General features: G+C 44.2%; 2 protein-coding genes and 2 long non-coding RNA genes across 11 annotated transcripts; 3 read left to right on the top strand and 1 right to left on the bottom strand.

Annotated features, from left to right (window-relative positions):
• Nucleotides 1-47,004: 47,004 nt before the first annotated feature.
• On the top strand, nucleotides 47,005-50,236 carry LOC123136850 (uncharacterized). Its single transcript, XR_006467344.1, has 4 exons — nucleotides 47,005-47,827; nucleotides 48,416-48,551; nucleotides 49,431-49,509; nucleotides 49,633-50,236. It is a non-coding gene; the product is annotated as an uncharacterized lncRNA (long non-coding RNA).
• A 780-nt stretch (nucleotides 50,237-51,016) lies between these two features.
• Nucleotides 51,017-53,179, top strand: LOC123139146 (uncharacterized). Its single transcript, XM_044558946.1, has 3 exons — nucleotides 51,017-51,021; nucleotides 51,459-52,182; nucleotides 52,382-53,179. Exons 1-3 carry the CDS (start codon nucleotides 51,017-51,019, stop codon nucleotides 52,568-52,570), a joined length of 918 nt encoding a protein of 305 aa, XP_044414881.1. The 3' UTR covers nucleotides 52,571-53,179.
• Nucleotides 53,180-56,924: 3,745 nt separating this feature from the next.
• LOC123136848 (uncharacterized) lies at nucleotides 56,925-61,011 on the bottom strand. 8 transcript variants are annotated; one of them, XR_006467337.1, is made up of 6 exons: nucleotides 60,490-61,011; nucleotides 59,641-59,767; nucleotides 58,852-59,452; nucleotides 58,535-58,643; nucleotides 58,306-58,428; nucleotides 56,925-57,223 (listed from the first exon to the last, which is right to left on the bottom strand). It is a non-coding gene; the product is annotated as an uncharacterized lncRNA (long non-coding RNA). The 8 variants fall into 8 exon arrangements; XR_006467339.1 differs by lacking the exon at nucleotides 60,490-61,011 and adding an exon at nucleotides 59,894-60,460; XR_006467340.1 differs by lacking the exon at nucleotides 60,490-61,011 and having other exon boundaries at nucleotides 58,336-58,428; nucleotides 59,641-60,459.
• Nucleotides 61,012-62,584: 1,573 nt separating this feature from the next.
• LOC123139145 (translation initiation factor IF-2) lies at nucleotides 62,585-69,530 on the top strand. The gene is made up of 6 exons (XM_044558945.1): nucleotides 62,585-62,601; nucleotides 62,985-63,586; nucleotides 63,676-63,790; nucleotides 64,475-64,598; nucleotides 64,818-66,623; nucleotides 66,720-69,530. The coding sequence occupies exons 1-5, from the start codon at nucleotides 62,585-62,587 to the stop codon at nucleotides 64,854-64,856; spliced, it is 897 nt and encodes a 298-aa protein (XP_044414880.1). The 3' UTR covers nucleotides 64,857-66,623; nucleotides 66,720-69,530.
• The last annotated feature ends 2,559 nt before the right edge of the window (nucleotides 69,531-72,089 follow it).

Raw genomic sequence — 72,089 nt, 5'->3', positions numbered from 1 at the left:
AGGAGGAACTTCACAATAAGTCAAGTGGTGCTTAAAAGCCTCAAGTGAAGCCCCCACATCATCAAGTGAGAAACCAACCTTCAATGAAGAATTGAGCTTAATGGTGATGAACTTCAACAAATTCTACAAGAGTAGAAGCAAAGAAAGAAGCTCCAAATCAAGGTCTTACAATGACAAGAGATCTTCTAGCCATGAGCGCAATTGCTACAATTGTGGGAGACCCAGACACTACTCCAATGAGTGTACGGCACCCTACAAAAGAAGAGAAGATTCTACAAGAAGAAGGAGCAAAACAGAAGAATCACCACCAAGAGAGAGGAGGAGTAGAGATGATCGTTATGAACGAAGACCCTCACGGAGAAGCAAGGATTCGGAAAGGAAGGACAAGTCATCAAGGAGCTACACAAAACGAAGACATCAAGCTCATGTTGGTGAATGGGTTTCCGGCTCCGACTCCGACAATCACTCCGAGAGAAGCTATCACTCCGACTCCGAATACACTCAAGATGAAGGTGTTGCCGGTCTAGCACTTGTGTCAACCAACTCCTACGACATATTTGATTCACCAAATGAAGGTGTTGGAAGATGCTTCATGGCCAAAGGTCCAAAGGTAACACATCCCGAGTATGTTGATTTCAATAGTGATGAAGATGACTTGCTTGTGGATGATGATTTACTTGTTGACAACTCTAGTGATGAATACTATGATGAAACGTCAATTAATCATGCTAATCATGCTAAGACGAATGACAATGATAAGGAGAAGATTGAGCTTCTAACTAAAGAATTAAACTCTCTTAAGTTAGCTCATGAAACTATCTACGAAGATCATCAAGAACTTTTAAGGGCTCATGAGAAGTTACGCTTTGAAAAGCACAATCTTGAGCAAGAGCATGAGTTCTTAAAAGCAATCAATGATGATCTTCGCAAGAAAAGTTCTTCTTACATTGCCAAGCGTTTACTCTTATCTACTTATATGCCTCAAGTCAAGTCTAGTAACAAGTACAAGAAAGATACTTCCTCTAGTAGTAACAATAATAATGTCAAATCCAATATTGTTGCTTCTAGTAGTTCTCTTGATTCCACTAATGATTCTCTTAGCCAAGTTACACTTGAGCAAGAAAATAGCTTATTGAAGGGAATTATAGAGAAAGGTGTTTACAAGAGCCTTGCCGGGAGTAAGAAATTCGAGGAAATTTTACGCAAGCAAGGAAGGCATCGGAAGAATCAAGGTGTTGGTTTCGAATGAAAGTTCACTGCCAATGGAGTTGAGTGGGAAGAAGATCAATACCCCAAGACGAAGTTTGTTCCTCAACAAGAGAAGTATGATCCTACTTCCTTCAAAGGAACACAAGCTCAAGATGATCTTCCACCACAATACCACAAGAACAAAGGCAAGGACAAGCTTCAAGAAGAGATTGATGCATTTGAAGAAGCACCTAAAGCCTCATTCAAGTGGGTCCCCAAGACTACGTCGAGTTCTACTTCATCAAGTACAACTACAACTCCAAGGATTCCCATCAAGATGATGTGGATCCCGAAGAAGAAGAACTAGAGAGTTCTTGAGGGTGACTCTGCCAACATTCTTCACTCATATCATTTTGGCAAGGACAAGTGCAATCAACTTCCACATCTTGCACTAGTTCAAGGAGTCACAAACCCTCATGTTCGTAAGACAAGGGACAAGGTAACCAAATGATTTCATGGACATCATCTTGTGTGTGCATCACTCTATGTCTATGGATATTCTTGTTTGTTCCTTGTGGGACTAGCCCATGTAGGTAAGTTGAAAGTGCAACTCACTCCAAAGGATTGCTCCAAATGATCTACATCAACATTGAGCATCTACATCTTCAACACCTACATGAAGTCATCATCGACAAAACCCAAGGTTAGTTCATCCCTCTAAGGGGGGATCTCACATATAGGGGGAGCTTAATTCTAAGAATTGAGTCAAAGCAACTCTAATGATGTGAACACATTAATGCTTTATGTAAAAGTGGTAACCCCACTTGAGCTTAAACGATGAGTATGACCTATGATCAAATGTTCTCATTTGACTCCTAAGTCAATATACTCATATATAGATGACTTAGTCATCGCCAAATTGCTTGATAGATGCTAGAATTGGTTGTGCATGCTTTGCCACATATTTCATTTGCTATCATATTGTGTGAGCATGTTGGTGCATATTTTACTCATCCAAGGACATCCACTTGTTATTTTGATTGTTTGGATTCTTTTCTTTGTGCCAAGTGGATGGACAAGGATGCCTAAGAACCTTCTTTAGCTATCTATGCTTTTCTCATCTCAAACTCTATTCATGCTACATCACAAAATTTGATCAAGTCAGATTCGAACCACTCTGTGTGAGGAGCACTCGGAGTCCCCGATTCGTCATAGACTTAAACTTCCAAAACCTCTTTGTGATTCTCGGTCTGACCGATTCTTCCATTTTGGTCCTACCGAGATCACCAAGTTGATCTGAGTTTTCAATCTCGGTGCAACCGATTTGAACTTTTCGGTCTCACCGATTTGCTGTAACTGAACACAGTTAGGCATCTCGGTGCCACCGAGTTGTTCCACTTGGTCACACCGACAGGGTCGGACTATATATATAGCCACGGGCAAAAGTTTGGAAATTTCTCCGAAACCCTTCGCCCGCGCAACAGCTTGCTCTGCCATTGTGGTCTCCGGATCGTCTCCTTGCTGCCAGCAGCCTCCTGTCGCTGGTCTTCGTCGCTGTCAACGGAAATCGTCCCCGCCGTTGCCGCCGTAGCAAGTCCGCCGCCAAGTTAGGGTATGGACTTGATCTTTGTGCTATCCACGTCTGATTCCTAGCACATTGTTTTCATATTGATTCTTGCCACGATTGAGATTCTTCTATCCAACCAAAATTGTCCGTAGTTTAGATGCGATTCAAATTTTTAGGGTTAGGTTTCCGCCGAAACCATCTCGGACCCACCGATTTGAAAAACTCGGTCTCACCTATTTGGCATATGCCATTGCACTAGTGACTCTCGGTCTGACCGAGAATTACTAATCGGTGCGACCGATTTGAAGATTCTGTGAAACCCTAGCAGTCTCGGTGCCACCGAACTGTGACTCGGTCCAACCAAGATCATCAGTTTAGGTTCCAAAACTGCTTTGGTATCACCGAGTTTGAAAATCGGTTGATCCGAAATGCTTTCTGTGGAAAACTAAAACTGAACTTTTGAATCATTCTTTTGCAAAAATCTCTGCATTTTGTGATGCTCATCTTTTCTATCTCATCTATAACTCTTCACAGGGTCAGCAGTCAGCTTTTGCAGTATGTCTGATCAGAGTGACAGCCAGAACAGGTCTGAAGAGCACATGGACTTGAGTGAGGGCACTAGTCCCTCAACTTCAGATGATGGGAGCAGAAGCACTCCTAGCAACTTGCCTAAGGCTGCAACTAGGCAAAGGAGGAAGAGAACCTCAGACTCAGAGGATGAGGATTACAAAGCTGAGGAGGATGAGGCCACTTCCAAGAAAGTGGTGCTCAAGAAAGAGTATGTCTCTGCACAAAGCACAAAGCCAGGCCTGAAGAAGAAAGTTCCTGCCAAGAGAACTCCAATGCCAAAGGCCAGGTAGTCCACTCAAGTGCCAGCTCAAACACAACCCAAACAGGCACCTGCAAGGAAAGAAGCACCATCAAAACCTCAGAAAGTCCCCACTGGTGCAACCATGAAGTTCACAATTGAATCAGAGGATGATGGTGATCAGGACAAGAAAAAGAAGAGAGCTAGAACCACAACTGCCAAGGTCCTTGGAAAGCCCTCAATGAGAAGGGATTCTGATGAAGAGGAAGAGGATGTTGCACCAGCTCCTAAGGCAGCTAAGCTTATGGGAGATGCAATCAGGTCAGGGGCTGCAACATCCAAGCCCAAAGATGCACCCAAAGCTGCCTCCAAGGCCAAGCAAGCTCCAAAGAGGAATAGTAGGAGTATTCCAGCTACTGAAAAGAACAAGGCCCCAGTGCCCAATGTTGCAGAAGATGAAGATGAAGAAGGACAGGTCCTCAGAAAGCTCAAGCCCAAGATACCAGACCACAATGATACCCATCCTGTGGCTGAGGACATGAGAATTAGGAAGGATTCAGGGCTGAGGCTGTGGAGGATGGAAGACCCATATGCTTCAAGAAGAAGAACTGCTGTTAACTACAAGTTCCACACAAAGGAACAGCAGGACTTTTATGAGACCATTCTGTTTGACAAGAATCCCATTGTCTGTGATATGAGGTGGGTTGACTGGAAATTCATCAGGGAGAATGAGCAGCACTACCCTGGAGTGGAGGAGAGCTTTATTGCTTGTGGAGTAGCAGATTTTGTTGGACAGAAGTTCACCAACTGGAATGATGAGCTTATCATGCAGTTCTACTCCACAGCACATTTTTACCCAAATGGTAGAATTGTTTGGATGTCTGAAGGTACAAGGTACCAGTCCACTGTTGAAGAATGGGCAAGTCTGATCAATGCCCCCAAGGAAGAAGAAGATGACCTAGACATATATGCAAAGAAGAAGTTGGGTCACAACTCAATGGCTCACATGTACAAGGAAATTCCTGACAAGGCTGTAGAGACTCACAAGTTTGGATCAGTTCACTTTTTGCTGTGAGGGTTGGCAACCATCAGCTGGATTCTGAGGCATACTTTGTTGCCCAAGTCAGGTGACCATAACATGATTAGAGGACATGCCATCAATATGCTGCATGTGTTTGATGTGCCCCAGAAATTCAAAGTCATGAGCCTCATCATTGAAACAATCAAGAGGACTGCAGCAGATCAGAAGAGGAGCTGTGGCTATGCACCTCAAATTCAAGAATTGATCAACTCAAAGATGGGCATAGGGAAATATCAGTTGGATAAGGAACATTTTCCAATTTATCCAGACTTTGAGGACAATGAGGTTGTCATGAATGAAGATGATCCACAGTTAGTCCAAGCTCAGGAGAAGAAGGAGAAGGCTGTCAAGATGCCAACTCAAGAGGAGGCATCTGAGTATTTCTTGAAGACCAAACAAGAGCAGCTTGGTTACCTGATAGCATCAACTCTGAGGATTGAGAAAGGGTTGTCCACCCAAACTCAAAACCAGGAGAGCCTGGAGAGAATCATGAAACAAAAGTTCTATAATCTAGATGTCAAGGTAACTGAGATTCAGTCAGTTGTGGAGCAGCTGCAGGATGAAATGCAGGAGAGGAAGGGCAAGACAACCACCAATGTGTTTGCCAAAGTGCCCAGAGCCCAGAGATCAGTTGCAGTGCCAGTGACAGACACTAGAGCTACAACTTCAGCACCAGCTACTGCCCCAATAGTTCCAGTGCAACCAGCTTCAGCACCAACTCCTCCAGCACCCTCTACTTCAACTGAAGTCTTCGTCAAAGGAGCCATCTCTACACCACCACCAGAAGATCAAGCCTGAGAGACGATCTAGCACTATACATTTTCTATGAACTTTTTGGTAACTTGTTGCCCAAGGGGGAGAAAAATGTATAGATCATAGGCTTCGAGAGAGAGTGTTGCTTTTATTCTCTCTTGCTTTATTTGGTGGTTTTTCAAACTTTGTTTGCTTTCGGTTGAGATACTATGCCTGTGAGACATTGATGATCATGTGTTTCATCATAAGCTACACTTATGCATGCTTGATATTATCCTATCTATCCTATGTGATCATTCACTATGCTTGGTGATGAGTGCATGTATTCATTGTTTATTATTTTCAGCGCTCCACCAAGATGTATGTGACATGGAAGAGTAACCCATGAGCCTAATTCATTGTGCATTTGCAGTCCAAAGCAAATCTTAAACTATGCACAAATTTAGGGGGAGCTCTTGCTTATCACATACTTCTCAAAGCGACGATGTTATTTAATCTTATTATCATTTGTCGAAGCTTTGATCTATATGTTGTCATCAATTACCAAAAAGGGGGAGATTGAAAGTGCAACTATCCCTAGGTGGTTTTGGTAATTAATAACAACATATAGCTCATTGAGCTAATACATTCCAAGACTATTATTTCAGGAAAGCTCAATGAATGGCATGGCATGGATGATGGAAGTGGATCCCTCAAAATACTAAGGACAAAGGATTGGCTCAAGCTCAAAAGCTCAAGACTCTTCATTTTACATTTTAGTGATCCAAGATCACATTGAGTCTATAGGAAAAGCCAATACTATCAAGGAGGGATGAGGTGTTGATTAATGAGCCTCTTGCTTCATGTGCTTAGTGATATGCTCCAAAACCCTCAACTACTTTCCCACATCCACAAATGACCTAAACCCAAAGCCAAAATCGGTCACACCGAAACTTCCTATCCGGCGCCACCGATTCCAAAAAGTCATAGCCACTGCCACAAACCCTAAGCAAATCGGTCTTACCGATAGGGATCTCTGTCTCACCGAGATGGGGTTGCAATCTCTCTGTTTCCCTTCGTAACATTTCGGTCTAACCGAAGTGAGCGATCGGTCCCACCGAGATTGCAATGTAAACTCTCTCTGTTTCCTTTTTGTAACATTTCAGTCCCACCGAAAAGAGCAAATCGGTCCCACCGAGTTTACCTGACCAACTCTCTGGAAAGCTTATTACCAAATCGGTCTCACCGAGTTTGTGTAATCGGTCTTACCGAGATTACGTTATGCCCTAACCATAATTGAATCGGTCTCACCGAGATGCATGTCGGTCCCACCGAAATTCACTAATGGTCACTAGGTTTACTAAATCGGTCCGACCGAGTTCAACAATTCGGTCCCATCGAGTTTGGTAAATTGTGTGTAACGGTTAGATTTTGTGTGGAGGCTATATATACCCCTCCACCTCCTCTTCATTCGTGGAGAGAGCCATCATAACGAACCTACACTTCCAACTTACCATTTTTGAGAGAGAACCACCTACTCATGTGTTGAGGCCAATATATTCCATTCCTACCATATGAATCTTGATCTCTAGCCTTCCCCAAGTTGCTTTCCACTCAAATCTTCTTTCCACCAGAACCAAACCCATTGAGAGAGAGTTGAGTGTTGGGGAGACTATCATTTGAAGCACAAGAGCAAGGAGTTCATCATCAATGCACCATTTGTTACTTCTTGGAGAGTGGTGTCTCCTAGATTGGCTAGGTGTCACTTGGGAGCCTCCGACAAGATTGTGGAGTTGAACCAAGGAGTTTGTACGGGCAAGGAGATCGCCTACTTCGTGAAGATCTACCACTAGTGAGGCAAGTCCTTCGTGGGCGACGGCCATGGTGGGATAGACAAGGTTGCTTCTTCGTGGACCCTTCTTGGGTGGAGCCCTCTGTGGACTCGCGCAGCCGTTACCCTTCGTGGGTTGAAGTCTCCATCAACGTGGATGTACGATATCACCACCTATCGGAACCACGCCAAAAACATCCGTGTCTCCAATTGCGTTTGAATCCTCCAAACCCTTCCCTTTACTTTCTTGCAAGTTGAATGCTTTAATTTCCGCTGCCTTTATACTGTTTGCATGCTTGCTTGAATTGTGTGATGATTGCTTGACTTGTCCTAAAGTAGCTAAAATCTGCCAAACTCTAAAATTGGGATAAGGTTAAGTTTTTATTGGTCAAGTAGTCTAATCACCCCCCCCCCTCTAGACATACTTCAAGGTCCTACAAGGTGGGACCCACTGGTCAGTTTGACCTGGTCAGCTGTCTTGTTGACTGCTGCCGTCACAATGATGTCATGCTGACGTAGAAATTCCTTTCCGTTAATTTAATTAATTCTAGAAAATGTTTAAAACTTTAGAAAATCATAGATAATAAACCGTAGCTCGGATGAAAATGTTTTCTATACGAAAGTTGCCCAGAAAAATCCTACGAATCCGAATATGCGGTCCGTTCATATGTCACATGCCCCTAATATGCTGAACATGGAACTTTCCCCCTCTAGTCATCTGTCTGACACAGGTCCGGAACCAGGAAAACATTCCCGGTTGACTTCCGCCTTCACGGGTGTCGTGTAGCACCGCGTTAGAACACATCTAGCTCTGCCTGTTGTCCTGTTATGCACTTGCTTGCTATGTATTTACTGTTTCTCCCCCCTCTTCTCTTCGGTAGACCCCATGACGATGTTGATGCCCCTGTGATCGACTACGTCACCAACGACCCCTCCTTCTCGTCTGAACAACCAGGAAAGCCCCCCCTTTGATCATCTCGATATTGCCCATTCCATTCTCTCGTGCTTGCATTAGATTTTGCTACTGTTATTATTGGCTCCTATTCTGATGCATAGCATGCTTTTGTAACTTGCTTATTGTTACCTACATGCTTATCCTAAACTGCTTAGTATAGGTTGGTTAGTGATACATCAGTGATCCCCACCTTGTCCTTGTTGCCCCTGCTTCATCATCGAAGACCCAATCAACGGGATCGAAGACCAGGCCCCGACACCGCACATCACATTCCCCTTAGTTGCTCGACACTACTAGGTTACTATCGAGTGCCGAGGATGAGACCTCATCAGCACTTCTGATGTTAACCTTGTAGTGTAGCTATTTAGTCGTGGTCATCGAGGGTGATTTCCTCCTTAACCACTTCCAATACGACTCTGTCGTGCAACCCCTCAAGTGTGAACCTCGAGGGTGGATCCTCTTACGTTCAACTTGATGATTACATCAAGTGGAATTCACCGGGGGTGATTCCTCGGGTTTTCCCCTTGATGTTTGGACACACGGTTACTTGGACTTAACAAATTTTGCTTGGATGTGGAGATAGGTTGACCTGGAGGGTGCCCGCGAGATAATTATGAGGCATGGCCGGGCATTCCTAGCCCTTGCCGCAAGTCCTCGAGATGGGGCAACGGGGTCACATATTTCGTGAGTCTCTGCTTGTTACCGCGTGCTCCTAATCCACTACGATTTGGATATTTGATCCGAGGGGCCTCTAGCCTAATAGCACTAACCATCACGTGGGCATAGTATGTGCATTCTACGTCGTATGCATCAGCCGAAGCTTTAATAGACGTGAGCGACTGAGCGGCGCGCGCCGGGTTGGACTGCGTAAGCACCTGCCTTTTTGAAGGAGGTAGCTAGGTCTGCTCATCGGTCGCGTTCGCAACGTGCAGGAGTTCCCGGGGCGATGGCCCATGACCCTTGGGGGCATAGGTTTAGTCTGGCGTGCTGACCTCTCTATTAAGCCTAGGTCGGGTTGCGGCGTATTGTTTGGCCGAGGCCGGGCATGACCTAGGAAAGTGTGTCCGGCCAGAGTTAATCGAGCATGGTGGGTAAGTTGGTGCACCCCTGCATGGAAGAAAACATCTATCGATAGCCTGTCCTACGGTAACGGACACTTGGAGTTGTATCCCGATAGATACAACTAGAACTAGATACTTGAGATGAGACATGGATATGAGAAATGGATAGTATGGCTCTGGGATTGCTTTCTCGCAGGGAGTCGAGAAAGGATCTCTAGCCGAGGTTGATAACACTTCTACTACTTTACTTTATGATACTCTACTCCCTCCTGTTGCTGCAAGATGGTGGTTTCCAGAAGATGCTAGTCTTTGATAGGCTAGGCTTTCTCCTTCTCTTCTGGCATTCTACAGTCCAGTCCACAGATATAGCCCATTTCATTGATACCAATGCATATGTAGTGTAGATCCTTGCTTGCGAGTAATTTGGATGAGTACTCACGGTTGCTTTGCTCCCCCTTTTCCCCCTTTCTTCTTCTTTCCGGTTGATGCAACCAGATATCGGAGCCGAGGAGCCAGATGCCACCGCCGATGCCTGCTACTACGTGGAGACCGCCTACGAGCAGGAGTAGTTAGGAGGCTCCCAGGAAGGAGGCCTTGCCTTTTCGATCGTTGTTGTTTTTGTGCTAGCCTTCTTATGGCAAACTTGTCTAACTCATGTCTGTACTCAGATATTGTTGCTTCCGCTGACTCTTGTGTATTCGAGCTTATGTATTCGAGCCCTCGAGGCCCATGGCTTGTAATATAAAGCTTGTATTATTTTATTTGTGTCTAGAGTTGTGTTGTGATATCTTCCCGTGAGTCCTTGATCATGATCATACACATTTGCATGTATGATTAGTGTACAATTGAATCGAGGGCATCACAAGTTGGTATCAGAGCCGACTGCTTGTAGGTAGCCCCCTTTCCAACTCCTTGGTCGAAGTTGAGTCTAGTCACTACAAAACTTTTACTAACATGGTTGTGTGGCTTACGGGCCCACGACGCCATTGGGTGGTATTAGGATCTTTTATTTCTTTGATTTACTAACACCGACACTTAGGTTCTCGGATCCAGTTCCTCCCGGAGAGCCCCGACATTATCGATGATCACTTGTTGCAAGAATTTTGCAGTTACTCTCTGATGTTTTCCTGACACCCTTGTGACCTCCGCCTTTGCAATTCCCTACCACCCTTATATTCATAGGGATAACGACTTACGCGTGCCGGTCATACAATCATTCCCAATTGCTCTTGATGATTACAAGTTACCCCCAATACTATTTGTTGTTCCGAGAATCCTTGTGCTTCTGCTTTGCAGCTTCTTTCGCACTGTGGGTAATTCCTCACACTTACCAGGGATTCGTTCATCCCTAGTTGATCATGTGCTTCGCAACATCATTCCCATTGTTAATCGATCTTCCGAAATTTCTCTACACCCCTTTTGTTCTTGAAATTCATGCATGTTGGCATTATGGATAGTCCCATATGTCAAGTAATCCTTGTTGACATTCCTTGATACTACTATTTTGAATCTCTTGAATCAATATGTTGCCAATGTTCGTAATCATCAGTTGAATCCTAGATTCCGACTCAGACATCATTTTAAACATGAGCTGGTTCTCGACCAATCTATTTGTCATCGATTGTGCCCCTAGGTCTATTCTACTTATCTATCCTTGATCAGAGCATCTGCTTCTGATCCTTCATTTTGAAAATCATAATTCCTTTGTTATCTAAGCATTGAATTATTCAGATGTTCTATAATCCGATGCCTTTGCATTCTTTCTTCCTCTGATTGAGTACTGATACTCACATCAGCTCCATTGTGGACCGGCAAGCCCATTGCTGGGTTATTATTCGACAGTATCCTTCACATTCAAAATTCTTGTGAGTTATTCCCATGATACATAATGTCGTTGACAATTTGTATCCTCTGCTTTTGTCAACCATGATCTACCTTTCGAGATTGTGTTATTTACTCTTGGAGTTTGTGGTGTATGTTACTAAGATGCCCTATGGGTTGAACCTATGCCATCCCTAATCCGTGTGAACCCGGCAGTTTTCACGAGTCATACTCTTTTGGCGTTTTGCCAGATATAATTTCAACACTACTATGACGCCCCCGATTCAATCGTACACTAATCATACATGCAAATGTGTACGATCAAGATCAGGGACTCACGGGAAGATATCACAACACAACTCTAGACACAAATCAAAATAATGCAAGCTTTATATTACAAGCCAGGGGCCTCGAGGGATCGAATACATAGCTCGATACATAAGAGTCAGCGGAAGCAACAATATCTGAGTACAGACATAAGTTAAACAAGGATGCCTTAAGAAGGCTAGCACAAAAGCAACACGATTGAAGAGGTAAGGCTTCCTGCCTGGGACCTCCTAACTACTCCTGGTCGTCGGCGGTCTCCATGTAGTAGCATCCATCGGCGGTGGCATCTGGCTCCAAGGATCCACCATCTGGTTGCATCAACCGGAAAGAAGAAAGAAGGGGGAAAAGGGGTAGCAAAGCAACCATGAGTACTCATCCAAAGTACTCTCAAGCATCAAAGCTATACTAAGTATGCATTGGTATCAAATGGAAGGGTTGTATCTGTGGACTGAACTGCAGCATGCCAGAATAAAGGGGGAAGGACTAGCCTATCGAAGACTAGCATCTTCAAGCAGCTCCAAGCATCTTGCAGCATGTAGAAGAGTAAAGAGTAGCAGTTTATATTTAACAAACATGTTGTAGTATCAACGCCCAGAGATCCTTCCTCGACTCCCTACGAGAAAGCAATCCCTAAGCCACATATCCATCACATATCTCAAGTATCCATTTCTAGTTATATAAGATCAGGATATAAGTCTGAACGTCCATTACCGCGGACACGTTATTCAAATATATAACTTCCCTGCAGGGGTGCACCACGTTACCCAACACGCTCGATCACTCTGGTCGGACACACCTTTCTGGGGTCAATGCCCGGCCTCGAAAGATCAACATGTCGCAGCCCTACCTAGGCTCAGCAGAGAGGTCCCCGCCGGTCTACATCCTGAGTACTCCGGGGTCTGGGCCCATCGCCCATTGCACCGGATCGTTGTGCACATGGTGGATACCAGCACCACCCGTGTAGTGGATGGCATGAACCAGCCCGGCCACAATGCTGAACTGGACATATGACAAAGCTTCGGCTGATACTGTGACATCGAGGTCCATATCTATTCTCGCATGGTGGTTAGTGCGCAAAGGCCAGAGGCCAACTCAGAACAAATACCCAAACCTGTTAGTGCATTGGGGGCTCGCGGAAAAAAGCAGAGACTCACGATAAGGTGACCCCGTCGCCCCGTCTCATGGACTTATGGCAAGGGACCAGACAGCCCAGCCCTGCCACGTGTAAAACTCGTGGGTGCTCAATGGGCCCGCCCGACTTCCCCATCAACTCACAGGTACCCCTCAGGGCTGACCCGACTTCAACAATGGTCTCAAGTAAAGTCAAGGTAACTATGTGTCCAGACATCAAGGGGGAAACCCGAGGAATCACCCCCGGTGGATTCCACTCAATGTAATCATCAAGGTGAACGTAAGAGGGACCACCCTCGAGGTTCACACTTGAGGTGTTGAACGACAGAGCCGTATTGGGAATGGAAAGAGGAAATCACCCTCGATGACCACGACCGAATAGCTACACTACAGAATTATCATCAGGAGTGTGTTATGAGGGATCACCCTCGGCACTCGATAGTAGCTCTACAGAGTCGAGCAACAAAAGGGGCGTGATGTGATGTGAGGTGTCAGGCTCTGGTCATCGATCACGTTGATCGAGTCGTCGAAGATGAAGCAGGGGCAACAAGGACAAGGTGGGGGTCACTGATGGGTCTCTAACCAACCTATACTAAGCAGTTTAGGATAAGCAGGTAAGGTCCAATGAGAAGGTTACAAAAGCAGGCTATGCATCAGAATAGGAGCAAACAATAACAGTAGCAAAATCTAATGCAAGCATGAGAGAATGGAATGGGCGATATCGGGATGATCAAAGGGGGGCTTGCCTAGTTGCTCAAGCGAGAAGGAGGGGTCGTCATCGACGTAGTCAATCACAGCGGCATCGACAGCCATCACGGGGTCTACCGAAGAGAAGAGGGGGAGAAACGATAAATACAGAGCAAACAAGTGCACTACTAAGAACGACAAGGTAACAAGAAGCACTAGGGGTGTTCTAATGCAGGGCTACATGATACCGGCGAAGGTAGATAACATCCGGGAATGTTTTCCCGAAGTTTGGCATTTTCGGACAGGCGAAACTGAGGGGGAAAGGTTGCATGTTTGCTATGCTAGGGGCGTGTGGCGGATGAACAGGCCGCGTATTCGGATTCGTCTCGTCGTTCTGAGCAACTTTCATGTAGAAAACATTTTCATCCGAGTTACGGATTAATTTATATTAATTTTCAAAGATTAAACCATTTCTAAAAATAACAGGATTTATTTTAATTCAAAAATATATCAAGTGTAATTGCTATGGGTACACAAAGAGTGTACCCAGAGATGTGTAAGTGGGGCTGACAGAGGGCCCCACTGCTGAGTCAGCAGCTGACCTAGTCAACCTTATCCGAAAGAATAGTGATGCGGGTCCCACATGTAAGTGACTCAGGGTTAAACTAATTTAACTAACACATTTTATGAAGCAAAAGGCTGGGGGCCGCCTGTCATGGACAAACAAACTAAGAAACAAGTTAACTACTATTAAGTTAATTATGGAAAACTTTAATTAAGTTAAATAACCATTTAATTAATTAATTGATTATTAACAATTTATCTTTTTACATTTTTTTAAGAAAAGAGGCTAGTGGGGCCCCGTTGTCATAGGCTCAGCAGCCTAGCGGGGCGGGTTATCGGGCGCACGGGTGCGGGTTAGCGGGCGAGCGCCCGTGGAGGCCGGACCTGGGCACGCACGGCACCAGGGGGATCGGGCTCTGCGGCCGGGCGCGGCCTCCGGCGAGGCCACCAGCCAGCGTAGAGTGGAGGGGGACCGCGGCCAGCGGCAGGAGCCCCGGACACCTTGGGGCGATGAGGGCGGCGTCAGGGCGTGGCCGGGTGGAGGCGGGGTTGGCGTGGCTGCGCGCGGACAGCAGCCGTAGCAACAACGCGGCGAGGGCAGTGGCTGGGCACGGGCGGCCAACGTGGTAACGGCGGCGCAGGGAGGGTCGAGGAGGAAGGGGAGCTCACGGGGAGGGCACACGGTGGCCCGGCGATGTTGAAGAAGACGGCGGCGAACGGCAGTGAGGGGTACGGGGTCGGCGACATCGTCCTCGAGCGACCGGTGAGTGAGGGGGTTGGGGCGGCTCCGGTGCGCCGAAGGGGTACAGGAGGGCGCGGTGGGGGCGAGAACTGGGAGCGGGCCACGGGCGCTGGAGGGCGGGAGCGGCGACCGGCGATGGGGACGCAGGCGAGCAGCCGGCTCAAGCGGGGGTAGAGGCGGGCGGCGTTCGGGCGAGGAGCTGCGGGGTCGAGCCCCCGATATGGATCGATGGGGAGGGAGAGTGAGTGACGTGGGGAGTGGGGGAGTTGGTGGGCTAGGATTCCCCCGGTGAGGGGTTAAGGGAGTGAGGGGGGGCTGGGCTAGTGGGTTGGCCGGCTGGGCCAGTTTAGTGGCCAGCTGAGCGAGAGGCCCAGTGGGGCAGTGGGGCTTCTCTCCTTTTATCCAATTTTTTTCTTTTCAAAACTTTTCTGTCTTCTATTTAATTGTAAAACTAAATGAGTTTTGCTAGAGACGAGACTTGTCACATAAATCAAGCACATCATTTCTAGGAGACACAAAAAGTATGAGGCCAAAAGCAGTTGTCTAACCATTTATGGAAATTGGAAAGGCCAATTTTAAATGATGCTGGATCACTAATAATTTCTAGGGTCACTTTCGAAATCCAAAAGAGGTTGGTTCCAACATGAAAAATATCCAGGGATTATTTGCCACACTTTGAACATTTTAGTTTTCATGTTTGGCAATTTGAATTTTGGACTTTGATTTGAATTTGAAATTTGAACCGGTTTCAAACCAAAGCGAGTTCAACAATAGTAGTCATGATGACGTGGCATCATTAGCCAGGAATTACTATAGCTTAATTATTGGGGCGTCACAATTCTCCTCCACTACAAGAAATCTCGTCCCAAGATTTAGGAGGTAGAGTAAGGGGGAAAGACTCGGGAAGGAATTCATCACCGGGGGGCTATCTGAGTGAACGTGAAAGGTACCTGGGGGCTATCTGAGTGAACGTCACCATCGTCATCACCATCATCATCACCCGAGAGATGCCTCTATGCCACGTTCACTCAGATAGCCCTCAGGTACCTATCTTGTGTTGAATTCCTTCCCGAGTCTTTCCCCTTTACTCCGGGAGGGGGAAATCATCACCATCGTCATCACCAACGCTCCTCTCTTCGGGAGAGGGCAATCGCCATCAACATCTTCACCAGCACCATCTCATCTCCAAACCCTAGTTCATCTCTTGTATCCAGTTCTTGTCTCCAAGTCCGGGATTGGTGCTAGTAGGTTGCTAGTAGTGTTGATTACTCCTTGTAGTTGATGCTAGTTGGTTTATTTGGTGGAAGATCATATGTTCAGATCCTTTATGCACATTATTACCCCTCTGATTATGAACATGAATATGCTTTGTGAGTAATTACATTTGTTCCTGAGGACAAGGGAGAAGTCTTGCTATTAGTAGTCATGTGAATTTGGTATTCGTTTGATATTTTGATAAGATGTATGTTGTCTAGCCTCTAGTGGTGTTATGTGAACATTGACTACATAACACTTCACCATTATTTGGACCTAGAGGAAGTCATTGGGAAGTAATAAGTAGATGATGGGTTGCTAGAGTGACAGAAGCTTAAACCCTAGTTTATGCGTTGCTTCGTAAGGGGCTGATTTGGATCCATATGTTTCATGCTATGGTTAGGTTTACCTTAATACTTTTGTTGTAGTTGCAGATGCTTGCAATAGAGGTTAATCATAAGTGGGATGCTTGTTCAAGTAAGAACAGCACCCAAGCACCGGTCCACCCACATATCAAATTATCAAAGTACCGAACGCGAATCATATGAGCGTGATGAAAACTAGCTTGACGATATTCCCATGTGTCCTCGGGAGCGCTTTTCCTATTATAAGAGTTTGTCCAGGCTTGTCCTTTGCTACAAAAAGGATTGGTCCACCTTGCTGCACTTTATTTACTTTTGTTACTTGTTGCTCGTTACAATTTATCCTATCACAAAACTATCTGTTACCACTTATTTCAGTACTTGCAGAGAATACCTTGCTGAAAACCGCTTATCATTTCCTTTTGCTCCTCGTTGAGTTCGACACTCTTACTTATCGAAAGGACTACGATAGATCCCCTATACTTGTGGGTCATCAAGACTCTTTTCTGGCGCCGTTGCCGGGGAGTGAAGCGCCTTTGGTAGGTGGAATTTGGTAAGGAAAAATTTATTTAGTGTGCTGAAATTTTCTGTCACTTGTTACTATGGAAATTAATTGTCTGAGGGGCTTGTTCGGGGTATCTTCACCCCGTCCAGTAGAGCAAAGAGTTGCTCCTCAACCTACTGAACCTATTGAAAATGAAACTCCTTTTGAAATTCCTTCGGGTTTGATGGAAAAACTGCTAGCTAACACTTTTACACGAGATGGAAAAAAGCATCCTGATGAACATCTACGCTATGTGGATGATGTTTGTGACTATTTAAGCTTGCAGGTATACCCGATGATGTTGTTAAGAAGAAGGCCTTCCCTTTATCTTTGAAGGGAGGCGCATTGACATGGTACAGGCTATGTGATCATATGAGATCATGGAACTATAAAAGATTGAAATTGGAATTTCATCAAAAGTATTACCCTATGCATCTTGTTCATCGTGATCGCAATTATATATATAATTTTTGGCCTCGTGAAGGAGAAAGCATCACTCAATCTTGGGGGAGGCTTAAATCAATGTTATATTCATGCCCCAATCATGAGCTTCCAAGAGAAGTAATTATGCAAAGTTTTTATGCTCGGTTTTTCTGATAACAATCACACCATGCTCGATACTTCTTGTGTTGGCTCTTTTATGATGAAGACTATTGATTTTAGATGGAATTTATTGGATAGAATTAAACACAACTCTGAAGATTGGGACCTCGACGAAGGTAAGGAGTCAGGTATGACACCTAAGTTTGATTGTGTTAAATCTTTTATGGATACCGATATTTTCCGTAAGTTTAGCACTAAACATGGACTTGACTCTGAGATAGTAGCTTCTTTCTGTGAATGTTTTGCTACTTATGTTGATCTCCCCAAGTAGAAGTGGTTTAAATATCATCCTCCCATAGAAGTAAAAGTAGCTGCACCTATTAAAGTTGAAGAAAAGACTATCACTTATAATGATCCTATTATTCCCACTTCTTATGTTGAAAAACCACCTTTCCCTGTTAGAATGAAGGATCATGCTAAAGCTTCAACTGTTGTTCGGAAAAGAAATACTAGAACTTATACACCTCCTGAGCAAGTAAAAGTAGAACCTAATATTGCTATTGTTAAAGATATCTTGTCTGATAATATTGATGGGCATGTTATTCAATTCCGAGGTGAAACTGCTAGAATTGCTAAACCTTGTGCTAGAGATAAACATAGACCTGTGGTAGGCGTGCCTGTTATTTCTGTTAAAATAGGAGATCATTGTTATCATGGCTTATGTGATATGGGTGCTAGTGCTAGTGTGATACCCATTGACTTATACAAAGAAATTATGCATGATATTGCACCTGCTGAGTTAGAAGATATTAATGTTACAATTAAACTTGCCAATAGAGATACTATATCTCCAATGGGAATTGTTAGAGATGTTGAAGTCTTGTGTGGAAAAACCAAATATCCCACTGATTTTCTTGTTCTTGGTTCTCCACAAGATAGCTTTTGTCCCATTATATTTGGTAGACCCTTCTTGAATACTGTTAATGCTAAGATAGACTGCGAAAAGAATGTTGTTACTGTTGGTTTGGATGATATGGTTCATGAGTTTAATTTCTCTAAATTTAGTAAACAACATATTTAGGAAGAATTGCCTAGTAAGGATGAAATTATTGGTCTTTCTTCCATTGTCGTACCTCCAAGTGATCCTTTAGAACACTATTTGCTAGACCATGAAAATGATATGTTCATGAATGAAATAAGGGAAATAGATGAAGTATTCTTTAAACAGGAACCTATTCTGCAACACAATTTGCCCGTTGAAATCCTAGGGGATCCTCCTCCACCCAAGGGTGATCCCATGTTTGAGCTTAAACCGTTGCCTGATAATCTTAAATATGCTTATCTTGATGAAAAGAAAATATATTCTATCATTATTAGCGCTAACCTTTCAGAGCATGAAGAAGAAAGATTATTGAAAACTCTAAAAAAGCACCGTGCCGCTATTGGATATACTCTGGATGATCTTAAGGGCATCAGTCCCACTCTAGGTCAACATAAAATAAATTTGGAAGCGGATGCCAAACCAGTTTGTGATCCTCAACGACGTTTGAATCCTAAAATGAAAGAAGTGGTAAGAAAAGAAATACTCAAGCTTCTGGAGGCAGGTATAATTTATCCCGTTGCTGATAGTCAGTGGGTAAGTCATGTCCATTGTGTCCCTAAGAAGGGAGGTATTACTGTTGTCCCTAATGATAAAGATGAATTGATTCCACAAAGAATTATCACATGTTATAGGATGGTAATTGATTTCCACAAATTAAATAAAGCTACTAAGAAAGATCATTACCCCTTACCTTTTATTGATCAAATGCTAGAAAGATTATGCAAACATACACATTATTGCTTTCTAGATGGTTATTCTGGTTTTTCTCAAATACCTGTGTCGGCTAAAGATCAATCAAAGACTACTTTTACATGCCCTTTTGGTACTTTTGCTTATAGACGTATGCCTTTTGGTTTATGTAATGCACCTGCTACCTTTCAAAGATGCATGATGGCTATATTCTCTGACTTTTGCGAGAAAATTTGTGAGGTTTTCATGGACGACTTTTCCGTCTATGGTTCCTCTTTTGATGATTGCTTGAGCAATCTTGCTCGAGTTTTGCAGAGATGTGAAGAAACTAATCTTGTCTTGAATTGGGAAAAGTGCCACTTTATGGTTAATGAATGTATTGTCTTGGGGCACAAAGTTTCTGAAAGAGGTATTGAAGTTGATAAAGCCAAGGTTGATGCTATTGAAAAGATGCCATGTCCCAAGGACATTAAAGGTATAAGAAGTTTTCTTGGTCATGCCGGATTTTATAGGAGGTTCATTAAGGACTTCTCAAAAATCTCTCGGCCTCTGACTAATTTATTACAAAAAGATGTACCATTTGTCTTTGATGATGATTGTGTAGAAGCATTTGAAATACTTAAGAAAGCATTAGTCTCTGCACCTGTTGTTCAGCCACCTGATTGGAATTTACCCTTTGAAATTATGTGTGATGCTAGTGATTATGTTGTAGGTGTTGTTCTAGGGCAAAGAGTTGATAAGAAATTAAATGTTATCCATTATGCTAGTAAGACTCTAGACAATGCTCAAAGAAATTATGCTACTACCGAAAAGGAACTTTTAGCAGTTGTATTTGCTTGTGATAAATTCAGACCCTATATTGTTGATTCTAACGTAACTATTCACACAGATCATGCTGCTATTAAATATCTTGTGGAAAAGAAAGATGCAAAACCTAGACTTATTAGATGGGTTCTCTTGTTGCAAGAATTTGATTTACATATTGTTGATAGAAAAGGAGCTGAGAACCCCGTTGCAGACAACTTATCTAGGTTAGAGAATGTTCTTGATGACCCACTACCTATTGATGATAGCTTTCCTGATGAACAATTAAATGTCATAAGCACTTCTCATAGCACTCCATGGTATGCTGATTATGCTAATTATATTGTTGCTAAATTTATACCACCTAGCTTCACATACCAACAAAAGAAAAAGTTTTTCTATGACTTGCGACATTACTTTTAGGATGACCCACATCTTTATAAAGAAGGGGTAGATGGTGTTATTAGACGTTGTGTACCTGAGCATGAACAGGAACAGATCCTACGCAAGTGTCACTCCGAAGCTTATGGAGGACACCACACTGGAGATAGAACTGCACATAAGGTATTGCAATCCGGTTTTTATTGGCCTACTCTCTTCAAGGATGCCCGTAAGTTTGTTTTGTCTTGCGACGAATGTCAAAGAATTGGTAATATTAGTAGACGTCAAGAAATGCCTATGAATTATTCACTTGTTATTGAACCATTTGATGTTTGGGGCTTTGATTATATGGGACCTTTTCCTGCCTCTAATGGATATACACATATTTTAGTTGCTGTTGATTACGTTACTAAGTGGGTAGAAGCTATTCCAACTAGTAGTGTTGATCATAACACTTCTATTAAAATGCTTAAGGAAGTTATTTTTCCGAGGTTTGGAGTCCCTAGATATTTAATGACTGATGGTGGTTCACACTTTATTCATGGTGCTTTCCGCAAGATGCTTGCTAAATATGACGTTAATCATATAATTGCGTCTCCATATCACCCGCAGTCTAGTGGTCAGGTAGAATTGAGCAATAGAGAGCTCAAATTAATTTTGCAAAAGACTATCAATAGGTCTAGAAAGAATTGGTCCAAGAAACTGAATGACGCGTTGTGGGCCTATAGAACTGCATATAAGAATCCTATGGGTATGTCTCCGTATAAAATGGTTTATGGAAAAGCATGTCACTTACCTCTCGAACTGGAACATAAGGCATACTGGGCAATTAAAGAGCTCAAGTATGATTTCAAACTTGCCTGTGAGAAGAGGTTATTTCATATTAGCTCACTTGATGAATGGAGAACCCAAGCTTATGAAAATGCCAAGTTGTTTAAAGAAAAAGTTAAGAGATGGCATGACAAAAGGATACAAAAGCTTGAGTTTAATGTAGGTGATTATGTATTGCTATACAACTCTCGTTTAAGATTTTTTGCAGGAAATCTTCTCTCTAAATGGGAAGGTCTCTACGTTATCGAGGAGGTCTATCGTTCTGGTGCCATAAAAATCAACAACTTCGCAGGCACAAATCCGAAGGTGGTAAACGGTCAAAGGATCAAACACTATATCTCAGGTAATCCTATAAATGTTGAAACTAATATTATTGAAACTGTAACCCCGGAGGAATACATAAAGGACACTTTCCAGAATGTTCCAGACTCCGAAAAGGAATAGGTATGTGGTACGGTAAGTAAACCGACTCCAAAACAATTTTTAAGGCAATATTTCTCCGTTTTGGAATATTTAGAAAATAGAAAAATAAGTAGCAGACCGGGGAGGACACGAGGCCTCCACGAGGGTGGAGGGCGCGCCCTACCCCCCTGGGCGCGCCCCCTACCTCGTGAGCACCTCGTGTGCCCTCCGGACTCCGTTTCCTTGCATGATACGTATTTTGGTCGGTAAAAATTCATTATATATATAATCCCGAAGGTTTTGACTCTCGTATCACGCAAATCTCCCCTGTTCTTGTTTCGAGCTGTTTTTCTGACAGGTCTAGATCATCATGACGGCCCCAAGTGCTTCCAAGGACAAGTTCTTCGAGAAGGTGATCAACCCTTACCTCGCGGAGGTACTGCGACACCCTCAAACCATTGAGATGCATGATGGGTTGTTGCACATCCGCGATGTTGAGGGACCAAAGGGAACCGGAAGCGTGGAGTCGAGGCTCGAAGCAATGGAGCAACAAGTTTTCAAGTGCCAGGGGATGGTGGAGCGTGGAATCAATGCTACCCACAAGATGCTCGTGGAGTTCACCAACAACTACGAGTCGGATGCCAAGAAGACCGAGGAGGCCATCTTCAAGCTACATGAGAAGATCGAGCACCTCAAGCCCAAATCTATGATCTGCAAAACCAAAACCGTGAGTATGAATATAGATTCAAAAGGATGAGTTTGGCTACAGATTTGAGGATTCCGGAGACTCGATCATCCTTCTATGATGGTGAGCCTATGCCATGGAAGGTGGACGACAAGCTTGCATCATCAACAACACCTCCACCGCCAACAACAAAGAAGGAGACATAATCACATCGGTATGGGCACTCCCCTTGGCAACTGCCAAGCTTGGGGGAGGTGCCCTGGTATCGTATCACCATCACAACTCCTATCTTTACCGTTTTTCTTAGTTCAATCCTATTAGTAGTATCTTGATTTAGTAGAATAAAGTCATGGCATGATCTAGTTTTGAGTTTTGCTTTATGATCCTTCTTTGTAATCGAGTCCGTGAGCTATATAATAAAGATTAGTGTTGAGTCAAGGGCTTGAGTATTTTGCCATGATCTTGGGTGATTAGAAGAAAAGGAATAAAAAGAATCAAAGAGTTCATATTGATCTTAGTGAAAGTAATGACTCCACATAGAAAGAGTATGATGATTAAAAGTTGTTGGTAATTGTCAAATATAGCTTTGGTCATCATTGCAATTAATAGGAAGTAATAAGGAAAGAGAGGTTTCACATATAGATATATTATCATTGACATATTTTATGATTGGGAGCACTCATTAAAATATGACATGCTAAAAGAGTTGATGTTGGACAAGGAAGACAACATAATGAGTTATGTTTTCTTACATATGAGATAAAGTATGTTGTCATGGATCCTCTACCGTGTTGAGCTTGCCTTTCCCCCTCATGCTAGCCAAATTCCTAGCACCAAGTAGAAATACTACTTGTGCTTCCAAATACCCTTAAACCAGTTTTGCCATGAGAGTCCACTATATCTACCTATGGATTGAGTAAGATCCTTCAAGTAAGTTGTCATCGGCGCAAGCAACAAAAATTGCTCTCTAAATATGCATGGTTTATTAGTGCGGAGAAAATAAACTTTGTACGAACTTGTTGTGGACGCAATAAAAGCGACGAACTGCATAATAAAGGTCCACATGCAAGGGGAAATATAAAGTGACGTTCTTTTGCATTAAGATTTTGTTCATCAACCCTAAACGCGCATGACAACCTCTGCTTCCCTCTGCGAAGGGCCTATCTTTTATTATTATCCTCTACCTTATGCAAGAGTCACGGTGATCTTCACCTTCCCTTTTTATTTTATCCTTTGGCAAGCTCAGCATGTTGGAAAGAACATGATATATATATATCTAATTGGATGTGGGGGAGCATGAATTATTATTGTTGACATTACCCTTGAGGTAAAAGGTTGTGGGGCAAAACTATAAGCCCCTATCTTTCTCTGTGTCCAATTAAAACTCTGTAACCACAAGTATTGCGTGAGTGTTAGCAATTATGAAGGACTAAGTGATAGTTGAGTATGTGGACTTGCTTTTAAGCTCTGACATAGACTCTTTCCGATGTTATGATAAATTGCAATTGCTTAAATGACTGAGATTATAATTGTTGGTGCTCAATAAGGTTTCTGATTCATACTTTGGCTTTATGAAAAGATACTCACTTGAATATGAGTAATCATATGACAAAACCTATTTATGTTGTTGTTATAGAAATAATCATGATGCCTTCATGTCCGTATTTTATTTTTATCGACGCCTCTACCTCTAAACATGAGGACCTATTTATTGTTATCGGCTTTTCGCTTGAGGACAAGCGAGGTCTAAGCTTGGGGGAGTTGATACGTCCATTTTGCATCATGCTTTTATATCAATATTTATTGCATTATGGGCTGTTATTCCACGTTATATCACAATACTTATGGCTATTCTCTCTTATTTTACAAGGTTTACATGAAGAGGGAGAATGCCGGCAGCTGGAATTCTGGGCTGGAAAAGGAGCAAATATTGGAGGCCTATTCTGCGCAACTCCAAAAGTCCTGAAACTCCACGGAATATCTTAAAATAAATAAAGAAAAATCGTCGCCAAAGATGAAGGCCAGGGGGCCCACACCCTGCTCACGAGGGTGCCCCCCTGGGCGCGCCCCCCTACCTCGTGGGCCCCCTGGTGGCTCTCTGACGCCCATCTTCTCCTATATGAAGTCTTTCGATGAGAAAAAAATAGAAGGCAACCTTTCGGGACGAGACTCCGCCGCCACAAGGCGGAACCTTGGCGGAACCAATTTAGGGCTCCGGCAGATCTGTTCTGCCAGGGACACTTCCCTCTGGGAGGGGGGAATCATCACCATCGTCATCACCAACGCTCCTCTCTTCAGGAGAGGGCAATCTCCATCAACATCTTCGCCAGCACCATCTCATCTCCAACCCCTAGTTCATCTCTTGTATCCAATTCTTGTCTCCAAGTCCGGGATTGGTGCTAGTAGGTTGCTAGTAGTGTTGATTACTCCTTGTAGTTGATGCTAGTTGGTTTATTTGGTGGAAGATCATATGTTCAGATCCTTTATGCACATTATTACCCCTCTAATTATGAACATGAATATGCTTTGTGAGTAATTATGTTTGTTCCTTAGGACAAGGGAGAAGTCTTGCTATTAGTAGTCATGTGAATTTGGTATTCGTTCGATATTTTGATAAGATGTATGTTGTCTAGCCTCTAGTGGTGTTCTGTGAACGTCGACTACATAACACTTCACCATTATTTGGGCCTAGAGGAAGGCATTGGGAATTAATAAGTAGATGATGGGTTGCTAGAGTGACAGAAGCTTAAACCCTAGTTTATGCGTTGCTTCGTAAGGGGCTGATTTGGATCCATATGTTTCATGCTATGGTTAGGTTTACCTTAATACTTTCGTTGTAGTTGCGGATGCTTGCAATAGAGGTTAATCATAAGTGGGATGCTTGTTCAAGTAAGAACAGCACCCAAGCACCGGTCCACCCACATATCAAATTATCAAAGTACCGAACGCGAATCATATGAGCGTGATGAAAACTAGCTTGACGATATTCCCATGTGTCCTCGGGAGCGCTTTTCCTATTATAAGAGTTTGTCCAGGCTTGTCCTTTGCTACAAAAAGGATTGGGCCACCTTGTTGCACTTTATTTACTTTTGTTACTTGTTGCTCGTTACAATTTATCCTATCACAAAACTATCTGTTACCACTTATTTCAGTACTTGCAGAGAATACCTTGCTGAAAACCGCTTATAATTTCCTTCTGCTCCTCGTTGGGTTCGACACTCTTACTTATCGAAAGGACTACGATAGATCCCCTATACTTGTGGGTCATCAATAAGTTCCACATCGGGTCCATGGGCATGAACACAAGGCTCAAGGTCGACTCCCACTTCTCTAATGCACAAGTTTTCATTTACTTCTTGTCTTTGACAAAGTTGTAGAATTGAAAATTTATCCAAAGAAATGTCAGTCGATATAACCCGCATAATCTTCGGGTTCACACAGATTAGGGAAGGCGTAGGCTCAACCCGCTGCGGCATCTTAGGAACATTTACCACAAACTTCACAAGTAAATAACTCAAGCCTGGAAGTAGAGTATGCTTAACAAGAGCGGGGGATACAATTTACCAAAAGCATTATGTATCCAAGGAAAGGCTCACAAGGTTACTGAATATGAAGGACGATGTCGGATAAAATCCAACAAGGGATCTGGTGGTCCACAAGGGATATGATGTGAGCATCGATACTCAACAAGAAGAAGAAAGAATGCAAGGAGATTAGATTATAGAAACAACTGACTAAATCAAGGCTCAAAAGCAACGGATTTACGATTTCCAAAATATCAAGGGATCAGAAGCAAATGCTCTGACCAAGGATGGATAAGTTGAATAGACTTAGGGCACAATCAATGGCAATCTAATTGGCCGAGAACCAGATCATGTTTGGGAGGACGTCTGAGCCGGAAAGATAATCTATAAGGATCAGCTGATGATTGCGACACAGACATATCAAATCAAAAGACTCAAGATGATAATGACAAAGGACGTCAATGGATACTGCTAGGCATATGGAATTAACTAGAGCGTAGGCAGGTAAGACCTTCTAGAGCAATAGGCGATAGAGGTCATCGAAAGCTCGGATTGTATTAAAAAGTATCTTATGAAGCATAAGAATAACTAGGGATGAAGGTATGAATGACAACGTAGGTAGTTACGCATAAGGATTTATCGGTGTTAGGGATTGCAACGACGAAGGGCACAAGAGTCTCGAGAAAACTTCAGAGAGTATCTTCAGAAACTTCTAGTGCACCAAGTAATCATCTAGAGTGAGGGGCTCTCCGGGAGAAAGTATTTACGAGAACCTAGAGTTGTTAGCAAAATCAGTTAACCCGAATAGAAGAGAGATTAGATTCCCAGAGTAAGTACGAGGAATAAAAGATCCTAGTACCACCCAATGGCGATGTGGGCCCGTAAGCCACACAGCCATGTTAGTAAAACAATTTTTCAAAGACTAGAGTCAACTTCGGCCAAGGAGTTGGAAAGAGGGATCCTACATGCAGTCGGCTCTGATACAAACTTGTGACGCCCCTGATTCAATTGTACACTAATCATACACGCAAATGTGTACGATCAAGATCAGGGACTCATGGGAAGATATCACAACACAACTCTAGACACAAATCAAAATAATGCAAGCTTTATATTACAAGCCAGGGGCCTCGAGGGCTCGAATACATATCTCGATACACAAGAGTCAGCGGAAGCAACAATATCTGAGTACACACATAAGTTAAACAAGGATGCCTTAAAGAAGGCTAGCACAAAAGCAACACGATCGAAGAGGCAAGGCCTCCTGCCTGGGACCTCCTAACTACTCCTGGTCGTCGATGGTCTCCATGTAGTAGCATCCATCGGCGGTGGCATCTGGCTCCAAGGATCCACCATCTGGTTGCATCAACCGGAAAGAAGAAAGAAGGGGGAAAAGGGGTAGCAAAGCAACCGTGAGTACTCATCCAAAGTACTCGCAAGCATCAGAGCTTTACTAAGTATGCATTGGTATCAAATGGAAGGGTTGTATCTATGGACTGAACTGCAGCATGCCAGAATAAAGGGGGAAGGCCTAGCCTATCAAAGACTAGCATCTTCAAGCATCTCCAAGCATCTTGCAGCATGTAGAAGAGTAAAGAGTAGCAGTTTATATTTAACAAACATGTTGTAGTATCAACGCCCAGAGATCCTTCCTCGACTCCCTATGAGAAAGCAATCCCGGAGCCATATATCCATCACATATCTCAAGTATCCATTTCTAGTTATATAAGATCAGGATATAAGTCTGGACGTCCATTACCGCGGACATGCTATTTGAATATATAACTTCCCTGTAGGGGTGCACCACGTTACCCAACATGCTCGATCACTCTGGCCGGACACACCTTTCTGGGTCAATGCCCGGCCTCGGAAGATCAACACGTCACAGCCCTACCTAGGCTCAGCAGAGAGGTCCCCGTCGGTCTACATCCTAAGTACTCCGGGGTCTGGGCCCATCGCCCGTTGCACTCCGGATCATTGTGCACAGGGTGGATACCAGCACCACCCGTGAAGTGGATGGCACGATCCGGCCCGGCCACAATGCTGAACTGGATGTCTGACAAAGCTTCTGCTGATACTGTGACGTCGAGGCCCATATCTATTCTCGCGTGGTGGTTAGTGCTTAAAGGCCAGAGTCCAACTCAGAACAAATACCCAAACCTGTTAGTGCATTGGGGGCTCACGGAAACAAGCAGAGACTCACAATAAGGTGACCCCGTCGCCCCATCTCATGGACTTACGGCAAGGGCCCAGACTGCCCGGCCGTGCCACGTGGAAAACTCGCGGGTGCTCAACGGGCCCTCCCGACTTTCACATCAACTCGCGTGTACCCCTCCGGGATGACACGACTTCAACAATGATCTCAAGTAAAGTCAAGGTAACTGTGTGTCCAGACATCAAGGGGAAAACCCGAGGAATCACCCCCGGTGGATTCCACTCAATGTAATCATCAAGGTGAACGTAAGAGGGACCACCCTCGAGGTTCACACTTGAGGTGTTGAACGACAGAGCTGTATCGGGAATGGTGAAAGAGGAAATCACCCTCGATGACCATGACCGAATAGCTACACTACAGAATTATCATCAGGAGTGCGTTATGAGGGATCACCCTCGGCACTCGATAGTAGCTCTGCAAAGTCGAGCAACAAAAGGGGCATGATGTGATGTGAGGTGTCAGGCTCTGGTCATCGATCACGTTGATCGAGTCATCAAAGATGAAGCAGGGGCAACAAGGACAAGGTGGGGGTCACTGATGGGTCTCTAACCAACCTATACTAAGAAGTTTAGGATAAGCAGGTAAGGTCCAATGAGCAGGTTACAAAAGCAGGCTATGCATCAGAATAGGAGCAAACAATAACAGTAGCAAAATCTAATGCAAGCATGAGAGAATGGAATGGGCGATATCGGGATGATCAAAGGGGGGGTTGCCTGGTTGCTCAGGCGAGAAGGAGGGGTCGTCATCGACGTAGTCGATCACAACGGCATCGGCAGCCATCACCATGTCAACAGTCCATTTGGAGGGGGAGAAACGATAAATACAGAGCAAACAAGTTGATGCGGAGCATCCTACGGACATCACCATGTCAAGAGTCCATTTGTCAAGTGACACGTGCCACATCTACTTCACATACACAAAGGTGAATCATCTCCTTTACACGTGCTCACTTGACACTCTCGAGGATGGTATACTACTTGACACTTCTCCCGTGTGCATGCATAGGTATTGTCGGAACCTCACGGATGTCGAGGAGGAGTGCGAGCGCAAGTGTACGTCTACACCATCCGCGAGGGAAGCATGGAAGAGAAGATGAAAGAAAGGAGAAGAAGACGGAGCAGCGACTGAAGCTAGCCCGGACATCCGGACCTCCGTCCGGATCATCCGGACCCAGCCGGATCATCCGGGTCCCCCTCCGGATCATCCGGATAACCGCGCTGAGGATACCCGAAGGTTTCTCCTGAAGCCGGATCATCCGGGCCACCTCCCGGATCATCCGGACGACGGCCGGATCATCCGGACCCCCATCCGGATCATCCGGGCCTTGCCTGCGTGCAACGTTTCGGGCCGAGGCCCATGTACCCATTCGCCCCCTCACTTACCCCTTCGCCCACTAGACTATAAATAGACCTCCTCCTCCCCATTTTTAGGGTTAGCAAATATGATAGCTCATTCTTAGGTGAGCTTTGCTCCTACCTCTACTCTTGAGAGAGAGAGACTACCACTCCCATGGAGTTCAAGACCTCCATGTGAGAAGATCCTGCGGGATATCATCAAGACCCCCTTGTGGGAAGATCCATCTAGGATATCATCAAGACCTCCTCTTGGAGATGAACCTTACCTTGTATCTTTCCCTTTGTTGTTCATGTACCTTGTGATCTTGTGTGTTTGATTGTCTAGTGGATGTGTGATTTGGACTTGTTCTTGAGTGTTTCCCCTTGTGATTTCTCCCCGTTCTTCCCCGTGTTCATCGTGTTCTTCGAGGGATCCCACTCCAAACGTGAAAGATCGACGCTATAGGGTTCCACCCTACATCATATGGTATCATGAGCCACGTTGATCACGTTTTTGGAGCCCCTACCCCTCTTTTTCTAGCTTGATTTTGTTGATTTTGTCCTAAATCCGAAAATCCCCACCAAAAATAGCCCCAATTTTTTTTTGTGATTTGTTGGTTTGATGATGTTTTGTTGATTTTGATCCGTGGATTTGCTTGGTTTCAAGTGGATCTAGCATTTCCCCAAGTTTCCCCATCTTCCATCCACGAAATCTCGTCAATTTTGACCCCAAAATCCCCAAATTCCGCCCAAAAATTCGTCCCCGAGAGGAAATCCCGAGCAGTTTGACCTGCCCGGATCATCCGGACCTTCTCCCGGATCATCCGGACACCTTCCGGATCAGCTGGACCCTCTCCCGGACGTCCGGATAACCCACGCACCCAGAAAACAGAACCGGAGCTGACGGACCCGGATCATCCGGATGTACACCCGGATCATCCAGATCTAGCCCGGATCATCCGGACCTCCTCCCGGATGTCCGGTTAACCCTGACACTGCTTCGGCTGAAATCTTGTTTTGGCCGTAACTAATTCATCCGAACTCCGTTTTTGACGTTCTTTAGCTCGTTTTGAAGCTATTGACATCCCCCATCCCACAAAAATACCACCAACATCATTTGACTCCATCATATTTTCTGAAATTTGGCAAATTTGCCTAGGCCCTCCACCATATCATCCGCATTACCACCTCCGACTTCCGCAACCTAACCCATTTTGTTCCCCATTGCATATGTGGTTGCTTGAGTAGTGATTCACGTCTCCTAAGGTGTTTCGGCTACTTAGGGACGGTTGCTTCTTCTTCAACCACCACCACCACTTCCACATTAACCTTGTCCACCATACACTTCCGACAACCCCAACTTAACCCAATTTTGTTTGAGTTGTGGCTTGTGTCTCCTAAGGTGTTTCGGCTACTTAGGGACGGCAACTTCAACTCCGACTCGTGTATAGCCCATCATTCCACTTCCGCATTGCCTAGTGCCACACCACCACCGCTTTCCGCTACCACCATTTGACATTTGTCATTTGAGATTTTGAGTTTGTGGTTTTTCCGTTTCCTAAGGTGTTTCAGCTACTTAGGGACGAGTCTCCATCATCTTGGTATCTACACCAAGAACACCGCCACTCATCATCGCAAAGGACGGTAACCTCGACGACACCTTTGTATGTTCCCGTGCAATTGCATTGTTAACCCCTAGCCCATTTTGTGTTACTTGCCTATCGAGACTAGCCATTTGAGTATTGCCGGCAACGTGACTTGTGCACATTAGTGGTCTACACCATCCATTGCATACATACCATATCATCTTGGTATCATATCATCCATTGTGCCTCAAGTTTGTTCCCGCATATACACAATTGCTATCTTGGTTTGTGCATTGTGCAATAGTGGCCATAGAAAAAAAAAGAAATAAAGCTTTTAAGCAAAAGAGAAGAGAGCAAAGAAGCTTGTAAGCAAGTGCCATAGCATCATACCACATTGCATATAAGATTGTCATATCCGATCATCTTGGATCATCTTGAAAGAAACACCGGGAACCATACATATATAGCATACTTGGGATAGAAAGTTTATCCATTTTGCATCTTATAGGTTGTGCACAAGTGTCGTATCCGCCTATTGAGCAATCGTGCTAGCGTCTCTCTTGAGTTGTGCAACACGAGCGTTTTCCGTGGATTCCATATTTTGTGCTCATTCCTTGGTTGCACGACCCCATTTATCTATCCGTGTGTGTGTGTGTTTCCGTGTACCTTTCATTGCTATTGGTCTACTTGTTTCGCTTGCGAATTTGTGAATCTCTTTCAACATTATTGACTCTTGCTAACATTTTGCATCAAATTTTTGTGCCACTATCCTCACCGAGCTCTACCATAAGCTTTACTTGATAGGTGTGAGTGAACAAGTCCGGTACCAATTCCACTATTCTTTCATCTCACATTGAGTGACACGGGATACATCCTCAACTTTGGGAAAAGGTAACTTGGTATTGTTTATCTCATTTCCTACTCACCTCTACTCGAGTCTTGTGATGGATAGGCAAGGCATTTCATCTTCGGTCTACAACAACAATGACGAGTTCGATGCCATGAACAACAACTCCGACGCCAAGATGCAAGCTAAAATGGAGGAGATCAAAGCCCTAATCAAGTCCTACAAGCGATCTTCCTCATCTTTGAGAAGACGCTCAAGAGCACATGCTTCCGAGCTACCATCTCCGGTAAGATCACATCGGCATCGACACCATCACCAACAAGAACGTGAAGGTCAAGAGCTCTACATCAACAACCGCTCAATGACTTCACCATCTCCCTTGGCATCTTCGCCAAGCGACTTCAAGGCATCTTCGCCTACGGACATATGGCATCTTCGCCAACAAGAACCCCAAGACTACGCTCAAGAGAAGCTCCCCAAGCTCAAGTCCGCGACTTCCACGAGCTACTACGACCTCAACATCGACCACGCGATTCCTTTCTATGGGACTCAAGAACCCGAGGAGTACCTCGAGTGGGAGCGTTTGATGGACGAATACCTCAAGCTACATCAAGTTCGTCCCGAAGATCAAGTGAAGTGCGCCACAAGAAACTTCCACGACTATGCCTCGATATGGTGGCTTCACACACCTTCGGAGAGCTACGAGATGAGTTGTCCCAAGACGAAGAGAGCTTTACGGCGAGAGTTTGTGCCTCCAACCTACACGGAACAACTTCGACGCCAATTGGAGAACACCACCCAAGGATCCAAGTCCATCGACAAGTACTTCAAGGAGATGATGATTGCCTTGCGACGAGCCGGCGTGGACGACCCCATTTCGATGAAGTTCCACTTCATGATGGGATTGCACAACGACATCTCCAAGACCATCTTCCTCGAGAACTACAAGTCCATCGACGACTACTATATTGGTGCTCTCAAGGCGGAACAAGAACTCATGAAGGCCAAGGCTTCTCCACCCCAAGCAAACTTCGCGGCGACCAAGCTCTACGACAAGCATGAGGCTAGTACCACCAAGATGTCCAAGCCCGACGAGCTCCAAGATGATGCTCCCAAGTTTGACTTCACTGCCATCCCTCTTTGTGGAATTGATGGTGCCGAGTCTACTTCGACTCTTTTTCAAGATGGTGCGGCGACGAGTACGACTACGGAGACCCTCAAGGACCAAGCTTTGGAGGCGAGCGACAAGGTGGCGAGCAAGGATGATGCTTCCATCTTTGGAGGCGAGAGTGATGATGTGCCATCTTCGCCTTCATCTATGGCGATGGTGACGAGATGATCGAGCATGGGATTTTCCCTTCGGTCATGGAGGAGAGTGATGATGTGCCATCTTCGGCCTTCATCCACGGCGACGACGACGAGATGGTTGAGCATGGGATCTTCCCTTCGACCACGGCGACGTATGATGACTTGAGTGACTTGTGCCACCATATTGAGAGTGAGAGTGACTTCACCACTAGCCCCATATATGATGAGTTGCCACAATTCCCATGTGAGGAGAGCCACAACCCCCACCACTTGAGTGAGATGAGTGACTCCACCATACGTGAGTTTGAGTGCACCTATTTTGAGGGAGTGAGTGAACCACCACATAGAGAGAGTGAGATAGTTGATAGGTCTCGTGAGGCCATTTGCATTTCTAACAACTTGACCTCTACCTCTATTGTGTCTTCTCGTTTGGTGCTAGGTCCCATTTATGATGACGCGTCGATCCTCGATGACTTCGTCCTCCCTTTGGACAAGACGATGGCCATGGTGGATTATGATGCACTCCCACATGGTTCCATCAAGATGAAGCTGACCACCATTTGGTCTTTCCCACCTCACCTACACCACTTGAGTGGAATGACAAAGGTAACATAGGTGAAGGTGATGCTCTAGTCCCACTAGTGGACATTCTTGACATTGATTGCTTGCATGATGTTGATCCACCTATTTCCATGCTTCATGCTAGTATGATTTCCCCATGCGATGATTTTCCCATTTATGATGAGTATGATGATTCTCTTGTGGAGTCTATTAGTTGTGATGCCATGTTACATAGGATTTCTTGTGACAATTCTTTAGGTCACATCATGTTTGATAATCCGCTTGACTTTTCATATGCTATGCATGAGATCAACCATATGTCTTATTTGCAATCTCTTCATAGTGACTATGCATATGCCATTAAAATAAACCCAATTTGCACATATGGCATAGATGACAAGCCCATGGTTATTGGCATTTGTTTTTCTTGTGATGATATTGATATGCTCCCTTTGCATCATTTATCTCATATGCCATGCCATGACCACCTAGCTTCGGATATGCATTGTTTTGGATGTTGTCCATTTTCTCCATGTGATGTTTTCGATATTGCTCATGAGGAGACCCCCATAGTTTCCTCATACATTTTAGGAGATTTTGATCCATCCCATCCATTGCATGATCCCAATACGTGTGTGCGCCATATGCTCCCCATGAATAAACATGCTTTTGATGTGCCTTATACTTGTTTGCTCAATTTGTGTCCCCATCGTGTCATACATAACAACTATTCTTTCATGATGGATGACATGTTCCTATACCATGCATCAAATTTCTTTGAGCGATGCCTATCTTGTGCTAACTCACACGTGCACATACACATCATGATGGATGATGTGTATATTTACCACACACACAATTTATTTCGTTTGTGTCTCTTTTGTGTAGGTACCCAGGAATACTTGTCAACCTCGCAATCCCACGAGTTGACAAAACGAGCTCTTGAGAGAAATGACGATTTGGGATCCCGTGGACTATCCTTACCACCGTTCCCTTCGTGCAAGGACTACGCGCAACTCCTCTACTTGGCTCTCACACGGCTATGGGCCATTTACCACTTCTCACATTATGCTCATTTTACCGTGTTCACTTTGCATGCTATGCTTGCTTCTATGCCTTTGTCATGCAATTGTGACCCTTGTTTGCATCTACCCATGATTCTCCATTATGGTATTCCTATGTGTATTTGCATGCTTGGTGGAGATCCTTGTTGCTTTTGCCATGTTTATCATGTGCCCCATTCTATTGATGCTTGTTGTGCTGGGAGAGTCATGATGACCCATTGCTATTCACATTTGGCCTCTCGCCAATACATTCATGATATTGTACTCATATCTTGCTTTCATGCTTGTGCTATGACTTGTGAATTATTCATGCCCACTATTTGCACCAATGACATGTTTTCCATGATTCCTCCTAGTATGTTGCATCTTCGCACTACTAGCTTGCTTGATTTGATAGCTATGAATGCTCTCTATATTGCATCACCCATGTTCCACTACTTGCTTTCTTGGGTTGATGACATATATGCTCATGCCTCTCACATGATATATCTTGATCATTGTCTCTTGTGTTATAAGTGCTCATCTCATGCGGTTGATGACAACCATCTATATGCTTTGCACATGATTCATATTGCTTCGTGTCATATATCTCCATGTGTTGCCTCTCTCATGCTAGATTTGCCATGTATTGAGTGCAACAATGATTCTCTTCTTGCTCATGAGATTGCCCCCATAGCATTCTCGCATATATTTGAAGATTTTGACATAATTCTTGTGAAGCATGCTTGTCTTACTTCTTTGCACCATATACCTAGTGCCATGAATATTTCCATTGTTGCATCATATTATTCATGCACTTGTGCTTCTAATGGTTATGTGCAAAAGATGAGAACCATCATGATGGATGATGTGTTTATCTACCATGTGCATACGTTCTTTCTTTTGTTTTGTGCATGTGTAGGATACTTGGGCTTCGTGTCGACTTCCACTTCACGTGAGTTGACCATTCGAGCTCTTGAGAGCGAGCCTCATACACTCGATCATGGCACGCTTCTACACCATACTTCCTACCACTTCAAGGACATTGTGAAGAATGCACAAGGACATGCCTTCAAGGTGACATCTTTCTTGAGCATGGATATTGCGGATAATACTACTTGTGTTGCTTGCACCGTGAGACTTATTGGTCATCTTGGACCACTTGATTGCGCACTTGCTAGAGATCTTGCTTTGACTTGCCATTATCACATTCCCATGCATCATGATATATATGCCTTGTGTGTTGCATCCAATTCTTGGACTACTTGCTACTATCATATGGTTGGTTGCACCAATATCATTTCTTCACATATGTCATGTCCCTTTGCTTGTCACATGCTTGACTTGATTGCCTCACACATGATGAACAATTGCTCTTTCTGTTGTGTTGAGTGCCACACTATATTCACTACACCTTATGCACATTATGTTTCGATTGTCTTGCACTTGACCCATGTGTTTAGACATCTTATCTTATTTGGTGTTGTGAATGATTCCTATGCCTACCATAGACCTTTCATTGAGCGCTTTGCCCATGTTTGCTATGAACTTGAGGTGGATGCTTATGCTCTTGTCACACATATTTGCATCTCTACCTCACATTTACATGCTTGTCCCCATGATATCTTTCCTTGTGCTCAATTTATGTGCTTACATGCCATGTCACAATCCTTTGTCAAACAATACGCTATGCTTGATGACAACACTTGTTTGGTGAGTCACCTCTTGAATGCTTGGTTTTGAACTAACGCTAACCACATTTGTTTTTCCAAGTGTTTGTTGTCCTTGATCATTTTGAAGGAATCCCAAGACGGTGCGACATTGGAGAGTGCCCATTGCGAGCTTGAAGATGACGAGTACTTGGTGAACGTCCACTTCCTCACGGCGAAGCCATCTCTTTCCCATGGTGATTTGGTTTTCGATCCGAGGTCGGATCTTTCCCAAGGGGGAGGGGATGATGCGGAGCATCCTACGGACATCACCATGTCAAGAGTCCATTTGGCAAGTGACACGTGCGACATCTACTTCACATACACAAAGGTGAATTATCTCCTTTACACGTGCTCACTTGACACTCTCGAGGATGGTATACTACTTGACACTTCTCCCGTGTGCATGCATAGGTATTGTCGGAACCTCACGGATGTCGAGGAGGAGTGCGAGCGCAAGTGTACGTCTACACCATCCGCGAGGGAAGCATGGAAGAGAAGACGAAAGAAAGGAGAAGAAGACGGAGCAGCGGCTGAAGCTAGCCCGGACATCCGGACCGCCGTCCGGATCATCCGGACCCAGCCGGATCATCCGGGTCCCCCTCCGGATCATGCGGATAACCGCGATGAGGATACCCGAAGGTTTCTCCTGAAGCCGGATCATCCGGGCCACCTCCCGGATCATCCGGACGACGGCTGAATCATCCGGGCCTTGCCTGCGTGCAATGTTTCGGGCCGAGGCCCATGTACCCATTCGCCCCCTCACTTACCCCTTCGCCCACTAGACTATAAATAGACCTCCTCCTCCCCATTTTTAGGGTTAGCAAATATGATAGCTCATTCTTAGGTGAGCTTTGCTCCTACCTCTACTCTTGAGAGAGAGAGACTACCACTCCCATGGAGTTCAAGACCTCCATGTGAGAAGATCCTGCAGGATATCATCAAGACCCCCTTGTGGGAAGATCCATCTAGGATATCATCAAGACCTCCTCTTGGAGATGAACCTTACCTTGTATCTTTCCCTTTGTTGTTCATGTACCTTGTGATCTTGTGTGTTTGATTGTCTAGTGGATGTGTGATTTGGACTTGTTCTTGAGTGTTTCCCCTTGTGATTTCTCCCCGTTCTTCCCCATGTTCATCGTGTTCTTCGAGGGATCCCACTCCAAACGTGAAAGATCGACGCTATAGGGTTCCACCCTACATCACAAGTGCAATACTAAGCACGACAAGGTAACAAGAAGCACTAGGGGTGTTCTATCGCAGGGCTACACGATACCGACGAAGGAAGATAACATCCGAGAATGTTTTCCCGAAGTTTGGCATTTCCGGACAGGCGAAACGGAGGGGAAAGGTTGCATGTTTGCTATGCTAGGGGCGTGTGGCGGACGAATGGGCCGCGTATTTGGATTCGTCTTGTTGTTCTGAGCAACTTTCATGTAGAAAACATTTTCATCCGAGTTACAGATTAATTTATATTAATTTTCAAGGATTAAACCATTTCTAAAAATAACAGGATTTATCTTTACCTACCTAATTTTTTTTCTTTCCCTACTAATAAAGCACGGAGTGCTTCTGGTCGTACGTCATCGTCACTTTTGCAAAAAAGTCCCCCAGTTTCTGAGAAATTAACCCGCAGTCCAGAAACAAGTGAGAAAAAACGATTCGATTGAGGCCGACGCGAAGTGGAGACAGAGCCGAGGATAGCGCTCAGCCAGAGAGAGAGAGAGTACAGAGATGGATGAGCTTGCGCCACTGGACGCAGCACCACCACAATCGAGCCAGCCACATCTCGCCAGAGGCAGACGCCGAGCACCACTGCCCCGACAGCCTCCCGCGCCTCCGCCACAGGCCCGCCTTGCAGGCCACTTGCGGCCATGGACCAGGTCTTTGGCGCCGAGTACGTCTTCCTCCACGTCCATCGCTCCAACCGCGCCGGCTTGAACCTCTACACCTCCACCCTCGGCTACCAGATCCACGACATCGAGGCCAAGTACTATGCTGACAGCGAGGACGCCTACGACATGCGCAAGATGCTGCGTCAGCCCGTGCCCAAGAAGCACCACCGCAACCACACCGGCCGCGGCTGCTGCTCCCACGAATCCCCTACTGCCGCGGCTGCCGGCTCGTCCCCGACTTCCCCTTCGCCGAAGAAGAAGGCCGACGAACGCGAAGTCTCCAATCACTGCTGCCAGATCTGGCGAGCAACCGAGCCACCACTGCAAACCGACCATGTAGCCCCCGTCGGCCACCCACCCACCAGAGAGGGGCTCCGCCACCACGGCATGGGGACGCTGCTCCCCGCCACCGCGCGCTGGGCCCTCCGCCGCAGGCCCGACCGAGGCAAGTGGGCCGCGGCTGGACGAGGCGCTTACCCTCCTTGCAGTCAACGCGAGCCGCGAGCAGAGGAAGCAGCGAGGATGAGCAGTGCGGGGTCGGCCGGACTTGGAAGGGAAGCATGCCTGGCGCAGGTGGCGAGGCTGTGGACGTCCAAATCGGGACGAATCCGAGGCTGTTGGTCGGGGGCGAGGCTGCTGGACGTCCGGAGCATGGGCGGCGGCTGAGCAGGAGGCTAGATCGAACGACGATGGAGGAGCTCCAAAATCTGATGGTTCCTCACCGACAGAAGGGGTTGCTTCCCTGGATATAGAAGAAAAGAAGGTAGAGCATCGGGTGGATGGAGAAGAAGAGGAGGAAGCATGGCGTGTTCTGGATAAGGGGGCACGTAGTGGGAAGTGGGCGGTGGCTTGTTGTCGCTAGATGATGTGCTGGACCCGAAGCTGCTGGATGCTATGTATGCACCAATTTACAATTTTTTTTGGATGAACATCCATTATAATTACTTCCTCATTAAAGAAATATAAACATTCTTATATTTTTTAGGGAGTACTTTCTACTGGATTCATAATTTAATATTCATGCCTACCACATCTTACAAATACAGATCATATATAACAATATTTCTTGTGGCATAGTTTAAAAATGAGTGGAATATTGAAAAGAGATAAGATTTCGTAAGGGAGAAGATATCTGGGGCTCACCGATACTTGCTCATTATCAAGATATTCCTCGACTTTGGATGTCACTGATGTCTTGGTAAGATAGGGAGGAGAGAGGGAGGGATGAAGAGCACAGAGAGTGCAACAACGGTGCATCTTGCTCGCGTCCTGATTCGCCTTGCACGACGGCTTGGGGGGGGAGGGTGTGCTCCTAATACTGGCGACAACATGTCAACCAAAGAGCGCAAAGCATTATAAACTCTTTACTTTCCGACCATCATATTTTGGAAGTGGGAAAGTATAAATATAAATTAACGATAATAGGGATTGCGAGATATTATATGTTCTATTTGAAGCTGCTACAAGTATGTGAATGATGCACATTTTCGCATTGAAGAAGTAGTTTTTGATCTATCAGTTTTCTATAATTCTTTCTATGCAGGCTTATTGAATATGAACAACTCATTAGAAACTATCTAATTTCTTTATAGCGGGTTGAAGGAGTAGGTTTTATTAGCAGAGAAGAAGATTATGAGCTTTTGGAATACAATAGAATCTTCATAAAGTGTATCTTTATGAGTCTTACAACCAATTTAATTGGAAAGTTATATTATTCATCATGACAGGTAAACTCTGAAATACCACACAAACTTTCAGATTCATTTTATACCAGTTGCAACGCACGGGCTTTTTTTTGCAAGCCCCCATTTATTACTATTTATTAAAATTTATTTGAAATTTCCACGTTTAACCTTATCATCAACATTTATTAAAATTGGATATAAAAAATGATGCACAATGGCATATAAAGTAGGTTTTTTTCCTAAGCTAACCACACTTGCGAGGAATACATGCTTTTTTGACATATATGCAGCAGGTTGTGTTCCTTTTTTTGTCCGGTGCAACGCACGAGCATTTGTACTATATATATATATATATATATATATATATATATATATATATATATATATATATATATATATACCTATATATCTTATCTTATCTTATCTTACCTACTAATAAAGCAGCGATTGCTTCTGGTCGTCCGTCGCGTTATTTTATATAAACACCCCTGCCTTTTTCGTTAATTAACCCGTAGTACATGGCTAAATCAGAACGAACCTAATACCACATCGGTTAATTACACCTAATCTCACCAGTTCATATAGGTACACATCGATTATTCAACAAGCGATCACAAAAATCAGCAAACAGAGGTGAGGATAATTAGAAGGGGAACGGAGACGGTCGAGGGCAGTCGAATTCGAACGGATCCGGTCTGGTGGAGGCAGATCCGGAGGCGGCGCATCAAATCCCTCGACAGGAGGAGCAGACGAGGCCGGGGACGGTCGAGGGCAGCCGGATCCGGTCCGATGGAGGCGGATCCGGCGGTGACACGTCAAATCCGGCCACGGGGAGGAGCGGCGACGGCAAATCCGGACGGATCCGGCGGGAGGCACGTCAAATCCGGCGACGGGAGGAATAGACGAGGTCGGGGACGATCAAGGGCAGCCGGATCCGTTTGCAGTGGCGAGGCTCCTTGCGTGCTCCCTGCATGACCAAGGAAAAAAAAGGCTAAGAAGGTGAGGAGGAGACATGAAGAAGGAGAAGGAGAGGCGCTGGAGCCGGTGTGGGTCGCGGCGTGCGCGAGGGATTGGGGGCGGGCGCTGAGCTGAGCCCATCCATAGCTGGAAGGGGGGAGGGAGTGAGGGAGAGACGAGGATGAGCTGTGTTGGCCGAGAAGATAAGGTTTGATGGAGCGACACGCAGCGGTGCGTCGGGCCACATGACACCCGCGCGAGAGGCGTAGACGGGCTCATGCGTGCATGCATCACGGCTAAAACAATAAATAAATAATAAGAAAAAGAGAGTGCATCACGGCGACGGGTGGCATGCAAGCGCGAGAGCATTGAGGGGTCGGTCGAGAGCTAGCAGTGCTAGCCAGCTAAGCTATGGACTGAGTATACGAGTTTTTTCAACATTTTCAACATTTCTTGGACAAAAAATTGAAGATTTTCTAATATTATTTTTTCTTCAATACGGTGAACAAAAGGGAATTCTGAACTTTTTGGAAATGTGAACAAAATTTGAAAACAGGAACAATAATCGAAAAACTTGAACAATAATCTAAAATTGTGATTAAATTTCGAAAATCTGAACAATTTTTTTTAACTGTGAACAATTTTTACAAAATAATTTAAAATACTCATTGAACATTTTATTAGTATACCATGAATATTATTCAAATACACACTGAACAATTTGTAAAAACGCACTAAACATTTCCGTCATATACGCTGAACAATTTGTAAAAACGCACTAAACATTTCTGTGATATACGCTGAACAATAGTTCCAAATACACAATGAACATTTCATAGTATGCGTTGAACAAATTCTTAATACACGATGAACAAGTTTAAAATACAAGGTGAACAATTTCTTCATATAACATTTTTTAATAATATAAGGTGAATACTTTTTTAATATACGATGAACATCTTTTAATATGTGGTGGACCTTTTATATATACTATACAATGTAAAACAGATAAAAGAAATAGTAAAAAATGAAAAGAAAGAAAAAAAAGGAATAAGCAGAGAAAAAGAAAAGGAAGAAAAAATCGAAAGTAGAATAAAACCTTGTGAAAACAAAGCAGAAAACACCAGTCCAGGAAACCTTCTAGAAACTTCCCAAAACCGGCCAGGAACGTTCAGGAAGGTTCCCAAGATGCCGCAACGAAGAAACAACAACAAAGAAATAGGTGCGAAGCTGATTCGTGGGCCAGCCCAAGTGGAAGCGACAAGTCTCGTTCTTCAGCGAAGTTACGAAGATTTGATGTTAACGAGCGTCATATAGGAATCACCGGGTCGGTCACCGAGCCGCATGCGTGCGTGCTCGTGCTAGGCGCTGGAAACCAACTGGGCTGGACATGCTTTGGGCCATGGCCTGTCACAATTTATTTTTTGATTGGGCATAAGAAAAATGAACAAAACACTTAGTGTTTTCTTTGTAACATATGCTCCGAGTAAATCGATTGCAATTACATAACTTATGTTGCATTGTGTCTGAAAAATAATACAACTTACTAAGTCGGCTCTTCCTATTATCATTAAATAAATAGTGCCACCTCACCTCCTTAGAACCAAAACTATCAATTTATAGATGTCCCGAAGTTACCAGTTATTGATAGACTCAATAAATCGGCTTGAATCAATATGTAGGGAATGAGGATGGTGACGTGAGAAGAAGAGAATGAGTCCCGCAACGAAAACTGCATTGATGAAACCGAAGAAACTCGCTGACATATTAGGGAGATAACAATGTCTCCCGTTGCAACGCACGGGCATTTGTGCTAGTAATAATAATAATATAATATATATATATAATATATATATAATATATATATATAATATATATATATAATATAATAATAATAATAATAATAATAATAATAATAATCTTTCCCTACTAATAAAGCGCTTATGGCTTCTGGTCGTACGTCATCGGTATTTTTGCATAAAAGTCCCTCCGTTTCTAGAAATTTAACCCGCACTCCTTTTTTAAGTGGCTAATCTGACATAACCTTTCGATTTTTCAGAAAGGCCCTGCATTTTGCTATATTCAACCCGCGGTCCATATGTCTATGTCTGGGGACCGGATCAATGTGGGCAGGCGGCGACTCGAGCGGCGTTGGGACGGCGGCGGCGGAGGCGGCGACTAGAGCTTGCAGGGGCTGGGGAGGCGGATACAAAGGCGGGGGTCGCCGGAGCGCGGATTCACGGGCGGATCCATGGCATCCACGGTCCTGGGCAGAAAGGAGACGGTGAGGTGAGGGAGAGAAGAAGGAAGAAAGGAGGGGATGTGCTGCGACCTAGGCAGGAGCTCACGGGAGTCGGGCGGAAGCGGGAGATGGAGGGATCCGGCATGGCGGCGCGAAGTCCTTGCAGGTGGAGGCGGGCCTCCATGGCTGGCAGGAAGATCTCCAAGGCCATGGCGGGTGCTGAGAAATGTAGGAGAGGTGCCCTCCGTGGGGATGGGGGAAGATTGTCTACAGCAAGAGCAGACAATGGAGGTGGAAGTATGGAGAAGGATGGGACGATGTGCTTGCACTACTGCGACGGAGGGAAGGCGAATTGAGTGGTAGGTGGATGCTTTATGCTTTTTGAACTCTGTGAGTGTGAGTACAATCTGATTCATTTAATCTAAGTTAATGTAGTTTCAGATACCAAAAGGATTGTACAGTCAGACTGGATGACATTACGATTGAATTACCTTGCATCAGGTAATCTTGTGTTATATTGGCATCAGGTAATCTTCTGGCATTACGACTGAATTACATTTGGTACTGGTTTTATCTGCTGCTCATATTGTGCAGCTTATCTTGTTCTTCTATACACAGTTCAGATTGATGTTCTGAAGATTGAAATGTGTGTGCAGTGTCTTGGGCAGCCGAGCTCTTCCTAGGAGTAGTCACTTCATGTCCATCTAGGGCATCCAATCATCCATCTTGCTGGTCCAGAATTTGTATAAGACTGAACTATGTAAGGTTCCATTGTCTTGCAATGGAGCCGAGGAGAGCCTCCCTTGTTTTCTATAAGAAAAAGAATTAAGTATCCTTTCCTCATCTCACATAAGCAAGAGAATACCGGCACACATATTCTAAGACTATCTCCAATATTGTTTGATTTGGAGCTCTTAGGTGCAAAATTCACCAAAATGAATCACAATGCAAATGGTCCAGTCCCTTTTTATTTTCATGGATCCGTTGTATATTGATTTTTGCCTCAAATGCTCTATAACAATCGTATCGCTTGCTGGTGTAGCCATCTATCTCAGAGCAGCAGTTGGCAAACCAAATCCAAGGTGCAATCTTTTTCCGGTAACTAATATAGTGGCATATAGTATTGTCTTAAAAACATGAATAATTGGTCATACCTATCATACCAATCTTAGAATATGTTTTGAATTCAGGTAAACTTAGGAACATGTATCTTGGTAGTTCGAACTTGAACTCTATTTGGTCCTAATAAGGCGATATGGTTACATAGCTGATTGACATATGCACAATCATTTTTTAAAGAAACAGAAATAAATAAATTCAACATTGAATTAGTAGAACATGATGGTGTGTCATGTTCCATCCGTCCCTGGCTCGTTAACATTGAAGGTGCCGTCTGCTATGGTCATCAGAGGCGTAGCTGCCCGTACTCATCACAAGTTGTTGGCACTGGATTTATTATGTAAACTCAATGATTTTGCTTGCTAGATTTCCTTCAATTTTTGACCCACAATGAGGAGTATTGCGAGGGCCTGGACAAACTTGATTAAATTAGTTTCTATTTTGGTATAGCTGGGACCATCACTTTGGGATGTTTTTCCAATCTGCATGTGCAATTGTGCATGACGATCCTAATTGTATATGTTGGACATATTCGTGTTGAGTATATGTTGAACGCATGATTGTTAAACCACTATAATATGTATACCCCGTTGCAACGCATGAGCTCGAGGAGAAGAGGTAGGGAGAAGAAGGAAGGGTGCGGCAGGGGCGCAGCGATGCAAGGGCGCTGGTCTTGTGCGCGTGGAGCATCTCTCCTTGGGCGGTTGCGCTGGTTGGTTCGGCACGCAAATGCCCACCTTGCCCACGTCCGACAACTCATCGCCGGCGCGGAAGACATGGACTCCTACCACAGAGAGCTCGCATGCCCTGCAGCGGCTGGAACTGGCTGAAGGTCATCCCGCATCCTCGACTTCATCCTTTCCTGCGCCCTCCTCCATCCATGACCTCTGGTACACTACTTCTCCTCCCTGCCCTCTCCTTCCCAATCCACCATGTAATTTCTCTGTTCGCAGTCTCGGCAATCCTGAATTTGGCTTGCTTCCCCTTCATAGCAAGTACTCCGTCAGTTCTTAAATATAAGTCTTTTTAGAGATTCTAATTTGAACTTTAAAATGAGTTAATCTACACTCTAAAATATGTCTATATACATCCGTATGTAGCCCCTATTGAAATCTCTAAAAGTCTTATATTTAGAAACGAAGGGAGTACCAACTAGGACTTATGCTACTCCCAGCTCGAGCTCCACAAGCACGTTACTCCAGGTCTACGTCCTCAAGGTATGGAACTTACACTACCTCTCTGCACCAGTCGATGGCCCTGGACTAGCTGTCCCAATGGCCTTGTCGCCTCCCTCGATCCCTCATGTTTCCTTCCACGATGTAACAGATATAGCAATTTTTTTATTTGTTGAGAGATAAATTTGCCGCAATGTAAATAGGCTATGCTAGGAGTTCAGTTGCCCAGGGAACGAGAATTTGTCCATGATACTCTGACTGAACCTATTTTCAGGATCACAACTAATGTTTTCAGATGTCACCTTATGAAGTTGCTTCATTGTTGACGAGTTAATGTCTTATGCAACCCTGCCATCTACAATTTGCCAGTCAGAAGGTGACCTGAAGCTTAAAATAGAGAAAATGACCATGAGCTCTGTCAAGTAAGAGATTTTCTATATCGAGATGCCTTAGGCTCATAGTCCCCTTTCTGTTCTCTACGTCCTTGCTCATTGGTTAATTCGGGACAACAGTTTGTCCGATAATCTATGTTACTTTTTTGAGTTTAGATTGTTGCCCCTTAGAAATTTTTGAATCAATGCATCAGAATGGTTTCTTTGTTGTTTTATGTGGATATGGATTCTGGTCATATTTTTACGCATTAAGGATTTTGAGTGTGATCTATGTAGTCACTGAAACCTAATGTGCATAGTGTGTACATGTAGCTAATGTATTTGATTCTGAAATAAAACATATTTTTCTTTAGATTGTGTTCTTCCGATTGCATACATGCATACACCATGTTTCTGTTTTGGTACCAGTAAAAAAATGTTTATTTTGAGAACGATCGAGCAGTAATTCCCATCTGGAAGCAAAGAGCATCCTCCTTGCACCGGTGCACTGGATGACTACATCATACCACTTCTCTTAACCTGCGACTGGCTCTCTGCTATGGGCATAAGGGTCTGATTACATAACATCAAGGTTTGACCAATGTACCCATTTGTTCTGAAATTAGATTATATAAGGGTTATCAAATTGTGAGAGATTCGAGCCCAACGATAAGAAGCATTTGGAGCTGCAAATGTGACATTTATTTCTTGAAATACCTACATCTTGTATTATGACTGGTTGTTCTTTTTGCAGGGCTTAGGACTAATTCTAATGATGTTAAGCTTGATATATAGGTATGGCAACAGAGGTTGCTGGATGTTAACTGGTAATCACAATGTATCAGTATTAATTATATGCTATTGTTTTTCTGGATTCAAAGTAGTACATTTTTGGGTAGAAAGACAATACGACCTTTGTCTCTGATGTAATCATTTTGCACTCAGTACGGTTGTGTTCCATCCGGCAGGCTGCCTGCACATGCAATAATTTGATTAAGGATGACACGAATTTGGGAAGCATGTTGTTGTACTTGCGAATAAGCTAAACTGACAATGGCAATGGCGCATGAAACGTCATGATGCAGAGCAGGATGGGTATCAACCAGGACATGGTGAGGAATTAAAAACATACATAATCATTTCGTTATTTTTTCTCGGTGTATCCCGTTGCAACGCACGGGCAATTTTCCTATATATATAATTCTTTACCTCTTTATCTTTGCCTACTAATAAAGCCGCGATCGCTTCTGGTCGTCCGTCATTAGCATTTTTGCATAAAACCCCTTGAAGTTTATATGAATCAACCCGCAGTCGTAATGAAGTCAACCCGAACAGTTAGACAGAGAAAAATCCTCCAAGCGCATCTCAACCTCCAGCGCATCGCCACCCGCTGCCGCGAGCCGCTGCCCGCCGGCCCCAGCCCCGCCACAGGCTACAGCGCGCCGCCACCGCCTACCCCGCCGGCACTCCTACCCCTACCCCAAGTGCCTCCCACGCTCGCTACGTTCTACCGCCGGCGACACTCGACGCCGCGGCCGTTGCCGGCTCCCACACCCGCGGGCCTTTATCTCCCCGGCGGCCGCCGCCGCCGCCCTGCTCGTCCAGCGGGCTGGCCCTGTCCATGGGGCGTAGGGGCTACCCGCGCCCTTCGACGCCCGCACGCGCCTCCTTCTGCCCTTCCGCCGCGGACGATGCCGACTTCTCTGAGTCTAATGCGATCCTGGTGGTGGCCACGCCCTGCGAGAGTCTGCTGCTGCTCAGCCCAGCGTCTTGCCGTGGCGGGCGCCTGTCGTCGGAGCTCTGGTTGTCGGTTCCAGAGTCGGGTGGTTCCACACAGGGGCGCATATCCCGTTGTGCCACCAATCACTTAATTCGGCTCTCTTGAGCTGCCCGGCTTCGGCGGCGAAGATGATGGCGATGCCTAGGACATAACGGCCACATGGGATGAAACTAGCAGAGATGAAGAAGGCGGTGGTCGTTGGGAGGAGAAGATTGCCCGGAAGCTGGAGGACGTGCACCAGCTGCGGTTGCTGGACAACCGCTACGTTTAGTGGCTGAGGGAATTGTTGGGCTACGAGAATCAGTCGCTGATAAGAGGGCTGAGGCTGAGAAGATCAAGAGGGATCAGAGATTGTGCTCAATTGTTGGTGGTCAGGACGTCAGGTAACAAATTTTCTGGCACATTTTGCTTTCTGAATATTTGGAGGTTGTTTTATAGGCCTTTATAAGTGATTCTTAGATAAATGTATGACTATTTAAGTTGAGCTATCGAAATGTTTCAATTGGATATGTCACGTGAATGAATTTATTTCCTCACTTGCATGAGATGGAGCCATAAAAGGGATATGACTCAGCATCACCACCTTCACTGTTTTGATCTCAGTTTGTCCAACTATGCGCCAACTGAAGTATGACACTAAATCATCTATTGTATATTATCTACTCCCAGTGGAGTCCTGAAATTTTAACATACAACTACATTCAATATGTGCCCAATGGATATTTCGTGTGTGCACTAGCATCAGCACACTCAGGATGATTTATGTGTAAGTGGTTCAAATTAAAAATAATAATCTGCATACATAGTTTACTCTGGTTTCCCTCTCTATCTTGCTGGAACAACCCTGCTCGTGATTGGTGTTCCGATGGTGCGCGTTGTGTTGGTCGTAATCGCTGGAAACCTCACTCGGCTTTGCCCATCTAGCCTGAGTTGGTCTTTAAGGCAATGCTTACTAATTTTATTTTGTGAAGTTTGCAGGAGTTATCTGAAGAAAGGACTCACTATCTGGTTAAATGTTCCATTGGATGCCCTTGCAAGAAGGATTGCTGTGGTGGTTCAGCGTCATTGCCCCTCCTGCATCAACAATCTGGTGATCCATATGCAAAGGTAGGTAGCTACTGAGGCTCTTATCTATTTCTGCAATTTCAGTGTGGCATGCGAACAGAGCTAATAATGTGTTGTTTTCTTATGCAACCCTATGCAAAACTTACATCATTTTCTGAACAAAGAATAGACTCATATGCCAATGCTGATGCCCGAGTTTCCCTTGAAAGTAGTTCAATAACACCAATATACATAATTCTGGTTTTCATTCCAGTGCTCGATGCTACTACAAAGACGCACACAGTTCACCGATATGATGCTTCTAGCTCCCTGTAAATACAATTATCCATAACGCAAACATTGCATTCAGAAATTGGCATAATGACTTGGCCAAGATGATCTTTTAAACTATGTTTGTCTAGGATTTCTACCTTCCATTCTTGATATAGATGGAAGCTTTCTTTTTGAGAAGGCCGTGGTTAGAACCTCATGGTAGATTGTCGGCAAGATCAAGGCCTACCAGCCCCTTTGCACCGTGCTATATTGTGAGTCCTGAAAAGCCGTTTAGATAACAACAGCAGCATTGTGAATGAGGGAAAAGAGTTTTCCAGTCCTCTTATTTGGAGGTTCACTTTGAAAGAGAACAGCTTTGGTGTGGCACAACTATTCTGTACTATATCGCACAGCTATTGGGGATCGTTCTTTAGTAAAACAAATCTGTACTATATCGCACTTCTATTTGATTGGCGTGGCACAATTATTCATTTTAGGAGAGTTGAGACTTCTATCTCATAAGATATTCAATGGATATTATGTTAAACTATTCTACCTCGGTGTTTGCCCAGAGGAAACAAACTCATGTGAGTGATATTCAGTAGCCTTATAGTAGCTATTTGTGAGTGAGTTCGCCTGCATCCTTAATGTATATTGTGGCTTTCGCAGGTTCAGAAGAGCTATTTTGTGTACATGAGTTGCTACTGGCAGTGGACAGATTGTCTATGCAGAGTGCGTAGAGAAAAAAGTGAGTGGTTCAATTTTATGTGATGGGAATTTTCACAAGGCTCTTAAATTTTGGAGAGAAATAAGCCCATAAAGAATTCAGAACTGTGCTTTAACATGATGCACCATTAACTTATTTTTTTAGATGCTCACACACAAACACAAACGACATCCAGTAGGCGCTTGGAACACCCGACAGATTGAAAGCACAGAAGCAAAGATTTCCAATACGAGGCCACGATGCCCGACAGAGATGTAGCCAATATGTGCCCAATCCTTATTTCTTGATGTTGGAACAACAAGTAAGAGCATGTTCATGTTTACTTATTATGTTTTTTGAGAAATTTATGGGATTTACAAGCTGAAATTATTGACTGCTTCAAAATATGTTTTAACCAAAACTGTTTGCACGATATTTCCCTGGTTCTGCATTCATGGAATTGCTAAAAAAATGAACAAGTTCAGTGATAGTTTTGTTCCTATTAATATTTCGTCCAAGGTGCCAGTTTGTTTCTTAAGTTTTTCTTTTAACTTCAAAATTCAGAGGAAGTCAATGTTTGTTTTATAGTTCAAACCAATCACTGGTAAGATCTATTCCAAAACGATATTGTCTCTTGATGCGAGGTTACCAAAATATATTCTTCATCATGGCCAAAGATAAATTTAATTCCGGGTTAAAAACTTTAGAATAACTGTGTTTATAGATTTTCTAGCTAAGGGTTGCTTTTGTTTAGCTGGAACTCAAATCATAATTAGATGTACCTAAAATGATGATTTCGGCTCCGTGCTAGCTATTTCTGATTTTGAAGCTATCCTTGCACATTACATTATACAAGTTGAAAACTGTGCGGAGTGGAAGTTGGTACTAAAGCGGACTGCTCTTTTTGATCTGCACACAAATTTCAGTTATAATATGTGCCACTCATTTTGTTACCAAGTTGGGATGATTTTTACCACTTTGTTTTAATTCAGTAATTCCCGCGCTCACCTAATATTCTTTTAGGATGCTTCCCATCTCGACAAATTTATCATACCACAATTTATGCATAATGATACTTCCTCTGTCCCAAAATTCTTGTCTTGGATTCGTCTAGATATGGATGTATCTAATATTAAAACATGACTTGATACATCCGTATTTAGACAAATTTAAGACAAGAATTTTGAGACGATGGGAGTAAAATACTCATGGCAGTATGCCAAACGCATTTTAGTATATTCCCGTTGGTTATGTAGTGATTTTTAGCACAAAAATGGGACCCACTGCCATTATAGGTATGAGGAATTACAACCCGGTGCTGGGAGGGGATCGCAAAAGCTGTGTGCTAGAGTGTAATGCACAAGCAATCTGTAGATTTTTTTGGTGGAGGGGCTTAATAAGTCTTTTGCCCCCTCAGGAAACTATGTTCCGTGTTTGGTCCCTCCAGGCATTCCTGTGAGACTCTGCCTCTGATGTAATGACCAAGCTCACCACCTTGGGGTTGATCACATTCGTTGTGAATAGGTGGACGATGTGACCATTATCGACAATGTGGTGAGCAGGAGAAGTGGAAATACAGACTATGACGTACAAGGATTTGTTTCTCCCGTTGCAACGCACGGGCCCTTTTCCTATATATATATATATATATAATATAATAATAATAATAATAATAATAATAATAATATAATAATAATAATAATAATATAATAATAATAATAATAATAATATAATAATAATAATAATAATAATAATAATATATATATTATATATATATATATATATATAATAATAATAAAGAGAATTGGGTTTCTGTCGTCCGTCGTCGCGTGCGATTTTGCATAAAAGTCCCTCGGTTTATATGAAACTAACCCGCAGTCCTTGTTTTATTGGGTCTCTATATAACGTTTCGGTTTTGCAAAAAAAACCCTGTACTCATTTGAATTCCACCCGCTGTCCTCCCGTCGTCTTATCCATTTCTCCTGCGACAGCGACGGCGGCTTCGCCCATTCCGTCGTGTGCCGGCGACGGCCGCCGCCGTGCCTCGCGCGGGAGGACGGAGGGCGCTCGCCGGGAGGATGGAGGACGGCGCGGCTAGGCGGGGCAGTGGTGGTGGCGTGTGCGGCGGAGACGGCGCGGCAAGGCCGGGCAGTGGCGTTGGTTGACCGGCCGTCGTGCCTCGCGCGGGAGGATGGACGATGCTCGCCGGTGCGTGTGCGGCGGAGACGGCTTCTGCCGCGCGTCGAGGTGGAGCAGCAGAGGACGGGAAGGCAAGGAGGCAAGGTGGGTACGCTGTGCATCAGGGCCGCCTTTGTCCTCCACCTCCTCCAAAAGCGCGCGCTCCCCGCGGGCGCTGGCGGTGGCGCGGCGGTCCTCGCCCGCGGGTGCGCGGGTGCGCGGAGGCGTCGGGGATCGAGGGAGCTCTCCTCCCTAGCGGCTGGAGGCGCTCGGGATCGAGCGAGTGGGCGAGGGGATCGGGGCCCCTGGTGGCTCCCTGCTTGGCGATTGCACGAGATGCTACTCGGGCGTGGGCTGGCCGACTCGATCTCCTCGACCCAGGGCCCCGTGCTCGTCAGCGCCTGCCCCATCGCGCACGACTTCTCTGATCCAGCACCAAATTCCGAGGACCACGCGGAGCTCGACCTGGACGCACTCCACCTAATGGGAGGGCGGCACCAAGAACGGCAACAGCAGTATGGGCTTGCTGCCAGCAAGGTAGACTAGCTCCCCGCTCCATATTTTGGGCATTTTTCAGTGTACATCACATGCTAAACTGACTACTGTTTCTTTAAATGTACATTGCAAATTTCAGGAAATTGGTAGAACACTAAATCTTTAATCACATAAATTTGTCACTCACGCAACCAAACAATTTAGACATAGATTTCATGCCCTGGAAGACTGTTTTGTGCAGATGGTGGAAGGAGGCAATCCAAACTTTGTCAGTGAAGTTCAAGCTGAGGAAAGAACAGAGAGAGGAAAGACAACAAAGGGAATTTGGTTAAAGCGAAAAACAGTTTCGTGTAAAACTCTCCACCCAGTCTCCCAGCTCAGCTCAGCAGTTGATTTGAGGACGATGTTCCGCAGGCATTTCGGCGAATGAGGAACCTAACCGACAAATGGATTATTTTTTTGAATCCTATTTGTTACATATGAGTTGACTGTTGAAACATGTTTGTTAGGGATAACTTTGGCAATATATCATACAAGGATGGTTGTGGTACTCCGTCAGCAAAGCAACTCTGATCCCTCCAACTCTCAGGTTTTTTATTCCTCTACTTAATGATGCATGGGTGTGTACTTGGCTGGTTGGGCTATGTGGTTAGACTGATTTTCTGGAATCCTTTCAGATTGTTGGACTATACAGAGCTAAGATAGAAAACTTTCAGATGTTGTCCAGATTGCATCCTTCAATGCTATGTGTACTTCAATGCTTGATGTTTCCTCCCCAGGTAGAATATTAGTGTTGATTCCAGTATCGCAGATGCATTTTACCCAATTGTTTGTGCCGATTTGGAGGTGCACATAGTTTGTTCGGCGATTTGGCATGTAAATCCAGAGATTAAATTCGAGTGATACATACAAATTGTTCAAATTGCGTTGCAGTTTTATGAATCTATCATATGTGCTAGATTATATATCTATGTCAAGAAGGGATGCATGATGCCCCCAGTTTGTCGTGGCTTCGAATTAGTGGTGCCACGGTTATGTATATCTGCATGGTGTATATTCTAGGATCATGAAAGTCTCTGAATTAGTTTAATTTTTTTCGTTCTTTGGTTATAAATATATAATTTCAGGTTTTTAAGACTAACAGTTTTTTTTCTATAAGGAGTGAAAAAAATCATTTTTTTGTTTTTTGCTCATCCTTAAACTATTATTACCTTTTTCCCTATTTCTAACTTTAATCTCTACCTAATAATCTTCTCATTGATTCACATGGTTCTTGATGCGATGAAAAGGGAAGTGAATTATCTCAGAGCCACCTTTATTATCGTTCTTTCATGCTTGCATTACATATAAGACCATATATTATTTGCTAAATTACAGCTGAAACACTCGACATGGTTCCTTGACTTATTTGTTCCTGTAGATTCTGAACTAGCAGTTCATTGAGGAGTCTAAAATGGTTCCCGGTGGTGTTTACATTGTCATGCTTACATCTGTTGGCTAGCAGACAGTAAGCAAGCCTTTTCTCTCTAATAAAGAGGGCCAGATGTCTGTACAAGTTCTTTTATTGTAGGTTTAGCTTGAGAAGTGCCGTCAGGAGGTCATGTTTTTCATAACCTGGATAATTTATATCCGCTTCCTGAACTCTGAAGTGCATAGGTTTTCTTCTCTATTTTCAGTGGACTGAAGATTACAGTAGGTACTGAATCCTCATTTCCTCATTTTGTAACTCCCATTTGGTCGACCTGATCAACAACAACAACATGCACAACACCAACTAAATAATCGAAAGGCCTGTAGATGATGGGGTATTGTGGTTTGCCATAGAGAAGAGAAGGGTGTACAAAGCTTCTTCTAAGATTACCAAATTATTACAGCATGCTGACTGTAAAATAGACTAATTGTATGTCGGCTGAGAAGATAATATATTGTTTTGCATCAAATTGAAACGGGAACCTTGCTCCTTTTGAGGTGGGAAAGATAGAAGTCTGAAGATGAGAAGCATGATCTTTTCTTTGTCATGTTGCTCTACCTCTGTAGTGTCCGATCGTAACTTTCTCCACATATTTCATGCGCACTACGCCAATTTCTCTTTCACGAGATGATACAGTATTGATTCAGTAGAAGGGGAAAAGGGGGAGTGGACATGGACATGGCTGTTCTGATCCTTGAGCTTGTGCGAGCTCGGGTGAACAGTAAAAAAAATGGAAGATCAATTCAGAGATGCTGATTTTTTTGCCAAACATTGACAAATGTTTTGACTGCTTGCAAAGTGTAATCTTCGGATGACATTTGTGGTAGACATGGCAAAAAAAAAAGCCAGAATCAATGCTCCAAAATGTCATTTTCAAAAGCATTCTGGAGCATCGATTTTCTTTTGCTATGTTTTATACAAATGTCATGCAGCATTAAAACTTTGCAAGCAATGAAAACATTAATAAATGCTTACTACAAAAATTGATTTCTTTGGTTTTACTGTTCACCCTAGCTCACATGAGCTCGGGATCAGAACATCACTTTCGTAGGTGGACTCACATTATGGAGGTGAGACATAAGAGGTCGTGGTGGCCGTGCGTGCACATACAGAGCTTTGGTGTTTTACGCTAAATACTTCTATGTTGATATTATTGTTTGACGATTCTGAAAGGAGAAGAAAATGGCAAAATAATCCCCCAAAATTTATAGTGTGAATATGGAAGGTTTGATGATTTTGAGCCAGGTGCGTCACTAACAGTGGTAGTGAGCTTAGAGCGGGGAGACAGTAGTGGATGAAGAGCGGGAGGGGGAGGACGACGACGTAAAAGATCGGTAGAAATAAAAAACAAATGTTGCTTAATGTGCATGAGGATCATAAAGATGTATGTTTTATACGACTGAAGTTGGACCACTAGAATATTTATACCCGTGGCAACACAAGGGCAATTTACTATACCTAATAATACGTCGCATAAATCGCCCCCTAAGTTGCAAAATATTACCCATTGATGCCACCTATAATTGACAAACGTTTCACACAGGGGAATTCCTCGCCTGGGCCGGCCCATGGATCACGCTGGGAGAGGACGCAACATGCCTATTTGGCCCGGCCCATGTGCGGGCGGCCTGTTTTAAAATTTCGTTTTTTATAGTTTTTCATTTCCATTTTCAATTTTTTCTCCTTTAAATAATTTGGTACTTCAAAAAGAATTTTAAAACAAAAAAGAGAATTTTCCAAATAAAATGTTCAATAAATCATAAAATGATTGTGGATTAAAAAATATGTGTAATTTTCGAAAATAATATTCACATATTCAAAAAATGTTCACAATTTCGAAAAAATGTTTGCACAATAAAAAATATTCCTGATGATTTTTTATAAAAAACTCATGTACTTAAAAATGTTAATGAAATTGAACGAAATTGTTCGTCAAAATGTTATCAGTGATGCAGCAAAATGTTGGCATGGCCTTGGAGATTATGATTTGTTTTTCTCCTATTGCAACGCACGGGCCCTTTCGCTAGTTTTAATTCAAAAATAAATCAAGTGTAATTGCTATGGGTACACAGAGAGTGTACCCAGAGATGTGTAAGTGGGGCTAACGGGGGGCCCACTGCTGAGTCAGCAGCTGACCTAGTCAACCTTATTCGAAAGAACAATGCTGCGGGTCCCACATGTAAGTGACTCAGGGTTAAACTAATTTAACTAACACATTTTATTAAGCAAAAGGCTGGGGCCCGCTTGTCATAGACTAACAGACTAAGAAACAAGTTAACTACTGTTAAGTTAATTAAGGAAAACTTTAATTAAGTTAAATAACAATTTAATTAATTGATTGATTATTAACAATTTATTTTTTTACATTTTTTAAGGAAAGAGGCTCGTGGGGCCCGTTGTCATAGGCTCAGCAGCCTAGCAGGGCGGGTTATCGGGCGCACGGGTGCGGGTTAGCAGGCGAGCGCCCGTGGAGGCCGGACCTGGGCACGCACGGCACCAGGGGGCTCGGGCTCCGCGGCCGGGCGCGGCCTCCGGCGAGGCCACTGGCCAGCGCAGAGTGGAGGGGGACCGCGGCCAGCGGCAGGAGCCCCGGACGCCGTGGAGCGACGAGGCGGCGTCTGGGCATGGCCGGGCGGAGGCGGGGTTGGCGCGGCTGCGCGTGGACAGCAGCCGCAGCAATGCGGTAAGGGCGGCGCAGGGAGGGTCTAGGAGGAAGGGGATCTCACGGGGAGGGCACACAGTGGCCCGGCGATGGGGTTAGTAGCAGCAGACGGCGTCGGCGTTGAAGAAGACGGTGGCGAACGGCGGCGAGGGGGACGGCGTCGGCGACGTCGTCCTCGGGCGACCGGCGAGTGAGGGGGTCGGGGCGGCTCCGGTGCGCCGATGGGGTACAGGAGGGCGCGGTCGGGGCGAGCACCGGGAGCGGGCCGCGGGCGCCGGTGGGCGGGAGCGGCGGCCGGCGATGGGGACGCAGGCGAGCAGCAGGCTCGAGCGGGGGTAGAGGCGGGCGGCGTTCGGGCGAGGAGCTGCGGGGTCGAGCCCCCGATATGGATCGATGGGGAGGGAGAGTGAGTGACGTGGGGAGTGGGGGAGTTGGTGGGCTAGGATTCCCCCGGTGAGGGGTTAAGGGAGTGAGGGGGGGCTGGGCTAGTGGGTTGGCCGGCTGGGCCAGTTTAGTGGCCAGCTGAGCGAGAGGCCCAGTGGGGCAGTGGGGCTTCTCTCCTTTTATCCAACTAGTAAACATGTACGTGCAACGCACGTCTCAATCGACATCAAATAATTGTTAATAAATAGTTGTCTAATATTTACATAGTTTTTCATCCGTACATACCTTTATTACTGATTTATAATGTTTTTCGGATGGAAGCAAAACTAAATTACGGATAAATAAAGAATGTGCAAATTAGTTCAAGATCAATAAATTTATGTAACTTTGTTGCTAGTACGGACACCCTAGTAGTCACTTATTTGCTACTATTTCTTAGCCATATCATCCTGATTCTACCCTTTGTCCCATCATAGAAATTGACACATCACACATGGCTGCAACAGTCTCAACGTGATGAAGAGCCAAATCAGTTTCCTCCTCCGTCTTACACATGACCTTGCTTCCTGTCATGTCACAAAAGAAGAAAACAGTCCCTTTCTCTGTAAGATTGAACAGAGTCAAGCCATAAAAGAAAATGGACAAGCTGATTTTTTCATCATGAAATTTTGTGTTTTGAAATAGTTACTAAATATGTAATGTTTAGTCCAGCAGCCAAATGGTTATACCCCAGAGTTGTTTACATCATTGCTTCACTCATGGTTCAGTGCCATGATGGCATAAAAGATATCTTAGAAAAAGCCGGATACATAGTAATGCCTAATTAACAGATGGTCAAAGCAATTATCAAAAAACATAAAGAGCAGGTTAACCATTGTTACATCCCAAATCTATGAGAACATCTGTAAATAATTATGTGTAATGGGGTGTTTAGAGTACATCTGCTTTGGTTGTACTGGGGTGTGGTCGAGAGTGGATGTTCGCATCCATTTCGAGGCTTCTTGTACATTGTATTTTCTCTCTTCTATAAAAGTATGCCTTTGGCGTACTCTCGAAAAAAAAAGAATATCTATAAATTGTAGAAGAAAATGGTGCAGCTATGAAAAGAAAACAAAGCTTTAACCTTGGTGTAGTAAAAACTAAAAGGTAACTTATCCCTACAGTCTAATAACAGAACAACACATGAGTAAACAACTTGCTGTTTTCTGTAAAGGGTGAATTTCATTGGCAGCATGTCTGAACTATCATAATAAAATTAGTCAGGCCTCCTAAATTTTGTTACTCAAGAAACTATCTGCAGGTCCCTGAAATTTTGCTATGCATTTTTGGAAGAGAAGAGCACCATTTCAAATTCACAATACTGCGTGATAGTTTGTTTCTCGAGCCTAAACAAAAGCAAAACTTCCTCTAGACACTTGCTTAATGTAAGAGCGGAACAAACTTTCATAATTTCAAACTGAAGATTTCAAAGTCATACACATGGCAGATAATTCATACTTTAGGAGGAAATTAGTTTGCCTCCAAATCCAACAGCAATCAACAAAAATACACATGGAAAATGGCATTTAATAGTACACTGTAAACAGAACACCGAATGGATAATGATACTAAAATGTGTTTACAAAGGTCAACAGAATACAGATCTTACCAACGAACAAAGATGAAGTGATGAACTGACCGGTTTCAGTGAAGTGGCTAATGTCATGACCTCGGTTTTCTGCTGAAGCAACTCATTTTCTCTTTCAGATAGCTGAACTGCTAAAATACCCACCTATGGAAAGTACCAAAATATTGAAGTGTTTACAAACAAAGAGATCATTTAGGCATGTATATATATGTAGGTCGACTGGTGGAGACTTCTTTGAATAAAAACTCACCTGCTACTATTTTTTACACAATGAAACTGTACGTGCTCCTTAAATATGTGCAAGCTAGTTGTGTATTTCATCGATTGTCAAGAGAGAAGGCATCGAGGAAGGAACCAACCTGGACATGATGATAGATAGGCTAAGAATTTAAATTGTGAATGAAGTGTACTATGATTTTCATCAAGGTCCGGTATTTCTTGTATATATCAGCAAGAGCACATCAAGTGCTTCTGAGTTTGAACAACATGTTAAATTAAACCAGCATTCCTTTCATCCAAGAAATGGAATGGAAAGTAATGGGGAGATCGAGAGTAAGCATGACTCACCACGGTATATCAGAGATGCAGGTCCTGAATTAGTTGGACTTGAGGGCGAGGAATTTCTTCCACCTGAGTGCGAGGAGATGTACCCCCAAATTCGTACCACTACCATAGACCTGCACGTGCGTAACATCATGGCAGCAAATTACAGTTTTCTAAAATATTGGCAATGTAGCATCATGGCTGCAAATTACATTGCGTACAAGTGGGGTCAGAACAAAAGCTACAGTCAAAAATGGGGCCCAAAATGGAAATACAATCCAAAATAGAAAATCAATGAAAAGTTGAAAACTGTAGTAAGATGAGGATTTGCACTTGGCAATGTAGCTTACCTACAACTGAGGTTTGAACAAAAGCTACAGTTATAAGCACATGAGTTGGTTGTAGAACTGATCTAAATACTTCACCATTGATTAGTATCTCGTTGAGAGTTCACCTCTTCTGGTGCCACAGACCAGCACCCTCGGCGCTCTCCCTGGCTAGACAAAGCATGCTCGTATTGATCAATTCCGCAGTTGTATAGCTACAGTTTCCGCCCCTCTTGGTTCCTCGTTCGCCACAACCCGCCTAATTCCTGCTGTGTGAGTCAGCAAGCAACAGTGCTCACCTTCATCCAAATACATAGATTAAAAAGACCAATATGGGGATGAAAGGCCGCATAGTATGCTGCTCGGAGAACATATGAACCTAACTTTGCTTCAGAGGTAAAATTAGCAATTCCTAGTCATTATCTGCTTTGACTGCAGTACCAAATTATCAGTTGAACTAACTTAAAATTTATAATTGGTGCAATACCTATATAAATTGAGAAGGCGGTGAAGTCCAACTATTAGATCCAACATCACTGAATCCTTGAGATCTTAAACGTGACCTACTTGCTCATAGTTCCGACCTACTTGCTCATAGTTAAGATGATTACCATCTGCAAGAGGACATAAATAGTTCAACGGAGAAGAAATTTGTCAGAATATATATGTGTCTCATGGCCGAAAGCTTATGTAGCAAGGTTCTTCATGCATGCAAATCTCCCAAAAATCAATCCATATACCTGTTTCCAACCACTGGTACGTGCATGTTGCTATAACCGAAAGCACTTCTGACATAGCAACATTGACCAATCACTACAGCACCTAAATCTGTTTGCTGTTGGAAACCTCTTAGGGATCTTAAACTCAACTCTAAAATTAGTCAAAGACCTTCTAAGATTAATATTTCACTTAATGGGATCAACTACAAAACTCAGCTAGATTGATTTGTACAGCAAATTGCAAAGAAGATTACTTATATCAATCAATAAGTGTAAAAGGATGTGGCCAGTTTGATACATCAGACTTTTTATGTTCAGTCAGGATATGGCCAGATCGATTCATCACAATAAATTCCAGTGGAAAGGGCACTACGAACCAACAAAAACATGAACCGTGATACGGCTGGCCGGTTGTAGATCGCCACTGGCAAATATCTCCCGGTTAAGTGAAGCGTGTATCAGCACTACACTGAAAATATCAAATGTGAAGCAACACTACACTGAAAAAAATATACTGGACCTCGTGAGATACTGAGAGAACAGAATCACAAGCATCAACTTGGAGGATCAGAGAGATACATGGTGAAAGTTAGTCGGCTTGATGGCGAGGGCCTCACCGTATAGGTGGCCACCGTCGAAGTGGGGGATCAGAGTCAGCCGCGACGGAAGCCGAGTTCAGCGGCGACGGCGGAGGAGCGGAGGGTCGGCGGCAGAGGCCGACTGGAGCAGGGGGCGACGGGCAATTGGAGCGGCGGCGGAGTGGAGGATCGGCGAGTGGCGGTGGTAGCCCGTGCTGGCGCGTCCACTGGGCAACACAGAAGGAGCGGGCGGCGGCAGAGGCCGACTGGAGCGGGCAGCGACGGGCGATTGGAGCGGCGGCAGCAACCCGTGTCGGCGCGTCCGCTGGGCAAGGAGCGGGCGGCGCATCGTGCACAGGAGGAGAGGGCGGAGGTTACACAGGAGAAGCAGGATAGAGATCGTGGTTCGTTCGTGCGGAGTAGTTTTCTTTAACGAAGAGGCATCTACTATCAGTCGACGGGTTAGTGGCTTGCTAGCGTTAAACACAGAGAGATTGTGAACCATTAGATCGTGTGATTAGGCGGCTGAGATTATTTGGATCTGCCTCTTTCTTTCTTTTATAGGGGTAGTAGACTAGCAAAGTGGCCCGCTCGATGCGCGGGCTAGGATTTTACAAAGTTTAATGGTGACAACATAATATTTGATTTGTCTAAATAAAATTTTGAACCAAATGTGTTAAGATTTTCAAATATAAGCATCGTGTGATAATATTTTTATCTTCAACATTTTGGGGGTTTTCATTTATATGTAATATATTTGTTATCCCGACATCATTTCCTTGCTAATTATGCATAGGGTACCAACACTTTTGTATGATCAGCTTGTTATTCAAGTTTTTTTGTATCATTTCTCATACGATGGTATCCTTGCTTAGTTATTTTTATGTGAACACAAGTTTAAGTAGTTCTCATTGTTTCTGTATTCATAGGTAAATTTGATAACGCTATTCAAGACTGATGTATTATTTTTTGTGGTATTTGTACTGTAGATGATTATGTTTATATTTATATATAATATAAATATCCATGAAAACTTTCTTGGTAAGTCCATGAATATATTGGATTTAATTAAGACACGTGCAGTCAGCAGTACGGACAGTGGCTTATATCTCTACTACCTAAAAGAAACGGAGTGTTCCGTCTCCCGTCTTACGTTTCGTCCGACCTCTTTGTCACGGATCCGGCTTGTCTGCTCCCTTCCCATGCTCCCATCCGTGCTCCCACTTCATCCTACGGCTGTCCTTTTTCCTTTTTCTTTTCTAATCTAATCTTCTCCCCCTGATTTTCAGGGGGTGGGGCCGGGTCTTATTTTTTTTCCAATCAAATCAAGCCACGTACGTGGGAGCACGGATGGGAGCATGGGAAGGGAGCAGGCAAGTCTCGTCCCTTTGTCACCCCCGACGTACGCTCCCTTCCCCCTCCTCTTCCGATTTTCACCCCCACCAAAACCGGAAGGTCTTCCTCCCGCAGCATAGTTTCCTCCAAATCATAGGTAGATCACGGAAAAACTCACGCATGCACGACTCTCGTGGGATACCTACGCTAATATCTCCCGATCCCTTCCATCTATACCTCCTAAAATCTCTCTCGATCCCTTCCATCTATACCTCCAAAAATCTTTGTTAGTACTGGTAGATAATCATCCAATCAGTCATGCTTTCCATTGGCTTACAATTGTATAAAACCCGACGCACAATCGCTCCATGTGATCTGACCTGAAAAGCTTCAGAATGGCCCCGTGCACAATCGCTCATGTGCTCTATTGTTACCTGGTGGCTGTGTTGCGCGGGACCTCGCCATCCATCATTATCAATGCATCCCGTCCGCCGTGTTGTGCGATCTCGCCCCAACCTCCGTCTACCGCGCCATCCAATATCCTCCGTGCCCATCTGCCATTCCGCCCGTTCGCCGCGATCTTCCTCCATTGACTGATAGAATTGGCACCAGACGAGCATCAGTCACCGCATGGGGAGCCCGGCAGCTCGTGGCGGACTCGAGCACGCTGAGACCTGACCAGTGACGCCCCGAAGGCCGAGCCGTCGCAGTAGAAGAAGGTGCATCGGAGGCGTGCATCGCCCACGACGAACACGCCTCTGACCAGATTGAGCCGGGCGACGTCGCGCTGACAACTAGCATGGCCAGCACCACGAGGTACTGGTGCAAGAACATCCACACCATGTACATGTATATGCTGGAAGAATAATATGACCTGAAGCATGTCATAGCAGCTCCCTAATGCTGTTATGTTGGTGCAATCTTCCAGATCTCGCCGGATGAGAAGGCAATTATTTTCACGTCCAGGTGTTAATGGATTTAGCCGCTCCACCCTTGATGATTCCTTTAAAGGTAGGTTGCTTTGTCAATTATTATTTTACCCATGAATACCTGATGTATCAGTTAACTGGTTTGCCATATCTCCCTACAATGTGTGAGATCTCTACTTCTAATGAAGCAGTTGGTAGTCTCCGCCGGTCAATTTTCGTCCCACCTCCGCTGGTTTTTTTCGTTCTTAAAAAATCTACGAAATTTCGTAGGTTAACCAGCACAACTCCCACCTCCCGCCTCGACAAAAAACCCAACCAAAACCAGATAAAAAACCCCTCGAACTCCGACGGGAACGAGGCTCCCCTCGATCCCAAACACCGTACATCTAGCGTCACGGCCTCACGGGGGAAAACCGCGCCGCCGCCCAAGGCCCGCTCCGCCCTCACCGCTACCCGCAACGCCGCTGCCGGAGGGCCGGCCGGCGAAGCCGCGCCGCACCCAGGGACAGCGGCGGCGGCGCCCAGGGACCGCGCCCAGCCGCCCCCGCCACCTCCCGTCGCGGGCAGGCGGGAGGAGCCCTGCCCGGCCATGGCGACACCGCCGGCGGCCTCCTCCTCCCCCTCACCTTCTCTCCCTCTCCCAAGGGAGGGAAGGGAATGGAAGGGATCCGGCGGCAAGGGGAGGCAGCACCCAGATCCGCAGCCGCACCGGCGGGCCGCCGTCCCTCGATACCATCCATGGAGGTCTGACCCGGCTGCAGCCATGGACCGAGACGCCCGAAACCCTAGCTACCCGTGGAGGTCCGACGCCTCAACCTCCAAGGAAAGGACGCGCGCCGGCTGCAGGCCATCTCCGGCGACCTCCGACCATGGTGCGCGCGCCTCCTTCCCTTCCCTTGTCGGTTTCTTCATGCCCCTCATTGTGATTCCTTTCCTTTCCTTTCCTTTGTTTTCTGTGCAGGTTGCTCGGATCTGGACCAGCTGCTGCTCCTACTGCTTCAGGTGGACGAGGACGAGCCCTCCCACATGGCTGCTACGGCTGCCTACTCCCTCCTCCTACCGCCTGGCCTGGTGTGGTGAGCTCCACCCCCTTCCCTGCACATCTCATCTTTTGATTGCAAATGGTCTGGACACAACTTGATGGTGTTTGCTAATGTGCACGTATCCGTCCAGTTTGAACGTGTGTGCGATCAAATTGCTGTATATTGTGTTGTTTGATTCTTGCTTGCTTGCTTGAGCAGAGGAAAATCGTGTATAGATAGACACCATCATTGTTCTTTATTTTTGACAGCCCAAAGTCATTCTTCTGCACCACATAATTCTAATTGCTCGCTTGTATGGATTTCAAGTAATCTCTCTAGCATCCTTATTATAACAAGTGGTTTGGTGCATGTTATTTATTAATGAACTTGATCAAAACTTCTTTATTTTAAGTACATTTGTACTTCCAGTTTATTCATCCAATTAGATGAGCAAACAACTTGCTTTTCTAGCATGGTCATTTCTTGTTGGCATTAGAAGATGTCTCTGCTTCACATTATCACTTGCAATATGGATTGTTCTTCAAAGTGGCAAATGCCGCATCATTACTTACGGTTCTGCCGATTGTAGGAGAGCAGTATTCTTCCATCCCCAATCAGAAATAGCTGCTAACTAAGCGCATTAGTTAGAAGAGAAGTTAGAGCTGACGGGAGTGGTGCTAACAGTTTCCACAATGGACGTTTGTTTGTCTGGTATTGGGTACGATGGGGAAGGAGCAGCGGCTACCTCGTGGTGACCTCGTGGGACATCGAGGCTGCTACTGGTATGTGCTATGCAATCTTGAGAGATGAAAAAAAGATGGTACAGAGAGGAGGGAGGATCGCAGTTCAGACAGATTGGCTGGTAAGGTTCAGAGATGTTGCTGAAGAAATTCTTTTGTTATGCAAATGCACTTCTCCTTGATTTTTTTATGCATATGTGACCGATTGCTATAAGTTGTAACAAAAGATGTAGAAGTGGTTCTGCTCTTGCTGTTTTCGTGTATTATCATTGGTTCAAAGTGGAAGATGATTAGAGCATAGCATGCAATCAATAGTAATCCAAACAAATTCTGTTTTGTAGGAGTTCAGCAGAAGGATTCAAATCAGTAACCCGCCCTGAGTAAGTTCAGCAGAAGGATTCAAATCAGTAACCTGCCCTGAAAAATTCTGTTCTGTTTTGAACACTACTGATTCCGGTGGGAGTAAGTTCAGAGGGGAAAAATGCATCGGAGTAGCAGGTGGATGATAGTGCTGCTACCTTTCGCTTGTATTACTGGTTTACAGAGAACAGTGCCATCATCCATGTTTGTTTAAACAAGTGAGTTGTGAACTACTGGACATGTTCACTTAAAGTTTTTGCGGGAGTGTTTTCATTAACTAAAGAGTAGACCAAGTTTGGTTTGTGGCTGTAATCAGTTGGAAATGTAGGCATTGTTTGTCTCCGTCGTGCGCGGTCCACATGGGCTGGTCGAGTAACCAGCACGATGCTTCATTATTTTCTTGGACTTGACAACACGATGCACAATTTCCCAAATGTGGTAGTTTCTTACAATTTACTCAAGAACACAACGGTATCCATCAAATGGTAGTGTCCTCTTGGTGTTCTGTTTCCCATTTATTATTGGATTTTGCCCACTCTAACCTTCATAGTTTGAAATTGTAGGTGGAGTACTATTTCAGTGATATAAACCTGGCCACCGCAGAATATTTGATGAGATTTATTAGCATGGATCCTCAGGGATATGATGAGTTGCATATCTATACCTGGATCTACCTTTTTTTGGTAATTTGCGATACATCTTAAGATGGACCTGTTGATGTGTTTGTGTCAGTAGTCTGTTCCTGCAAATCCATTCACAATACTGGGAGTAGGCATTTTCCATGCAAGGTTTACGATAACACTATATTCATCTTGTTGTTGATTCGCTTTGTCGGAAACAGAAGTCAACATATTTCTTCTATGTATACATGCCTTCTGTTAGATAGGCCGATTCATATTGGCTCAACTCTAACGATGTATTTTCCATTTGCTCAACTTAATTGGTACTCTTAATCTCTACTGTACAAGGGAAGACAGCCAAAGAAGAAGAAGATCAAGGCTATGTTCTGCTGGATCAACAAGACTATGAAGAGGAAGAACACGAGCAGGCACAGGTTGACCAACAAGGGCATATTTAGGTTGCTCTTGTGGAGGACGAGTCCTAGGAATTCATGGTTCAGGGCGAACCCAACAACGATCGTTTGGTGCTGGTGCTGGTGCTGGTGCCCACACTTGACGAAATGACAATTGCTAATGATTTGGGTTTGCATCCGGAGACCGGCGAGCAGTATGAACAAAATAATAATTGTATCTCAATGCTATTATTTTCTCAAGTGTGCTTACATGTTTCATCTTCAAAGGAAACGCGGAAGTAGGCATCTAGGAGTATATCCTCACTTCTTAGCCCGAGGTCTAGCTGGCACAATGGTGAATTGGTGATATGTCTTGTATACATGATCATGGTGATTGCTTGGCTCTATTATCAGATGACATCACGTCGCCTCAGGTATAGCCGATGCATGGCTGTGCATATTTCTAACGGAATTAATGGTGCAGGTTTTAGGCCATTTTGTACAAGTTGAACATGAGAGCATGAGTTAGATTGCCAGGCAAGCCGGTGCTATATATAAGCTCTATCTCTCTTTGTGGATAGCATAAATGATTCAACTTTCATGGTACTTTGCAGATCTTACTCCATTAGAACTAATTTGGAATAAAATTATTTGTGAGCATCTTCGAGGTGTTTTTCCCTCGACTTCTTGTACCCCAACCTCCCGGACCCCTTGAATGGGGAGGCAGCTTCGCTGATGATGCGTGACAAGAAAGCATATGACCAAAAAGTCCAAGGTATGGTCTACAGCAGCACCTCTCTCTATTGTGCTTCTATCTATTATGTGGATTAGTTCAGAACATTGATGAATATGCTTTGATAAAAAAATTCAGAATCTGATATGTGACGATCGGACGGAGGACAAAAAAGTACGGTGTGTGACATCGGACGTCTTCTTCTTCTTCAAGGTCCCAGCATGTCGTACTGTCCATCTCTTGTCTTTAGGGGACCAACAATCTTGAACATGATGTGCAGTAGCGAAGGTACCACTTTCCATATGTTTTTTTCTACCTGACATTTTATTAATTGTATGAAACCCTTTTGCAATGATATTAGTTGGTGGCTTTTCCAAATGCAACCATGCCTGTTCTTTCTCCAGAAAATGCAAGGATTTCTGTCACTTCCATCAATGCCTGTGGGGAAGAGGTGTGGCAACTGTAAGTAATCAAATGTATCTCGTGAATATGAAAAATACGAGCAAAAAGACTCACTGATCCATGGCATCCAATGTCAATTTCCTTGACTTCAAATCATATGCATTGCGATTTGTGATTTGGCTATATTAATTGTTGTTCTCAGATGATTGATTTTACCTTAAATAAACTATTCGCCTTAAGATGCAACATCTTCTGCACTATTACAAAAGCATGATTATTTATGTGTGTAGTAGTTTTCAAGTGGATCTCCCATTCTGTTATTGTCACTTGCGATAAAGTCAGATCTGTTAGTGGTCTGTTGGATAAAATCAGATCGAACAACCAGCCAACCAGTATGCGATCTGCATGCGGCTTCGGCCGATCGTCCGGATAGCATTATTTACCTTTCGTTTTTTTATATCATGGGTAATCTGGACTGTCCAGAAGCTTGAATTTTGGGAAACCTGTTTGGTACCCGTTTGATGTCTGAAGGTGTTCAGACGTACGAGGGAGAAATGAGCTTCGACTTTGAAGCCCGTAGCAACAGTGTACCAACAGTGAAATCTCAGGAATACCCAGTCTGTTTATTTTACCTTTTTCAGCTTGAACACAACAGTGAATCAAGTAGAAATCCGAAAGAGGCTGTATATATAGTTGCATTGGTGCGTACCAAACCGCCGATTGAATTTGTGCTAATGGGGTTTTGCTGAGAAAATGGTAGTACATTATTAGATGCAAGCAATTTATTTTTTATTACATGATACATAATGACGCCTACAAAATTGCCACAAGTATGGGAATCTTATATAGTTATGTTGGAGCCATCTTGTTTTTATGTTTTGCCACAGTATAGTTTCATCATACCACGACTCTTCCTATTTGCCCAAAGAGTTGCCAAGGTCAGCTTACCTGACTTGAGATCCACTATTTGACACACAAAATTTTCCTCAATATAGTGATCGTTGTCCCAAATGGTGCTTGGACAGAACTTAAAATCAAGTGCAGTATTAGAACAAGTTTGACTAAAATGATTTTTTTGGAGGCTTTCACATTATTTTTTGGCTATCTGTATGAATAGGTGGTCAAAATAGGTGACCAAAAATATTACGGTGAGCTTTTATATTTAATTACTTATCCAAAAGTTGTTGTACAATTTTGATGAGAACAAGTTTGGTTAAAACAACTTTTGCCTATCTATATGAGTCTGTACAGGAGGGGAATGCATGTGGAACATGAAAGTTTTAAATTTTCTTTTAAAAAAATGTTTGTGAAGTAACTTGCGATTAAATTCCTAGAAAAGAGGGGGAGGGGGGGATTTATTCATAGTTTTAAATAGCCCCCCTATAGCCTTTTTAGCAGGGTGCCGCTAAATGGTACTCATGTACAATAGACTGATAATATTAGCCCGCTATAGCTCGCTATCGCTCCACTATAACTGTTTTGGAAGTCCGCCGCTATTTGGCAGAGCCCGCTATTTAAAACACTGTTATTGCAGCATACATGGAGGAAATGATGTTTGACAGTGCAGTGCCTGAAACTTCTGTTGTCGAAAAATGGTGCCTTTTTGCAGGGAAAGTTAACTGATGGTAGCTAGGTTCATGGGAGTGAAGCAGCTGTCTGAAGCATCATATCAGAGAAAAATGGAATTTGCAACGGAAATAGATATCTGGAATGCAACACCGTAATCTTGCGAAGTTGTATGGTTGATGCTGGTTATGAGTACCCGGAGAATGGGAGCCTGGACCATGCCCTATTTGGTACAGATTCTTTTCATTGATGCAGCTAAAAATCTGCAGAATCGGGCTTTGTATAGACAAGTAAGGACTTAAACCTACATTTGCATGCAAATGGAAGTCAAGCCTGGACTGGCCCACACGTTTTGCGATATGCTTAGGCGTTGCAAGAGGTTTGGCTTATCTTCATGAAGAATCTAGCATTTGTGTTGCGCACAGGGACATCAAGGCCAATCTCAATCCTAAGATCTCAGATTTCGGGCTCGCCAAACTATATGATGACCTGAAGACATGTGAACACGAGGGTTTTTGGCACATTGTCGGTGCATTTCCACCTTGCTAACCTTCGTCTATGTAGTATTTTCGTATGTAGCTGATGACATGTTGATCTTATTGATCCTACTGGCTGATGTTGATGACTTCCCAGCCATGAAGAACCCATCCGCACTCTACAAGGTCACGCCGGCTCCACGTTGGAGCGGTGGCGGTGGCTCGGCGGCACGTGTTCAGCCCGCATCAGAGTTTGTAGTGGGTCCAAGCCCCAAGGACTCGGTTATAACTTCTGTTTTCTTTGGAGTGCTTGTACCACCGGTGTTCTTTAATATATGATCCGGGGTCTTTTTCACAAAGAAGGTGCTATATACCATTACACACTGCAGAGCGATATGTTTTTGACCACTTTATTTTGTGCATCAGATGTGATAGTATACATCGTCGAATTTTAAAAAGAATCAAAATAAATTGGAAGTGAAGAATATTTCAATTATTTGTTGTCTGGCTTTTTTGTATACATGTGAAATTTAACATGCCTTATGCTTATATATGTAACGAGTAAATTCTTTGAAAATGCCCGTGGCAACGCACGGGCAGTCTACTAGTAATAGCAAATATTTGTGCAACTTTGTTTTGTCATGATGTATCGACAAATATCTGTCTTAACCTATGGGTTGCTGAAAATGACAGCAGAAAATAATACAATTCTACCGAACTGGCGATCGACAGAACCCCGATCATCAATCTTGTGTATGTGTGCATGCATGTTCATCAGGAATCAGCATGCGGATATATGGATTTTGGGCGCCCTCTGCTAATCTATCACCAGTGGGGTGGACATGTGTGTCCTTTCCCTCTGCAAGTGAAGGGAGGAAAGCTGCGAGCTTTGAAGGCGCTGCCCTCGTCGATGGAGACAACCACAGCGAACAGCGCGGAAGAGCCTGGGGACATGGCGCGGCGGCGGGAGAAGGACAACCTCGAGGTCCCACACAACGGTAAGTCCGTCGCTGCCACTGTCAGCTGCATGGCCGGCGTCTGCGACTCTCTTCAGCTGATCAACGTGCTCGCGGCAACCATCGTCTTGCATGGGAGATGACCATATTATCCTTTTTGGCTCAATAGATTAGTTCTTCAATTTGTACTACCACTGCTCTGGATTGAGATCTGTGCAACTTTTTAGGGGTGTACCAAGGTGTACCAAAGCATTTCCTATTTTAATTTTTAATTTAATGTGATTGCGATTTAGTTTTGCTCATTTATTGAAAAAGGTTTCGGAACTATACAATGAGATGGTGTGTACTATTTCTACCTTCAGTAAGGAAGTTAAAGATATAGATTTAGATTTGCATCTCTCCATCTAATTGTAGAAAAACTGAATTATTTATGCACAAAAGTGGTTGTTGTGATTATATTTATCCTGGATTTTGTTATAGCCATATATGCAGGGACATTTTGATATGATAATTTACTACTCCCTCTGTCAACAAATATGAGATTTTTTCGTTAAAAAATAAATATAAGATGTTTTAGATTACTAAAATAATATCGCGAGTTCACAAAAATACTATATTTAGATATATATGATATTTTAAAGAAGGGACAATGAACATATATGGAAGTAAATGAATATGGCCGAGAACTAATACTTTTCCGCCGACCCGTTGATGCAGCTATGGTAGTGGTTTTGTCCAAAATAGTCCTGATTTATTGCCATGGGAGCGTTTATTTCCGTTGTAACGCACGGGCAGATACCTAGTCGACTCAAAAAACAGTGGCACGGGCAGATACCTAGTCGACTCAAAAAACAGTGGCTTATATTTTCACGTTACATAGATTGCTCTACATGTACAAAACATCATTAGTTTAATGGGCCCCACCAGTCCATTTCTTCACTTTCCACATTCTGTCGTTCTTCTTTCCCAGGTGACATGTTCCTCTCGCCAGATCCCCTTTCTATTTTTCTTAATCTCTCTGCTCACTCCAAAATTGGTGCTGCCAGTTAGCTCCCATCAAGTTGCTCTCTTGATTCGCTGCCTTGAGGTTGTTCGTGCTCACCTGCAGCGACCCCGCAGCTGGTGATTCAACAGTGTGTCCATCGACGGCGGCTGGTATGGCTTCTCGTATGCGTCCTCGGTCTCCTAGGATGTTGAATGGCGATTGAAGAGTAGTAGGGCCCAAGGATCAAGTGTAAGAGGCGTGATCTGCACGGCGCCGGTGTTCTAGGCGTCCGTGTAGTTGATTTGGGCATGGACGTTGTCTCCCGCAGCCCGCTTGGATCCAGCTTGAGTATTAGGATGCTGGCGATGCTGTCTTCCCCAAGTGCGCAAGCCAGACACGTTATTCCCACTCGAGGTAGGCCGACACGTCGTCGTCATCGTCCACAGCGTCAACATTCTCAAAAGTTCAAAGTCCGACCTGTAGGTCCCCAATTTCCTTTTCTTGTCTCATATTTTCCCCTTTTTCTTTACATTTTGATATGTTTTTCGATTCAACCAATATAATGTTATTAAGAAAATGCCTGTTAGTGGTAAATGTTTCATCATTTTTCTTTCAAGTTTTGGAAAAACATATGATTCTTTTGTTTAAGTGCTCTTTAAGTGTTGAATTGTTGGTTTTAGATTTCTAGATCAGATCACCAGGAGTTGAAAACACGTACAAAACTTGCAAGCAAGCAAGCAGCTAGCTTGATTTATCTACACGAGCATTGCTCGTGTAGCCGTACGTGAACCTGGCTTTCTAGCTCTCCAGTGGATCGGATCGATGACAACGGAACACAGACTTGGCTCTCTCGCTGGAAACTCTCAGCAACAGAACGTGAAGGCACTGAATCGAGATATGATGGCTACAGGTGCCTGTCGCACCTGTTAAATACTTTGTATTGCTTTCCTCTTTGGTTGTGTGATACTTTTACAAGGGGTACACGTATATATATACTAGAAGCTAACTAGTACAGCTATACGAGTCGGTGACGTAGTACAAGTCCGTGCCGGACAAGCTAACCTATCGTGGTTAATTCTAACAATCACCTCCTTAAACACGATGTGGTCCTCACTATCGACCT

Source organism: Triticum aestivum, chromosome 6B (assembly GCF_018294505.1).
Source record: "Triticum aestivum cultivar Chinese Spring chromosome 6B, IWGSC CS RefSeq v2.1, whole genome shotgun sequence".
NCBI lineage: Eukaryota > Viridiplantae > Streptophyta > Magnoliopsida > Poales > Poaceae > Triticum > Triticum aestivum.
Note: the sequence above shows the minus strand (reverse complement) of the source record. Positions and strands in the feature narration are given on the sequence as shown.

Coding starts and splice junctions, on each gene's coding strand:
- LOC123139146 (XM_044558946.1), top strand. Junction 52,183..52,381: donor ATGGGCTTGCTGCCAGCAAG/GTAGACTAGCTC, acceptor TGTTTTGTGCAG/ATGGTGGAAGGAGGCAATCC.
- LOC123139145 (XM_044558945.1), top strand. Junction 63,587..63,675: donor TCCGGCGACCTCCGACCATG/GTGCGCGCGCCT, acceptor TTTTCTGTGCAG/GTTGCTCGGATCTGGACCAG. Junction 64,599..64,817: donor CAGTTCAGACAGATTGGCTG/GTAAGGTTCAGA, acceptor TCTGTTTTGTAG/GAGTTCAGCAGAAGGATTCA.